Raw genomic sequence first — 68,004 nt, 5'->3', positions numbered from 1 at the left:
CAAGGAGCTCCAGATCCGGTCAGGGACACAGACGAGAGAAAGGTCAGTGCCGTGCTGCACAGGGTGCTGCGTGGGCATGGGACCCAGGACTTCTGGACAAGGGGAGGGTAGCTCAGTAACGCAGACCTGGGATGACAACGGCCTGAGTTAGAATAGAGACCAGGTGGTGCAGTGATTAAGAATCTGCCTGCCAATGCAGGGGACGTGGGTTCGAGCCCTGGTCCGGGAAGATCCCACATGCCGCAGAGCAACTTAAGCCCATGTGCCACACCTACTGAGCCTGCGCTCTAGAGCCTGTGAGCCACAACTACTGAGCCCACGTGTCACAACTACTGAAGCCTGTGCGCATAGAGCCTGTGCTCTGCAGCAAGAGAAGCCACCGCAACGAGAAGCCCGCACACCACAATGAACAAAAGCCCCCGCTGGCCGCAACTAGAGAAAGCCCGCGCTCAGCAACGAAGAGCCAACACAGCCAAAAATAAATAAATAAATTTATTAAAAAAAAAAAAAAGAATAGAGACGGGGGGACGGGGGGAGGAAGAAGTGTGTGGAGGAGGGGGACGCAGGGGCAGGAGAGGGACGCAGGGGTGGGAGGGGGTATTTCAGAGACATGTAGGTGGGAGAATTCACAGGACTTGGGGAGGAGGGAAGTCAGGACTGACACCAGATCTACAGAGTCACCAGCTGGGCGGGTGGTGGAACTCGCCCTGGGACAGGTGACCAGGAGGTGGGGCAGGTGTGTGAGGGAAAGATGAGGAATTCAGCTGAGGGCCTGGTGAAGCTCGCGGGCCTTGGATCACACCCTGCCAGGCTGGGAAGAGACCTGGGTTGTAGGTGATGATCTGGGAGCTCTCAGGCAAAACGGGAGTGGGTGAGACCACTCAGATAGAAATGTGGAGAGAGGGACCCAGACAGGACCCTGAGAAACAGCCGTATCTAGTGGACAGATGGCAGAGGAGAGGCCTGCACCGGGGAATGTCCAGTGGCCTCACCAGAGAAGGAAGGAGTGTTTCCAGATGGAAGGAGGGGAACCCGGTGACAGACAGGGCAGTGGCCGAGACATCTGGACTTAGCAGCGCAAAGGGCAGCAGACTGCAGATGGCTGAGGAGGAAACAAAGGAAGTGATGACAGCTCTCTGAGAAGTGGGGAGAGGTGTCAGTAGGAGAAGCCGAAAGGAGGCTGAAAGGGAGAAAAATAGGTGTCAGAGTCAGGGGAGTGATGGGGGACTGAGTGAGGAAGAAGCGTCAGAAAGTGGGATATTTGAATTTAAGTGTTCACGCTGGGAATTCCCCGGCGGTCCAGTGATTAGGACTCAGAGTTTTCAATGCCGGGGCCTGGGTTCGATCCCTGGTTGGGGGAGTTCACAGAAGGTGATGATAATAAGGGCTAGGCCATAGGAGCAAATGGCCAAGGGGACAGAACTGCCGTGTCAGGGGACTGGATACATTGTCCATACCAGGTGTGAGGCCATCCTGGGGGAGAGAGGAAAACAGCAAGGACCACGGCATTCACTGATCGAGGGGGCACGCGTGGATGAGGCAACTAGAAGGTGGCTGACCCCTGGGATATGCCTCCCAGAGTTGGTCTTTTTCAAATGTGGGACAGCCGAGGCCTCGGGAGAGGAAGCGACTTGCCGAGAATGACAGCACAAACTGGAGCCCAGACATGCCGGCTGAGTGGCTGGTACCGTGGACCTGTGCCTGAACCTCCTCGGCTCTGTGTAGCCCCTACTCAACTGCCTGGGCGCCTGAGGGGGGCTTGCAACTACTGTATTGTGATCATTAAATCTCTCTCCTTTCAACACAGTCACCACCCTTAATCTTCCAGGGTGGGGAAAGCCATTTTCTGGGTTTGGTTAGGAAACGAGCTCTGAAAAGCCCTGGTAACTGCGACTTACCTTCTGCTTCTGCCCAGACATGCTGGATAAATGTGCTCGGGGGTGGGGGCATGGCTAACTGGCCTAGGAAGCTTTCTAAAGGATGTGCAGTCAGGGTTCAAGGGTGAGAACGCAAGCGAATGACTGCTGCTGAAAGAATGTTCATCTATGAGGCAACTACTGCCGTTTACAAAGTGTTCAAAGTGTTTTCTTCCTGTTTTCCAGTCCACTTTTCCAGCTGCTTGAGGTGTGGAAGCCACACTATGCTTTTTGAGGACTTTGCTCCCTGAAATCCAGTGATCTCCTTCCTGTAGCCATGGGAGCGGGGGCGGTATTCAGACCCTGGGATTTTCCTCCGCCCTTTGTTAGGGCACTAACCAGGGGGAAACTGGCTTAGTCTGCTCTTAAGTGTCCTCCTGGATTAAAAGGTATCATCCTGGCTCTCAGCACTGGCCCCTAAAATGCATCTTGCAGTATAAATGGATTTGCCCTGGCATCTGCTAACGTTTACTCTTCCAATTGTCAGAAAACTTGGACTGGTTGACACGAGTGGAATTTTTCTCTCTCTTTTTTCTTTCGTTTGGATAAATGTGTCACGGTCCAATGTTGTTGTGACAGATGGAAAAATCCTATGTAGGCCACGCAGGAAGTACTCTGAGGGCCCGTGTGGCACGATGGGTTGATAGGAACCCATCTCTCCTCTTAGTGAATATTCACGTGTACTTCCCTAAAAGATCGTTCCTGTTTGAAGGTCTCGGTTGTAAAACCGGAGAGTTCACCATTCCCGCGGAGAGGTTCCCTGCAGTCTCGGACAGAAGGAGCCAGAGGCACCGCAGAAACACTTTCTCCCCCAGCGCTCTGCCCACTGAGAACAGCTCTCGGCGCGCCAAGCATGCTGCACCCGGGTTAGGACCCGGCAGGTCTCGCTGGGCCTTTGGGTGAGGGTGCAGTCTGGGCGACCAGCTCCGGGGCGCGCTCTGCCTGGTGCCACCGTCCGCCCGACAAACTCGGGCGTCGCCGCCCACATCTCCCGGAACAGAGCCTCCCTTACACCTTTTCTCCCCACGCCCCCCGCCGCACCCCCGCACACCCTGCAGTCTGATAACGGGATCCCACCCCACCACCGGGTCAGTGACCGGTCCCGGACGTTCTCTGGGGCTCACCCTGGAACCCCGTGCTCCCACTCGGCACTCAGACCCCCACACCTCGGGCCAAGCAGGGCTCAGCCTGACCTGGACTTGCTGGCCAGACCCAGGGGGCAGAGAAAGCGCAGCCTCCCCGTTCTGTCGCCAGGGCGCTCGGGCGGCCGGCGGGGCGGGAGAGCGAGGGATGCCCAGGCTTCCGGCTCTCCTCGCCGCCGCGGCGCGGATCCCTGCTCACTACTACCCGCGGCGCGCCCAGGAGACATGAGCAACCTTTCGCGGGTTTTTGGCGCCCTGGCGGGAGCAGGATCCACACAGCTGGGACCCCCGGGGCCCCTCCGGGAGGGGCCTCGAGCCCCGCCCCTGCCAGCCCGCAGTGTCACGTGGCCCACAGCGCCCCCGCGGCCGGTCACGTGACGGCAGCGCACTGTTGCCGGGGCAGCGGCTGCGGCGGGCCGGCGGGGGGGCGGGGCAGCTGGCGGGGGCGGGGCCGGGGGACCCCGAGGGACGGGCGGAAGGAGGGTGGGGGCCGCGCTCGGCGCCCCGGCCGGGCCACAGGGCCACTGGGCCACAGGGCCACACGGCCACGCCAGCGCCGCCTGCCGCGAGCCCGAGCCGGAGCCGGGCCGGGCGGGCAGAGCAGCTCGGTGAGTGCTCGCCGCGGGGGGTCTGGCGGGGGACTGGAATTGCACCCGGAGACTCGACGGGGGAGGGGACCGGCTTCCTCCTGGGCAGGCCTGGGACGCGACGTCTGCGGGGTTGGGAGGCGGCCAGGTGACCCCAACCCCGCGGGCTCCCCGGGCAGGGTTCGGCGCCGAGAGGACTCAGGTCGCGGGTGCGGGCTGAATGCGGGTCCTGCGGCTGCTGGGGCTTCCTGAGGGGAAGGGACAGGGATGCAGGCGGACTCCTCTAGGAGACCCAGGGGAGCAGGAGGGGCTGGGCCCCCGCCCTGCACGGGTGTGACAAAAAGAGAGTCAGAAACAGGCGTTTCTGCGTGGCACTCGCCATTGCTCGTGCCCCAGATGTTTAAAGGAAGTTAAGACAGGCAAACCCCAAAACCTACCGCCCGGAAATGTTTCCAACAGCCCTGCCAAGGAGAATAGCTAATCTTTAGAGAGAGCATCACTGTTATGCTACAAGACCTCTTTTCTCTGACTGCCCCTTATATGAAAACAAAACCAAAAAACCCACAAGGTTCAGCCAGGAGAGCATCCTTTGGAGCCTCTGCTACCTGACAGAAACGCAGGGCTCCATCTTGACCCACCCCACCCCCTGCCTGAGCCCAGCCCTGGAGTGTGAGGACCAGACTCTGCCCCTGGAGTGGGGGAGGCAGGGGGAGGAGGCCTGGCCCAGGGTAGGACGCTGGGGCTGGAAGGGTGAGGATGCATCTGAATCCAGTCTGGGCTGCTCCCTCTACAGGAAGTGGCTTCTCTGTCTTCAGGACCCACAGGCCTGCCTCAAGACCCAGGCTCCAAGCAGACTGACAGCCCTTCCTTCCCAAACCCTGCCACTCGAAGGACATCTGCAGGGCTGAGGCTGGCCTGCCTATTGCCCAGAGGCCACCATGGCCCAGAGGCCACCATGGCCCAGAGGCCACCGTCAGACCTCACTGCCCATGAAGCTCTCCACTTTCCAATTTGAGCTCAGATCTCGTTCATTGATGGTCCCTGTGCTTCCCTCTTCTTCACCCCATACATCCCTCTGGAGGCCACCAGGCCCTCCTGCCCCTCCCAGTCGGCCAAGCGTTTGAGCACACAGACCAGACTGAGGCTGCATTGTTCCCTGACCAGCTCCGTCCAAGCCCCTGCATCCGGGCACCGCCAGAGCAAGTCCAGCACAGTCATACTTTCCAGGCTCCTTGTACTGCCTGCATCCTGCCTTCCACCCCCGTTTCCCTGACCCCCTCTGCAGCTAGCTTTTCTGCCCTGCCTCTCAGAAGCTCCCATGTGGGCAGCGTCTTGTCTTTGAGGGAGGGTCCCTCTTTGCCAATGCTACCTTCACTACCTATGTCCTTGTCCCTATCCTGGCTCCCTAGCAGGGCCCCTCTCCCGGGTCAAGACTAGAGGCAGCCAGCCCCTCCTGCACTCCCTCAGCCCTCACACCCCCTCCACTAAAGCAGCATTTAACTCACTGGATGAGATTCCCCCCGCCCTTATCTCACTCCCCCCCTGGACATCCTCACCTTTCATCTTTGATCCTTAAGTACCAAATGCAGTCTTACCTTCGGGCTCAGGAAGCATTTATTGGATGCAGGATGGAGAGATGGATCCTCTGAGGGGGCAAAGCTTGTGCCTTTCACCCCACCACACACTGGACAGTGTCTTCATCATAACTGTGGGCTCACTTCTGATACATAGGGGGAGAAAAAGAGAAAAAAATGTATTTCCAAATGACGCCATTCTCAATTATTTGGAGCCAGCCAATGGATTGGTTAGTGAACAACATTTCTCTGAATTCTCCTCAAGGGAAGGGACATTCCTGTGATTGAAGTGCTTGCAAGCGGTGCTGCTGGCTGCAGATGTGGATGGGGTGGGGGGGTGCGGGTGACCAAGGTTCCCAAGTCGGCCCTCCTGTAAATGACCTAGTAATTGGCATCCCAGGCAGAAATAGAAGAGCACAGAACTGTTTCCCGGGGCCCTATTGGCCGGTAAAAGCCGAGCCTCCGCAGCCTGGTGGAAGACAAAGAGGAAGGCACCCCAAAAGAGAGAGGCCTTCCCCGCCTCTAGGACCTTCCCAGAGAATCCTTTTAGGGGTTGGCATGGACAGGTCAAGTGTTGGGCATTTCCTCAGCCGCTGACCCTGATGAACACCCCCTACTCCGCCCACCCACCCCCAGCCAGGCTCCCTGGAACCTGGGAACACTGCTCTGTTTTGTAGTAGCCTTAAGAAGGCTTTTCACGGGGCCTATGCGGGCTTGAAGGTACAAGTTAATATCTGATGCCAAGTGAGCTGTGAGGTGCCTGTGCCCTTGAAGCCTGCCCTGCAGATTAATTCGAGCTGATCCCGCGGGCTGCTGCATGGGCCGGCCCCTTGGGCCACACAAGACCGCCAATCCCCTATCTGGATTAGTGGAGATTTGGGTTTAAATTCACAAATCTCGACAGATCAGCCCTTCTGATCTTCATCGTGTGTTACTGTCAAACCAGATGTCTACTGGGATACTCGAGGGGTCTCCAGCCTCCATTTCTCGGAACAAAAACAAAAAAACCCCACAAAAAACCATGCTCACGTCAATTGGCCAATTCAGTTTTTCATTTTGCTAAAGGTTTCCATTGCAGCCTGGATGTGGCCTTAGTTATACAAACCAGGTATTTTCAGGGCGAACTGTGCTGATTAAAATCTAAGTTGGATTTGAGAAGTTAGCGGCTGCTTGGAAATGTTGATTTCATGGTTGGCACCTGGCCACTGGAAAGCAGTTTTGGTTCTACTCTCTTGTCTAAGAGCCCGGTAGGGTGGGGATATCCCTAGGTGAAGGTGAGCAGGTTGGAAAGGTCAGGTGTCACACTCACATGGCAGGGTCAAATCCAGAAGTTTAGGTCCTAAAAGCTTCCTAAATACTACAGCTCCCTACTCCCTGAAGATAGGTGCACCTCTGAGGAGTCCTTAGGTGCTTTTGGCCAACCTTGGAATTCCATTCTCCCAAGAGCCACACTCAGTTGGAGCCTTTCTGAGCTCGGGGTGGGAGGCCAGATTCCTGCTTCGTGGAGGAACACTGGATGCTGCGATGGTTCCTGGAGATGCACCCCTGCCCCTCCTTTCCTGCAGGTGGTCCCCACATTCCTGTGCGAGGACTGCCTCAGAGGCCAGGGCTCCATACTTCTGCACCCCTGGATCCCACGGCCCTGGCACAGGGTGTATACAGTGGGCCCCCAGGGGAGGTTAAAGGGACTTGGATTCTGGCTTTTCCAGGCCCCGGGAACCCTCTGGGATGCCTGAGTGTGTCTCTGCCGCCCACAGCCTGGCTCCCACCATGAGCGCCGAGCTCAACGTACCTGTGGACCCCTCCACTCCCGCCTGCTCGGAGCCCGGCCACAAGGGCATGGATTACCGGGACTGGGTCCGCCGCAGCTACCTGGAACTGGTCACCTCCAACCACCACTCTGTGCAGGCCCTCTCCTGGAGGAAGCTCTACCTGAGCAGGGCCAAGCTGAAGGCCTCCAGCCGGACGTCCGCCCTCCTCTCGGGCTTTGCCATGGTGAGTGGAAACACATGGTGGGAAACACAGCCTGTGAAGTGGGCTTTTGCTAATTGAAATCCTGTGATGCTTCAGGGAGCAAAGCACTCCCTCCGGGCCCTGCTGACAGTCAGGATGGACCATTAGCAAGTCTCTGCCCAGGTCCCACCTCCTCCAAGGGGACTGCTCTGGCAACTGGGGGGGTGGCCTGGGGTATCCAGGGGAGTCCCCAAGCCCCAGAGCCCCCAGAAAGCCCACTCTCACATTCACATACCGTATTTACTTTGCAGGGAAGTTAGTGGGGTAATTAAAATGGCTTCAGGGTACAAGGTTTCCTGGGCAAAAGTCCCCACATCTGCACATCTCAGGCACCACCCAAGAGTTTGGGAATTTGAGCAGAAACTGTGGCATGGGTTGCGTTTGCTTAGTTTAGCCCAGCTGGGGACACAGATGCTCCCTGAATGTGGTCTCTGGGGTGACGAAGCAGAGCCTCTGGCCTGACACCCGGCTGCCCGGCTGTGCTTTCCTTCTGAGTCATCCCCCAGGACAAGAGTCTGTCTGGGGAAAAACCATGGGCCCTGAAAAAGGGCCACATCCCCTGTTGACTTCAAAGCCTGCAGACCTTCATCCCTTCAGGGGATTGTCCCAGAGAGGGGGGATGTCAGGATTCCGGATTCCCAGCGAGAACTGCGGCCGCCCCTCCTTTTCTTTCTCTGTTGTCTGCTCAGAGGTCCTATTGGGCTGGAAGCCTTTTTTTTTTTTTAATGTAAAAACAATTGTTTTTCCATATCCCAGAGCCTCAGCTGTCAAACGGATACGCAGAAAATAAAAAGCTGTCCGAGCGAGCCAGTGCGGCCACTCCCATGACAAGGGCCTACCCGTCATCAGCACTGGTCACCCGTGGAAAAATGAGACCTCATGTAGTCGGGGCGTGACTTCATACAGGGCAGGGCAGAGGTCACCACATTTAGAGGGCAGTCAATTTGGGTTTAGGTCTGTAGTTCAGAGCAAAGGCTTATTTAGGTCTTGCATTTTATTGCTTAAAACGTTAATTACAAAAGTGTACAATCATATGGGACATAACTTTGGCTCAAAATCATTTTCTTCCATCACATTAAAAGAGGAATATTTTCTCAAGCTTAACTTTAAGAAATAGCAAGAGAAGTTTAGACGTCACCATTAAAATTAGATCTTGTTTTCTACCCTCACAGTAGGGTATAATGCGTAGTAATACTATGCATGTACTGCATTAAATTTTTCTGGCCTATATTTATTATTATATATTTTTTAACTTTGGAAAACTAACTGAGAAGTACTGCATGATGTAATGAAGTAGGATGGTTTCCTTTCTGTGCGGGGCCTGGGTCTCGGAAATCACTTCCCGTCTGCAGCTGTCCCTTGAGACCCCAGTCTTCCAAACATTTGGACTTCCAAATTTAGGGAGGAGTCTGCTCACCCAAGTTTGAAGGCTACAAAACCCCTCATTAAAATTTGCAAACAAGCCCTGTGAATAAAGCTGTAAAGCAAAGAGTGAATTCTGGAGGAGTACTTTGAGACTTAATGGCAGCCTTCAGGGGTGTGAACTGGCCTTAGAATGAGGACAGTGACCGTTGAATAATAATAATAATAATTCATTATTATTCATTCAATAGTATTATTCATTCAATAATAATGAATTATAATAATTCATTTCTTCAGCATTTATGGAGTATCTCCTCTGTAGCAAGTGCTTCCTTAAGCCGTTGGGGATACATTTCAGAAGCCACAGACCCCAGTAAATCAGATAATTATTCAGACTGCAGAGCAGCCCAGGTGAAAGAAATGATGAATACAGATCGTCAGCTAGTATCATGCCCACTGTGGAAACCACAGCTGAATAAGGGCAGGGACATGGAAAAATGAACAGGCCGCTCTGTAGGTAGAGTTCCCTCTCCATATTATGTATTCCCTAATTAGAATTGCAAAGCTGTTCCTTTTTCCAGCAAGTGCTTATGCCTGACCTTAAACTTATTTCTTCATGTTTATCCTGCCCCTAACACAGAGAACCAGTGATCCAGGACCCCTTCATAAAAATCTTTGCATAAATACACTGAAAAATGGCCTTTGGCCTTTTCTCCTGAGGTTGAACAAAACTTCTTTCCTCATAGGCCTTTTAATCATCTTTGTTTCTCATCTCTGCACCCTCTGAAGTTTACAACATCCTTTTTTGTTGGGCCATATCCTTTGTGGTCACAAGAGCCTACCCAGGCTAAAAGGGCACTGAGAAAGGACCACCCCTCCTCTCAGTAGTGTGGCTGCTGTCTCTTTGGAGCAATAATCACTGCTGAGTTTCTGTTCAGCTGTGGTCCACTAGGACTGGCATATCTTCTTTTTACCTACCAAATGTTCCATCTTCACTGAAGACGGAGTGAGAGGATGAGGTCCTCACTCTAAGAGGCAGTAGTTGCTAGAAGTTATGAAATCTTTCTTGTAAATTTTTAAAAACAGGGATGGCTCTGGGAGTTCCCTGGCGGTCCAATGTCAGTGGTTGGGACTTGGCGCTTTCGCTGCCATGGCCCCAGGGTTCCCACGGGATTGCCCCGTGACTCCTGAGCTGGGCTGGTGGCAGGTCAGGGAACTAAGATCCCACAAGACGTGCAGCATGGCCCAAAACAAAACAAACCAACAACAACAACAAAAAAGGGATGGCTCAGCTCTAGGAGACAAACAGTGTGAGTGGAAAAGCCTTCTGGCTTCTCTCTGCCTCCCTGTTCCCCCTTCCTTGATGGGTGTGGTTTCTTACCTTTGGGTGCCTGGGAGAAGGCCCTTGGTGAGCCTGGACTAAACCCTCCACTGGGGTTGGTCCACAGAGCTGGGGTGGGATGTGGCCTGCAGGGGAGTGGACTGGGTGTGACCTGGGGAAGCTGTGGCCTGGGGAAGCGTGGCAGGAGCCTGGCGCCCAGTCTGGACTTTGAAAGCCCCTTAGGGCTTGTGGTGAGCAGATCCCAGCCTAAATAGACACTCACTGCTACAGAGATAAGCTGGGGCTTCGGGTCCTTCTGTGAGCCTTTTGTTCCCTTTCATTTAAAAGTCGTTTTTATTTTTTCAAAGTTAGCACATGCGCAGTTTAAAATTAAGTACTGCAAAGGGCTTGTAACAAACCCCTGCAGCCCCGCGTTCCCATCCCTGGAGGCAGCCTCCGGCAGCCCCTCCGCCTCCACGTCTCTAATGACATTTGGGAATTGCTGTTTCTTGACTTACCCTTTTTACATATTTCCTGTTGGCCTCCTGCTCCCGTTGACTGCTGCTGCTGATTCAGCTCAGTTGTCCCAGCCCAGCCCCTTCCCAGCTTCCCCTCCTCACCGTTGTTTTCATTTATATGACGATTCCCGGCCTTTGGAGAGGTGGCTGCTCACTCCCGCTTTTGGTTTCAGCTGAGAGAGGCACCCTGTGGCTTGTGTGAGGCCATCCAGTGTATGGCTCTGAGCCCAGGGACCATCAGGAGCCTCCATCATTACTTCTTTTTACCTCTTAAAAGGTCAAGTTTGTTCTTTTGAGAAACATCAGTTGTTTTGCAGCTAAGCTCCACTGCAGCCTGGCTCTGATATCAACAGCAAAGTCGCATGTTCCCAGGGAAGTGTGGCCTCTGCCCTGGGCTGGAGCCCGGCACCCCAATATACCTACGTTCTTGGCATCCAGGATGCGATCACCGCCCTGCCCAGTGCTTCTCTGGCCTCTTCTGTACTTTGTAGATTTTCCCTTAATGAGATCTTCTTTCGCTAATCAGCAAAAAAAAAAAAAAAAAAAGTAAAGTTCAGGGCTTCCCTGGTGGCGCAGTGGTTGAGAGTCTGCCTGCCGATGCAGAGGACGTGGGTTTCGTGCCCCTGTCTGGGAGGATCCCACATGCCGCGGAGTGGCTGAGCCCGTGAGCCATGGCCGCTGAGCCTGCGCATCCGGAGCCTGTGCTCCACAACGGGAGAGGCCACAACAGTGAGAGGCCCATGTACCGCAAAAAAAAAAAAAAAAAAAAAAAGTAAAGTTCAAAATATTTGATCAGTGAGCAGGGCGCCCTCTGCTCTGTGGGCACCCCAACCCAGCGCCCCCTCTGCCTTGCAGGTGGCCATGGTGGAGGTGCAGCTGGAGACTCAGTACCAATACCCGCGGCCGCTGCTCATCGCCTTCAGTGCGTGCACCACAGTGCTGGTGGCCGTGCACCTGTTCGCGCTGCTCATCAGCACGTGCATCCTGCCCAACGTGGAGGCCGTGAGCAACATCCACAACCTCAACTCCATCAGCGAGTCTCCGCACGAGCGCATGCACCCCTACATCGAGCTGGCCTGGGGCTTCTCCACCGTGCTGGGCATCCTGCTCTTCCTGGCCGAGGTAGTACTGCTCTGCTGGATCAAGTTCCTGCCCGTGGACGCGCGCCACCAGCCCGGCCCCCAACCTGGCCCTGGGGGCCACACGGGCTGGCAGGCCGCCCTGGTGTCCACCATCATCATGGTGCCCGTGGGCCTCATCTTCGTGGTCTTCACCATCCACTTCTACCGCTCGCTGGTGCGCCACAAAACCGAGCGGCACAATCGCGAGATCGAGGAGCTACACAAGCTCAAAGTGCAGCTGGATGGGCACGAGCGCAGCCTGCAGGTGGTGTGAGCGTGCGCGCTCCTGGGCGGGGCCGATGCCGTGTCCGCGGCTGCATCCGCGTCAGCTCAGCGTCCACGCCTCGCGTCGGGAGGGAACAGAACTCGCTTGCGGGATGGGGAATTTCAGAAATGCAAATTGCCAACGAGAGACACTGCCAGGCGGTTCAAGACCAAAGTTCTACTCCTGTCTTCATGCTGTAAGACCTGGATCGTTTTCCTTCATAAGATGGAAATCTTCAGTTAAACGGGAGACCGATGCTAAGAGCTCAGGGCAAAGAAAGGACGAGTCCTTGGCCCTGGGCACTTCCTGAGGCTGGAGGCCGGGCTCCGAGTAGCACCGGGTGGTCACGGGTCACCTCGGAGACCTGGAGCGAGCAGCCAGCGGGGGCCGGGAGCCTGGCAGGGACCTGGAGAGTCGGGGCAGCACCATGGGTTCAGGGAAGGGATTGCCCCGTGACTCCTGAGCTGGGCTGGTGGCAGCTGGGTAGCACATCTGATGGTACCACCCTGCTATGATTAGACGAGGCACAGGCTTACAGCTTGGCCTGGTGCTTCCCTCCCTGCCCTGGAGGGAGCTGGGTGGCCTGGCTCGTGGGGCTGGGGAAGGAAGGCAGGAGCCCAGGGCACATGGCCCAGCAGGTGTGGTGGGTGCTCAGCAGGCGTCAGACTTGTCAGGCCCTGGGGGAGCCGTCCAAGGGCGGAGGCCGGTCTGTGGGCGCCCACTGGAGGTGGCTGTTAACTGAGGGGTGCTCTGAGGCACACTGGGCTCAGATTCTCTCTTCCCTGCCAGCTGGATCCCTGGCCACATTGACCCAGCGAGGCCACCAGGCTGGGGAAAGGGCCCAAAGTCCAGAGGCCTCCGTCTCTCGGCCACAGGCTGTCCCCTGAGCCGCCAGCTGACCCTCCAGGCTGTGGCTGCAGAAGGCAGGGGCACTCTCGCCCAGGCACCTGAGCCCGCCCGCCTCCCTGCTGCCTGTGGTCCCCAGCAGCGGGAGGGGGCAGCCGGGGGACTTCCTGTCTAGACAAGGCCGTGGCCGGGCCTGGTCTGTGGGTGGTAGCATCAGGGGCCAGCCCTGGCCAAACATGGGTCCTGCTTATAATGATGGCAGGGAAGGTGAGCCCCTGTGTAGTGCTCCCCTCCTGGGCCTCTTGGCCGCAAGCACAGGCCCAGCTCACACTTCTATGCGGCCATGCACAGCACAGGTTCTGGTGTTTTTGAGGGGCGTCTGATAGACCTGAGCCCATATTCTTGGACCGAACACATACATGCTACAGCTCAGCTTATGTGTAAGCCTGCTGCGCCCTGGGCCGCTTTTAAGAACCACATTTACCACACTGGCCAGCAGCCACCAGAGAGTGGTGCCTTTTCTTTTGTTTCACAGTCACTGGACTTCATGCTCTGACGGCTTTTCTGTCCACAGCCTGATATCTCTGTGGGGTCTCGGTTGCCTGTACCAAGAAGTGGGGGCAGGCCTGGCTGAGGTTTCTGGGACTGTGACATCCTGTTGAGAACCTGAACCTTAACACGTAACTCTGAATGCTGAGAATCACCAGTGCAAATCATGGCATTTACGGGCAGCCTGGACATCGTGTCTTGCTGGGCCGGAGGAGAGCCCTAGCGCCTTCCAAAGGGCATGTCCCTCGCATCCTCTGCAGACATCTGTCGCGACTTGCTTGCTCCCTAGCGCATGTCTCCTCTCCCAGAGCCTTGCTGAAAAAGCTCCTCTGGTGTAATGTGTTTGCTTTGCAAAAGAACGTCAGCTTCACTGCAAGATGGCCACTTTGTGTCCTGGCAGGGACTAGACAGGCTGGCTCCTCCTCACTGCCGGGAGGGGACGGCAGCCCCTTCCTCTGGCCTCAGACTTTTGAGAGGGGCCTTGTTGGGCTCACTTCGGCCACCTTCCTGGGCCATCTGGTGCCCCTGCCCCATGTGCCAGACCCACAGAGTGCCGAGCTCCCCAGACTGCGGCGAGCACACTCTGGGTGTCAGCCAGGGGCCAGCTGTTACACCTGGCCCATGGGCAGAGTTTTTCTAGCCTGGCCACATCAGGGTCAGACACTAGGTGCCCAGTGACAGTGCCACATGGGTAGGAAAGATGCCACATAATCACGTTTTCGACACTGATTAGGAGAATAACATTCTTGTAATTTCTTTTTCTTTCTTCCAGCGAGCTCTCCCAGCTCCAGCCTTTCTAGTTCCCAGAGGCATGGGGGCAAACTGAATTTCTGTGAGAACAGAGATGACTGTGGGCCTGGGGACTGATGATCAGGGGGGCACCCTCAGGACTGGAGAATTAGCTGCCATTTGGAGCTGCAGCAGGGCAGTCTGGGGAGGGGAGGGAAGCAAATTGCAGGCTAGAAATTTGGTTTCTGGAGGCTTAACCTGACTGTGAAGGGGGTTCCAAGTGCAGTGGCCTTTCTGTGGTGAGTGAGAGGCGCCACAGGCCGCCCCGGAGCCAGCATGGGCTTGCCCTGTTTTCCTCTGAGCGGAGCCTTCCTGGTGCTCATAAAAACAAGTGCCCACAGATACGCTGAGGCCCTTTCCAAAGTGGAACATGGTCTCCGTTTAGTACCTGACCAGAAGTTTCAAAACTCAAGCGTTTCTATTTTAGACAAACTGCCAGGGCAGAATGTATTTCAGTGTCTTCTAGGAAGGTCTGTTGAGGATAAAGCTGCCTAAGCCTGAGCAGATCGAGGCTCATCTGCACTGCTCACCTGTCTTGTCCCGATTAATTCATTATGCATGACGCTGTGGAGACCACATGCGGTGTGCACACCCCCTGTCCTGTGTATGGATTTTTAAAACAGTTGACCTGGACTGAACTGAATAAATAAGTACTTAAGTTATGAATTGCTCTCTGCTCTTGGTGGAACGCCGTTGAGAGAGGTGATGCTTGGAAGCCCCTCCCTGCCAACCACTGGTCACCAGTGTTCCATATCCCACACCCCATGGGGTCAAGCATGACCCGGGCAGAGTGCAACTCAGAAGCTGTCAGCAGCTCTGAGGTCTGAAACAGTAATAACCTCACATCTTCTACCCATCCTGTTCTCCAATCCAACACGCTCCCTAAATGAAGGGCCTGGGAGTTCCCTGGCAGTCCAGTGGTTAGGACTCGGCACTTTCACTGCCGTGGGCCTGGTTTCAATCCCTGGTCACGGAGCTAAGATCCTGCAAGCTGCGTGGCACGACCAAAAGTAAACAAATTAAATAATAAATAATAAATAAATAAATGAAGGGCCTGCATGCTGGGACACTGGGCAACCTTGTTAAGAGAGACAGATAAAGGAGAAAATGACCTGAAGTGGTACCAACGATTTTTAAGCTCAAAGTATGCCACTGCCCTCAAGCTGTGACAAATTAACCCAGGCAAGTGGCCACGGCGCAGGTCAAAGGGGACCGACTTGAGGCCCGTTCCCGTCGAGCCAGCTCGCGGACAGGGCTCGCGCTGCCGGGCACCAGGGTGTCAAGCGGTCTCCTCTTAAGACCTGAGAAAGACCCTCGGGCTGGGCGCCCCCTTCAATGCCGGCTAATGGTCCACTCTGGAGCCAGCACCCCCGGCCAGGCCCAGCGCCAGCTCCCGTCCCCGGGGAGGCGGCTCACGTGGGTCTCCCCTGAAAGGAGAGCGAGGTTTGCAGGAGCTCCTGCCCCAGTTCCCGCTGCCTCCCGCTGGGGCCAAACTCGGCTGACAGCTCCCTGAAGGTGGCGCTCACGCGGCGGGCCCCGATGTGCCTGCGGTGGATGGCGTGCTTCCACTGGTGCCGCGCGGCTCGTGTGAGCACCAGCAGAGCGCGGCGGGGCAAGGGGACAGCCACCTCCACCTCCCGGCACGGGACAGACCTGCCGGGGGCCGTCGCGCCTTCCACCGGGGCCTGCGGGAAGCCGGACGGGGCCAGGCAGAGCAGCAGGCTGCCGGGCGCCTCCCGGGACATGGACAGCACGGTGGGGGACAGCAGGTTGAGGCTCACCAGCCGCTCCCCCCACAGCCAGGTATCGTCCAGGTGCGGGTCGATGGCCGAGCCCCGCTCCGGGCAGTAGTCCAGGTTACACTGCTCCACAGGCCGGAAGTCCTCCAGGACGGGGTAGAGGCCCATTCTCCGCACCACCTCCCGGCTGAAGCTGGGGAGGCCCTGGAAGCCGGCGGTCTTTAGCTTCTGTTTCCGAAAGTTGACTTTGGGGCCATAGTCCTGAAGGATGAGGACAAAAAGGAAGTGGGGAACTGTCTGAGTTTACAGAAATGGCATCACACGCCAGGGCTGAAGAATCCAATCACAGTGACCAAGACCAGCAAAGATTTCGGACTTCATGGAGCTGACATTCTGGCAGGAGGAGGCTGACACCAAGGAGGTAAATATAAACAGCAAACATCAGATGGCGGTAAATGCTGAGGAGGAAAACAAAGCAGGGGAGGGGGATGTGAAGCATCGGGGGGACATCTCAGCCCAGGTACCCCAGGAAGCAGAGCTAGAGACGAGGCCCATGCACGGCGTCCCCAGGACGTGGTGCTGGGGAGTCGGGAAGGAGCCGAGCAAGGCAGGGCAGGCCAGCCCATGGCAGCGTTACCCATCTGGTCAACACTGGGTGCGACTGGGCTTCAGGACCACAAGGGAGAAGAGTCTCCACAGGACCCAGCGGCGGTTCCACTCCTAGCCTCACACCCAAGAGAACTGAAAATACACGTCCATGCAGAAGTCTGTACTAGAATAGTCACAGCAGCACTATTCATGACAGCCAAAAAGTAGAAGCAACCCAAGTGTCCACCAACGGATGAATGATGAACAAAGAGTGGTCCGTCCATCCAACGGAATGAAATTCAGCCACGAAAGCAATGCAGCATCGATACAGCTGCAAAGGGATGAACCCTGAGAACGTCATGCTCAGTGAAAGATGCCTGATACAAAGGGTCACATATTACATAATCCTAGCTATACAAATGTCCAGAAGAGGAAAATCCACAGAGACAGAAAGTAGATTAGTGCTTGCTGGGGAATGAGGGAATGCAGAGTGACTGGCAATGGGTACGCATTTCCTCTGGGGTGATGAGAATGTTCCAGAACAAGACAGTGGCGACAGTTGCACAACACTGTGGATACACTGAAAACCAAACCAGTGAATTATACACTTGAAATGGGTGGATTTTATGGTGGGTGGCTTCTATTTAAAAAACAAAACAAAGACACCCTAGGGAGGAGCCTTGTAGATACACCTCAGGTCTGTGGCCTGAGGGATGGGGGGCATCTAGCCACACCCCTGCTCCCTCGGGCCCCCGCCTCGTGGAGGGTGGCTCCATCTGCTGGTGGAGTCTTTCTCCTTCCCTGTTCCACACGGCCCAGTGCTGGGCCCCGCCGGCTCCTGCGGGCCACTCCAACTCCTCGGCAGCAGCAGGCAGAAAGGCTGGGATAGGCGGGCCACGGCCAGGAGACTCCGAGGAACCCAGGAGGCGGGGGTGACTGCCGTGGGGACAGCAGACAGCAGCACTGGAGACAAAGGTCGGGCTGGCGGCCAGTGCAGGGCCTTCTGGGGCATGGTAAGGCCTCTGTGTTTACGTTGAGATGGGAGGCCTGGAGGGCCTGTAACAGAGCAGTGACTTGATCCAACTGGATGTCGGTGGGATCACTTCCTCCCTACTGAAACCAACTGAGGAGGACCGAGGGCTGCCCAGGAAGTGCTAGAGGCAGGTGGTGGCAGCGGCAGGCGGGGTGTGTTCTCAGATTCAGGATATGTTTTGAAGGAATACAGAGCTGACAGGAATTACCAATGAAAGAGAGGAACGTGGAAAGATCCAGGGTTTCTGGCCTGAGCAGGTGAAAGATGGAATTTGCCGAGATGGAGCCACGGCTCAGCTTAGGGATGCCAGGGCTGGAGGTCAAACTCACCAACGTGCGGGGCCGGGCCTCACTGAGATCAGTAAGGAGTGTCTGGAGAAGGAAAAGGAGAGGCCTGAGGACTGAGCCCGAGAACCAGCCGCTGGCTTTAGGCAGGAGGCGGGCGATGGAGGCAGTTTTTGAGTGGGTGAAACGGCAGCAAGAAGAGAGGACCTGAAGAGAACGGAGAGCTCTTCTGAGGAGCTCTGCTGCAGAGACGAGAGAGACAGAGCTTACTGGGAGGCCGGTGGGAAAGAGCCAGCCTTGAGTACAGAAGGGGGCGATGCGGGACAAGGAGTTCCGAGGAGAGGGGCAGCATCCCGCGCGCAGCTGGAGTGGGGCTCGGGAAGAAGCCTCGCACGGGCGAGAAGGCAACGTCTGTAGATGCACCTGTTCCCTCAGAGAGGCCCAGTCGTTAGTGGGGAGGGAAGAGGGGACGGAGAGGTTTGGAAGGAGGGCAGCAAAGCGAACGACCTGCCGAGTGGGAAGGGCCCGCGGCTCGGGATGGAGAGCCAGAGCCAGGGCGGCCACCAGCAGGGGGCGCGGGTGCTGGACCCGACCAGGGCTTTGGGTGAGCGGGGAAGAGCCTGGCCAAGTAAGAGGAGAAGGGGCGAGGGGCACCTGAGCAAGTGCCTGTACTAACTGGTCACAGGACCGAAGATGGGTGAGGACACATGACAGGAGGGGGGGGAATGTGGAAAGGGGGCCGATGGCTGGTTCGCAGGTCCTGGAGGGGGCGAGGATTGCTGGGGATGAGGAACAGAAGAGGAGAGGAGCGGACCCAGGGAGGAGGGGACTGTGATCCCTGGCAAGGGAAGGTTCAGGATCTGGAGGCCCAAGTATCAGTGGGAAGAGGGCTGGGGAGACTAGAAACTGACGGGGAGAACTTTGGATGGGGGGTAGGGGGATGGGGGGCAACTGGCAGCCTTTGAGAAACCCTCTGTGAGGGTCACCAGCACTAGGCCAGCTGGGGAGAGGGCAGAGAGAGCTGAGTGGCCATCTGCCTTTGAGCCCCGCCTTATGGAAAGGTAAGCAGGCCATGCCCAGGCCCCTGGCCCTGCCCCTTCCCAACGCACCCCATTCAGCAGCCCTGCCCGCCCCCACACCCCCGCCCCGGTCGGCGAGCTTGTCACCTACTGGCTCTGGGGAGTGGTGAGAGGTGGCTGCAAAGGAAGGCCCTGAGAGGGAGGTGAGCAAAGGGGCTCTGGGGTTGGGAGCCCAGCACGGCCCCGTAGCGTGACTGCCCTCTCTGGCCCAGCTCTGGCCCAGCCTACCTGCTTCCGCCGCCCGGACTGTGAGAGCTTCCAGGGGTCGCGGTCCATCAGCCGTACCATCTCAGCTTCTTCCGCCGGGGTCACAAAGTCCTCGATCAGCGTCACGCCTGGGAAGGGGAAGGCCCAGCCTTCAAAGTCGCACTCCTCGGCCCCTACAGCCCAGCCGGTGTCGGCGTAGTAAATGAACCGGTGTGTTTTCTGCAAAAGAAAGACAGGGGTGGGAATTCCCTGGCGGTCCAGTGGTTAGGATTCGGTGCTTTCACTGCGAGGGACCCAAGTTCGATCCCTGGTCAGGGAACTAATATCCCGCATGCCACTTGGTGTGGCAAAAAAAAAAAAAAAAAAAAAAAAGACAGGGGACAGGGGTCCTGGAGCCATTGGAACCCTTCCGCACACCGCACACCGCACACACACGCCCCAAGAAGCAGCCCCACCCAGCAGTGCACCCTCCCCTGCAGCACTTTGGGAGGCAGCTAGAGTCTAGAGGGAGGCGGGACCCCTGCCCAGGGCCGCCTCCTGGGAAAGGCCCTCAGCCCCTGCCTTTCTCACTTTCCCGTCTGTAAAAGGGAAAAGAGTATGCAGAACCATTCTTTCATCCTCCATTTTACAGATGAGGTGACTGAGGCTCAGCAAAGTTAAGGAACTAGCCCGAGGCTGCACAGCTGGGGCACAGCCTCCGAGGCCACACTGTTCCTGTGTCGCTGTGGGGCACTGTCTGCCCTCCCCAGGCTGGTGAGGGCTAAAGGGGAGGACTGTGTGAAGGCAGCCAGCCCTGACCAGGAGCTGGAGAAATCTGCTCCCCTACAGCTAAGGCCACGGGCCTGCCCAGGAGGTGAGCAGCACATGCTGGGAGGCCAGAGGGAGAAGCCCTTTCCGGCTGAGGTGTGGGTGTCTCTGGGGCCTGCCCTGCACTGTGGAAGCCACTGGCACTGCCTGAATTTCCCATCTAAAAAGAGCAAAACTGGGAGTTCCCTGGTGGTCTAGTGGTTAGGATTAGGTGCTTTCACCATCATGGCCTCGGTTCAGTCCTTGGTCGGGGAACTGAGATCCCGCAAGCTGAGTGGCATGGCCCCATACATACATATGTACATAAAATTTGGGGAAAAACACAGAGAAGAACTTGCCAGTCACCCAGAGGAGTGCCAGGCTGACAACCTTCTGTGGCAGGGCCTTCAGGATCTGCCTCTGGTTCTGAGCAGAGGCCACCCTTCTCCTGGGCCTCCAGCCAGTGACCCAGCACAGGCCTGGCCATTTCTGCCCAACGTGGGACTGCCTACCAGGCCGTCTTTGCTCCGGAGCTTCCGGTTGGGTTGGCCAGGACTTTGTCAGATCTACAGGGCAGTCTGAGGTGTTCCCTGCCCAGTGAATTCTGCGTCCTCCCGCTTTATGTTCTACAGGCATCGCAAGCACCCACACCCCAACCCTGAACCACCATGTCTCTGTCTCCTGGCACCTCACATGGGACACACGGAAAGTTAAGGAGTCATCCCGTACATTTCACTTGTCCCTCAGCCATCAGGTTGGGAAGATGCTACCCCCGCAGTGCCCTGAGCCTCCACACCCACGGCCATGGGCACAGTTCAGACCTTTGGCAAGGTCTGAAAAACTCTTTTTTAAGAAAGTTTTTAACTGTGGTCTAATATATACAACCACATATACGTTATACCTTTAAAACTGATCCTCAGCCACATTTTAAGTGCACATTTCAGTGTGTTAAGTATATCACATTGTTGTACAACCAATCTCCAAAACTTTCTCACCTTGCAAAACTAAATCTACCCATTAACACCTCTCCCCCTCCCTTCCCCCCAGCCGTTGGCACCCACCATTCTTTTCTGTCTCCGTGAATTTAACTACTTTGGATGCTTTACGTAAGTGGAGTCATACAGTATGTCTTCTGACTGGCTTATTTCACTCAGCATAACGTCCTCAGGGTTCATCTGTGTGGTAGCACGTGCCAGACTTTCCTTTCTTCCTTTTTTAGGACTGAATAATATTCCACTGTACGGATGGACCACATTTTGTTCTTCCTTTCATCTGTCCGTGGACACTTGGGCTGCTTCCACCTTTTAGCTATTGCGAGTAACTCTGCTATGAACATGGGTGTACAGATATCTCTTCATGACCCTGCTTTCAATTCTTTGGGGACCATATCCAGAAGTGGGATTGCTGGGTCATATGGTAGCTCTACATTTAATTTTCTGAGGAACAGCCACTGTTTTTCACAGGACCTTCTGAGCTTTTATCACGGACAGTGTGACAGTTTCTTTACTGGCTTCCCAGCCTCCTTTCCTTCCTATCCACCCCTCCCCTCCCCAGGATCTTTCTAAAATTCACAGGTAACTTCCTTTAAAACCTTCAAGAGCTCGCCATGGCCCTCAGAACAAGTCCTGCCTGCCTTCCGTGATCAGGCCCCACCGGCCTCATCTCCCTCACCTGAAGCATCATCCACCTTCCCCAGGCCTTGGCCCAGCTGGATGGCCCTTGCTCCGCTCAAAGCCTCTGAGTCCTTTTTTGTTAATTCGTTGGAATGAGTTTCCTCCTTGCCCGTTTCCGCCCAAGGCCTTCTGGGGCCCTCTGCCCTGGTTTTCAGCACCCCCTACTCTCTCCGTGTCGTCTAACCACGAGCCCGTGAAGCTCCCAGCCCCAGACACGGGGGTGCTACGTTTGCTGTCAGACTCCCCCCAGGTTCCAGAGGTGAGCTGTGGTCGGACTGCATCCACGTCCCAGCCCCTTTCCCACTCCAGGCCCACTGCTCAAAGCCCTCATCTCCTCACCCCGCAACGCCCTCATCGCCAGGGCCGCTGACACGGTTTGATCAGGAGCCCGTCTTCACGGCCAACCCGGGCCTCAGTTTCCCCGGATGAAGAATGGAGTTGTGGGCGCGGCCCCTCTCCCAGCCCTCACCTGCGGGGGCTGCTGCCAGGGCGGGTCAGCTCCGCGCTGCCGCTCGCAGATCAGACAGGTCCGGATACCCTTGCAGCCGCATTCCCGAAGGACCTCAGGGGCCGCCACAGCCGCAGCCGCCATCGCCGCGTCCTGGCAGCCAGGGCGCAGGCACGGGGCCGTGGGCGCCGCTGGGAGTTGTAGTGCGCGCGCAGGGCACGAGGTCCGCGCGGCCGCTTCCTTCCGGTCGTCGCCGCCGACGGATTCGCGCGGCGCCACCTCCTGGAATCGGACAACCGCCGGCGCCAACACCGGATTCGCGTGCCGCCGATCAGCTCCCCGCGGGCCGCGCCTCCTCGCCATGGGCCCCCTCTCGGTGCGGCTGCTGATCCAGCGGGGGCGACCCAAGTGCGACCGGCTGGGGAAGATCCGGAGCCTGGAGTAAGGGCCGGGGCCACACCGCCCTCCATCAGGGCCTGGGTCGGCGGACGGTCGGGAAGAAAGCCTGGGACCCTTCCTCTCTCCCTGCCCGGCCCCGTTATCACCCTGTCGGTTCGACAGAGTCTTTAATCATTCGGGACAAACGCCGTTCTCTCGTTATGAGATGGGTCGGGTAGGCCCGGAGCGGCATTACCTCAGAGGAGGTTCCGGGCTGCTAGGGAGACAGTCTTGCACAAAGAATATGGAGCAACCTGTTGAGAGAATTACAGAGGACTGGGGAGCACAGAAAGCCCCCCTAGAGGATCAGGAAAAGCATCCCGGAGGGGGCCAGCTGCCCCAAGTTATAAAGTAGGGACAGGGTTAAAGTAAGTGGGGGAATGTTGCGGGTCGGCTATGCACGCAGGAGAAATGTCAGGTGCAAAAGCCGTCGGAGGCAACCTGGGCTGCCATGGGTGAGGGGTGGGAGGCCTGCCTGCCCCCTGAGCCCGCCCTGTCTGCCCCTCTCCCCAGCCTGTCAGGGATGAATCTGCTCTCAGAGCACTTGGACCCCAAGCTCCTGAGCCGCCTGAAGCAGCTGCAAGAGCTGGACCTCTCCAACAACCAACTGGAGACACTGCCCGCCAACATGGGCCTGTCCCACCTGCGCATCCTCCGCTGCGCCAACAACCTGTTGGGTGATGTCAGTGTCCTGTGCCAGTTCCCACAGCTCGAGGAGCTCAGCCTGGAGGGCAACCCCTTTCTGACAGTAAGTGGGCGGCCCGCATCCCAGGCCAGCACCCTGGGGGCTCGGGCTCAGCCACAGGCTGGGGTGACCCCGAGCCACTCTTCCCTCATCCCCCAGGTCAGTGACAACCTGAAAGTTTCCTTCCTCCTGCCCAAGCTCCGTAAGGTCAACGGCAAGGACGCTTCCTCCACTTGCTCTCAGGTGGAGAACCTGAACCGGGAGCTGACCAGCAGGGTAAGGGGCGGGGCGGTGTCTCTGGTGCTTGGGAGCAGTTGGGGGCCTTGAGGAGTGAGTGACAGAACTGGACATTTGGGGGACACCAAGGGGGGTTACAGGGGCTCTCTGTCCCAACCCCAAGTGGCCCTGAGCCCCTAGCCTGACCTGTTGCTTTGAGCTTGGCTGTGGCGCTTGGCCTCTTGTCCTTGGAGGTCCTGCCCTCCACCTTGCAGGCAGGGCCTGGCAGGGGAAGCTGGGACGCTTTCACGGTGACTTTACCCTAGGCCGGCTCCTCCCTTCAGGGGCTGTCTCTCCCTTTGTGTTGCTTGGGTTTGTGCAACCTGCAGCTGAGACAGCTCTGGCCCTGAGATTAGAGGCAGAGGTGCCATAGAAGGTCCAGGAGAGCCGGGGTGGGCTGAGCCTGAATCTGGTCCCTCTCGTTCCAGGTCACAGCTCACTGGGAGAAGTTCATGGCCGCACTGAGCCCAGAGGAGGAGGCTGAGAAGGCCCAGGCAGACTTTGTGAGGTCTGCCGTCAGAGATGTCCGCTATGGGCCCAAGTCTCTCAGCGACTTCACCCAGTGGAGGGTATGTCCTCACCCCACTGTGCTGGGAGTCGCTTCTCCCAGCTCCTCCCTGGCTGCCACAGCCTGAGCCGCCCTGGAGGTCTCTGGCCATGAGGGGATGTGGGGAGTGGGCAGGTCAGGGAAGGAAGCCCTATGGGCTGGAAGGACTCTTCCCCAGCTCGGGAAGCACCCTCTGACTGGGCGTCTGGGGAGGGGCTGGAGGCCCCCGGGATGTGCTCAGCTTCCTGATGGCCTGGCCCCACCCAGGTGCGGATGATCTCTGAGGAGCTGGTGGCCTCTGGTGGGACTCAGGTGCATGAGGCAAACATCTCAGAGAGGCCCCCAAAAGCCACCGCGATCCAGGAGCCTAGGGTGAGTGGTTCCATGGGGCTCCCGGGCTCCCAGGGCCTGCCCTGGCCCCTCCTGCCTAGGGAGGCATTAGGGAAGCAGGGCGTCCTGGCAGTGTGCCCAGGAGATGGCCTCCTATGCTCGAGCTGGTTCCCTCTGACCCTGGTACCCCTGGCCTCCTGTACCCATGGGAGGGTGCAGTCCAGCCTCTGATGGGGAGGAAGGAAGCCCTGGGCAGATGGGCGCATGGTCCCCAGGCCCTCGGGTTGCCCCCGCCCCCTCCTCCACAGGCCAGGCCAGTGGCCTCGAAGCGGCCAGGTGATGTCCCAGTCAACCTCTCTCCCAACAAGCGGGTGTGCACCTCCCCGTTGGCCCAGGTGGAGGGCAGCCCCGTGGGCTCTGCTGGCAGCCAGGTGAGCTAGCAAGGTGGCAGGGGGCGTGTGATGGGAGCAAGGCCTGGGGCAGCCATGACCCCCCTCTGCTCCCACAGACCGCCCTGCAGCTGGAGCCCCTGCACTTCCTGCAGTGCCACAGCAAGAACAACAGCCCTCGTGACCTGGAGACCCAGCTCTGGGCCTGCGCCTTCGAGCCAGCCTGGGACGAGGGTACATCCTTGGGTGGCAGGCAGGCCGAGGGCCACAGCGAACAAGCAGAGCAAGCCTTCTGGGCACGGGGCCTGGGAATACCACCTGCAGGGGGCTGCCTGGGTGGACGGGGGAATCGGGAGGGACAGAGAGCTTAAAGTGTCCTCAGGGTCGGGAGGAGGGGCTGCAGTGGGGGACTTTACAGAGAACGTTTTCACCAGGCTGACCTCTCAAACAGGGCAGGCAGGGGCCATGTCCCAGACCGTGGCCACGTGTGGCGGGGAGGCCGTGTGTGTGATCGACTGCCAGACGGGCATCGTACTGCACAAGTACAAGGCGCCTGGTGAGGTGAGTGCCGGGGCCCTGCTTCTGCAGGGTGGCAGGCAGAGCCTTGGCTCCTGGGGTAGGAGCACTGGGGTCGGGGGGCCAGCCTCGGCCACCTACTCACCAGGTGACCTTTTTCTTCGATGCTGGGCTCCTGTTCCCGCGCCTGATCCTGCACACGTGTGCACGTGTGTAGCTCTGCCCCTCGGTGACCCCTCCCCTTCCCTCCCCAGGAGTTCTTCTCAGTGGCCTGGACAGCCCTGACAGTGGTCACACAGGCAGGCCACAAGAAGCGCTGGAGCGTGCTGGCAGCTGCAGGCCTGCGGGGCCTGGTCCGGCTGCTGCACGTGCGGGCCGGCTTCTGCTGCGGGCTCATCCGGGCCCACAAGAAGGCCATTGCGACTCTCTGTTTCAGCCCCACACACGAGACCCACCTCTTCAGTAAGACCCCCTCCCCGAACCTCCGGGGCTCCCTTAGCACCCGTCCTGCAGCCTGACGCCTCAGGACTCCTTCCTGGGATGGCAGGGAGCTCCTGTGGCTGGTGGGCCTCATACTGGCTGCTGAGGTCAGCGCAGACCGGTAGGAACATTGAGGCTTCACGGACAACTGACCAGGCTTCAGATTCTGTCTCTTCCCCCAACCTGCTCTGTGGCTTTGGAGGTTTCTGACAACCTGGGCCACGTCTGTGACCTGGGTGGATTCCCCTGGCCCTCTGGGTGTGATGAGAGTGATATCTGAGCAGAGACTGCGGGACGTGGCTGCCTGGCGTGGGGCACGTAGGTTAGAGCAAGATAAGGATGGTAGGCCCTGGAGGCTTTCTCCCAGCCGTGGCCCTCCCTCCCTGCCTTGGGGCCCCAGTGTCAGCCTGGGATGCAGCCTGCACGAGGGAGCAGGGCCACCTCTCTCCTTCCCATCCCCTCCTCAGCGGCCTCCTATGACAAGCGGATCATCCTGTGGGACATCGGGGTGCCCAACCACGATTACGAATTCCAGGCCAGGTGACGCTTTGCGGCAGGACTTCGTGGGGTGGGCGTGGGGGGGCGCACACCTGAGTCTGTGGCCTCACGCCCCCCCCCACCTGCCGGCAGCCAGCTGCTCACACTCGACACCACCTCCATCGCCCTGCGCCTCTGCCCCGTCGCCTCCTGCCCGGATGCCTACCTGCTGGCCGGCTGCGAGGGCGGCTGCCATTGCTGGGACGTGCGGCTGGACCAGCCTCAGAAGAGGAGGTGAGAACGGGCAGGGGTGCCCTGAAATCCAGTCCTCGGAGCTGGGCAGCCCCCAGTCCAGGTGTCTGACCCCAGGCACGCCTGCTGCAGTGATGCCCACACCACGCCCCCTGCCCTGGGCAGCCAGAGGCTGTTTTCACGGGCCTCCTCACAGAGCTGTCCTGTCCCCACCTCCTGCCCATCTCTTAGGAAAGGTCCATTCCCTCTCTAGGCTTGATCACCTTGTCACTGCCCAGGTCCTGCCACTCACCAGCAGTGTGACCTTCCTCTGTCCAACATGATTTTGTCACCCACAAAGTGGGACAGTAACTCACACCCCAGGGCTAGTGGAGGACAACGGGATGGTGTTTGGGCCAGGAGAAGGTCCAGAAGGGCCAGGTGGAGGCTTGTGGCTCCTCTGTCACCTGGAAGGCCTGAGACAGTGCTCGGCAGGGGTCCCCTGGCCTTGTGGGGCCCGAGCCTGGTGGGGGAGACGGACATTAAAACCCCCCAGAGTGTGACTGACGACAGCTACAGAGGAAGGAGAATAAGGTGCTCCGAGAGCAGGGAGGCCGAAGGGAATCTGAGGTGACCAGTGGCGGATGGACAGGTCCTCAGGCTCACGCTCTCCATGAGTCCCAAGGGAGTCAGGTGGGCAGAGGCAGGAAGGGTGCTCACACGGGGGAAGTGCAAAGGGCCAGTGGCAGGGCCAGCTGGCTGACCAGGGAGAGCTGGCCACAGCTTGGAGAACTGGAGGGAATGGCGCAAGGTGAGGTGGCAAGGTTGCCTGGGCCAGGGGAGACTGGCCCTGTGGGCCCTGGTGAGATCTTGAATTTTATCCTGAGCGCAGGGAATAGCATGGGAAGAATTTTAGGGCAGGTGGCAGGAGGGAACTGTAGTGACACCTCAGCACAGACCGTGGCGGTTGTCCAGCCAGGTGTTGGTGGCGTCCCCCTGCCACACCTGGGAGTCAAGCCCTGGGCCTGCCTCCTCCCTCCCTGCCTGGTCCCCAGGTCCTGTGGCGTCTCCCCCATGTCTCAGGTGTGTCTGCTGCTCGTGCTTGGTACTCGGCCGCCTTTCTGGCTCCGGGACTCCAGGCAGCTGCTGGGTGGCCTCTGCAGTGTGCCCAGCCCACTCTCAGCTTGGAAACATTCAGCAGCCGCTCCCCACTGTCCTCAGAGTCAGAGCAAAACACCCCCGCCCCGCCCAGTCTCTGGGCCTAGAAGCGCCCACTCGGCCAGTGAACTGCTCACCTCACTCAGCCTCACAAGCGCTGCCTCACTCCGGAGCCCTTCCTGGCCATGTCCCTGCGTCCCCTAAGTTGCCACCGCCTGTGACTCGGCACACTCAGGTGCTGGCTCCCCCTTCCAGGGCCTGGAACCCAGGCAGGGCCCAGAGTTAAGTGCCCGGCAGGTGTCTGAATGAGCGAGCAGCCCTTTGTGTGCAGCTCTTCCTGCAGCCTTCCTGGCTGACCAGCACTTCCGCTGCCCCACAGGGTGTGTGAAGTGGAGTTCGTCTTCCCCGAGGGCTCTGAGGCAACTGGACGGAGAGTGGATGGGCTGGCGTTCGTGAACGAGGACGTCGTGGGTGAGCGAGCTTAGCTCGCGACAGTCTGGCTTCCTGGGACCCAGATGGGCCCTGGTCAGGCCTTCTGGGGTCACTTCTCCCTGGGCTGGGGTTTAGGTCCGAGGGCTTCAGAGGGGTCCCCACTGTGGGACACGAGTTGCCCGGAGAGGGGCCCCCGGGCACAGTTCTTCATTCTCCCCGACAGCCTCCAAGGGGAGTAGCCTGGGCACTATCTGCCTGTGGAGCTGGAGCCAGACGTGGCAGGGCCGGGGCAGCCAGTCCACAGTGGCCGTCGTGGTCCTGGCCCGGTTGCAGTGGTCACCCACCGAGCTGGCCTACTTCTCACTCAGCACCTGTCCTGGTGAGTTGCCTGCCGGCCACCCCCAACCCTGCACCTCTGGGAGCTCCGCCCCACCTCAGATTCCCATCTCTGTGCTGGCAGATGAGGGGATGGTGCTCTGCGGGGACGAGGAGGGCAACGTGTGGATCTACGACGTCAGGCCCCTCGTGGCGCAGCGGCCCCCACCGCCGGCCGCCCCGCAGGCCCCCACGCAGGTAGGCACGCGCACTGCTGTCCCCGCCGGGGCTGGGGCTGCCCGGGGACCCGTGTCAGGAAGCAGGAGCCCGGCACCCTCTCTCTCCCCTCCAGATCCTTAAGTGGCCCCAGCCCCGGGCCCTGGGCCAGATAGTGAGCAGGACCATGGTGAACACGGTGGTGGCCGACCCCACCTTTACCTACCTCACGGCACTGACGGACTCCAACATTGTCGCCATCTGGAGGAGAAACCAGCCTTGACTGTGGGACGCAACTTACTCAGCTTTTGGGGTCGTGAGGGGGATCTTCTTATCGGTGACTATTTTTTATTAAAGTCTACTATGTAAGAGAAACCTGGGGGGACCTGTTTGTGGGCCCCATCAGGTGTCCCCCGCTGAGTGAGGCAGGCAGGCCCGGCAGCTGAGGCTCCTAGGGCAGGGACGCCTGGAAGCACATGAGCTTTCATTTTCTTCTGCTTGAGACGCTGCCGGGCAGCCCCAGGTTCCCAGGTTTCGTCCAGAATGAGTTTGTTCCTGCCACCCTCTCAGACAGAAATCTGGCTCCCTGGGCCAGTCCTGAAATGGGGCCCCCGAGTGGCTCTGGAACAGGTCCTCCACCCCCACCGGACTGACCCAGGGCTGTGAAGTCACCTCTGCTTCAGCCCACAGCTGGGTCTTTTCCTGCCACACTTTATTAGGAAGGTAAAACAGACTCTATATATGGGACACATCGGGTCAGGGGTGAGGGACTTTCTACAAGGAGGCCCACAGCTGAAGGAAGTGCTTTTGTCCACCTGGTACCTGGAGAAGGGCCGGGTGCAGCCCACTACTCGATTCCTTCTTGCTTGTCTTTGATGGCCACCTGATGGGGAGAAAGGAGGGGGTGCCCTGAGCTGGAATGGCCAGGTGAGGATGTTGGGAACGTACCCTCAGCCTCCCTGACCAAGGGCTGCCAGGACCTTGGCCAGGGGCCCCAAACGGTTCCGGGCACTGGGTAGCCAGCCCCCCAGGGACCCTCTAGCCAGCCCTACCCACCCCACCATGACTTCCCTGCAGCACAGGTCCTGCCACCTGGGGTGGCAGGGAGGCGGGGGAGCAGACGTGCTTCCTGGTGAGCCTATGACTGACAGACTGAAAGTCTGACAAGCCGTGGATCTTCCCCACTCTAAATTGTGTCTAGACTTTGAAGCCCCCTGCGTGAGCAGATGTGCCCACACCCATCTGGCCTTCTTGAAGGTGGTACCCCACGATAAGATGAGCTGCCCCCTAGACAGACAAACCACAGGGCAGCGGCACCACAGGGAAGAGTCTTGGAGGGACAGCCCCAGGCAGCAGGCCCCTTGCTTCCACGGGGACCACGAGAGCACAAAGGGAGACGCTGGGCACTGGGTGAGGTCCTACCCCTGGGTGCAGACAGCAGGCCCCAGGCCTCACCTCCATGACCCCTCAGTCCACACTTCCCAGATGCTGTGGTGTACACCCCTGTTCTTTCATCACCTCCGCTCAGCCCCCATTTCTCCCACCGAATAAATCAGAGGAAACAACCCAGGGATCGTCCTAGGTGTGGGCATGAGTACGCTGCAGCTGTGGCCATACAGGCTGGCGTCCAGACGGACCTCAGCCCCTCCGGCACATCCAGCCCCTCACCCGGAATCGCTCTTCCAGCAGGGAAAGCTCGCTGATGAGGTCCGTGATGGCGTTGGTGAAGGCCTCCTGGGGGCTGTAGTCCGGTGTGGTCTGCACGCGGATGATGATCTTGTGTTCCAAGGGGTGGGGGACTTTGTAGCCAGCAAACAGCACCTGTGGGTCCTTCAGCAGCTGCCTGAGACACAGGGATGGGCAGGGTGGGGGTGGGGGGTGAGCCTAGGGCCCTTGGGGCTCTGGCCCCTTGTGGCCTTCCAGGCCTTCTAACCAAGGCTCTTCCCGTTGGGTTGGGGCCTGTAAGCAAATGCAGCTGCTCTCGATCTTTAGTTGTTTGTGTTGTGTGATGTCGTGGTCACCACCCCACAGCCCCTGCAAAAATGTCCAAGACGTGTGAAGAAGATACAGCGTGTGGGGACTCCTCCCATACACACACCTACATCCATGAGGATCAGCGACCCTACCTGGTAAACACGGTTTCCAGTAACCTCTTCCCTCAGGAGACGTCAGGGACCCTCAACGGCCCCAAAGAAACCTCCCTAGGCGGTAAAAATCCAGCTAGTGTTCAGGAAAAAAAAGCCCCATTCCCATTCCCCAAAGAGCATCTGGCACAGCAAATAAAGGCAGCAGGGGGAGAAAGCCCCAGGCTCTGAGCACTTAATGAAGTGGAAACGGAAATCCTCTGGGCAATGCGGGCTGGCAGCTGCCGTCCACACACATGGGGTCCTGGTCCGCGAGGCTATGCGGAAGCGAAGCCTGAATCGCGAGCTGTGCCCTGGGCGCGTGGGGATTTTCTCCAGATCAGCTCCCTGAAGTGTGAGCACTGGGGGGGTGTGGGGGGCTGGCACAGGTGGGAACACTGGGCTCACGCAGTGGGGGAGGGTGGGGGGCAGCAGGGCCCCAGGAAAGCCTGGGTGCACCACTGGCTTGGCGCTGGGCAGGAGTCATCCACACAGAAGATGGGCAGCTCCGCCCCCTACTTACACCAGACGACCAGACAGGCTCCTGCCCACGGTCTCAAACACGCACACCTGGGAAAGGCATGGCTTCACTGATGGCACTTTTCAGCAGCGAAATGACAAGTCTCCGGCCAATCCTATTGCTGGCCACCTACCAGGCCAGGACTTCACTGGTGCAAACACCCACCATCCAATTATCAGGAACCCACCAGGGCACCGGATGACCACAGAGGCCCTCTTCCACCTCCTTCCCTTATTCTACTAAGTTACAATCTCTGGCACATACATCTTAGAATGCCAGGTGTCACTGAGGTCACTGTCACAAATGGGGGCGGCGTGGGTGGCCAAAGCTGAATGCGTCTCCACGCTTCTGAGCACAGAGCCCCAAGCGGGCCTTCTTTCCCGTGGCTCGCTGCACATTCACCTCCTTTAGTCAGATAACTGAGCCAACACAGGAAAGTGGCTACGTGAACAGATACTGGTCACTGTCATTTTGAAGAAAAGGTACTGGGATGTGTGAATTCCTAGAGCCAGCACCCAGAAGGACTTCCTGGAGCTCAGAGAGACTTGAGAACATCTCCTGGAACTTGAGCTTGGCCTCTCAAAGAGCAACATGACCCCCAAAAGCCTTTGACTTGGAACTTACGATTTAATGATGTTTCCTAGCGTATGGTCTTCCTTGTTGATGGTGAACAAACAGGCATTGGGTACCTTGGTGTCCTTGTTAATGGTGATCCTAAGGGAGAGGCAGAGGCAACAGGTTGGTGGGGAGGGCCGGGGCTTCCCTCCTCCCCGGAGTCTAAACCCTGCCCTTCAAGGAAGGCTCAGGTCCCACCTCCTCCTGGAAGACTTTCCCATCTCTTCATCCCATAACGTCCTCTGTGACTCAGAGTAGCACCGTGGCTATACCCCAAACCCAGCCACGCCTGGCTCTATGGGACCCTCATCTCACCTCTGGATTACTCCTTCTTCCTAAAGGAGAGCTTCTCAACCTTGGCACCACTGACATTTTAGGCCAGAAAATTCTTTTCTGTAGGGGGGCTGTCTGGTACACTGTGGGGTATTAGCAGTACCTCTACCACTAGATGCCAGGAGCATCCCCTTTATGACAACCAAAAATGCAGACACTGCCAAAGTCCTCTGGGGGGCAAAATGGCCCCCACTTGAGAACCACTGCTCTCAAGGGAGACTAAAGTGCCTGGTAGGGCCTAGACCGCAGGGCAGAGCCCTGGATACCAGGCAGTTAAGAGAAGGAAAAGCCAGCGTTTAAGATGGTCTTCTTTGTGCTGAGCCCTGGACTAAGTGCTTTACATAAATTACCTAATTTAATCTCCCCTTAGAGAAAATTCTGTTATTGAACACAGTAATAAGCCCATTTTCCAGATGAGGAAAGTGGGCCTCAGGCAGATCGTCACTTGCCCAAAGGCACAGAGTTCTTAAGTGGGGGATCCGGGAGCCAAGCCCAGGCTATCTGAGCACTGGATTACATTTCCCTTCACCTGCAGGCAATGAGGAGTCACTGGAGGTTTTACACCGGCAAATGAAGATCCGGTGTGAGTCTCAGAGCCATCATTCTGGCTGCAGCAAGGAGGATAAAGGTGGTGGGCGGGAAGACGAGTGAGGGGGGCTACCAGATCCCAAAGGAAAAGGACTGTGGAGCCAGACACACTGGGTTCGAATACAGACCGGCCACTTTCTGTGCGCCTGGGAAAGTTACTTAATCTCTCTGAAGCTCGGTTTCCTCATCTGCAAAATGGGGAGACTCACCAACACCTAGGACTGTCTTAAGTTTGGCAGACTCAAGTGTGAAGCGCTCTGTGGAGCTGGAGCAAAACCTGCAAAACCCCCGGCAGAGGACGGGCAGAGAAGCCCCAGAACCTGCGGGCGCTGACGGTCGAGGGTCCGCGACCCTCTCCCACCCAGGCCGGTTCCACTTACTTCTTCTCGCCCTCGAAGAGCAAGAACGACTCGAAGGCGGGAGGCGCGTTCATCCTAGCGTCGCGATAGCCTCCCAAGTCTCAGTTGCAGCCGCCACCACCTTCAGAACACGACCTATTATAACTCGACCACTTCCGGGTTAGCGGCTGCTTCCGGATTATGCCGGCGGCGCCAAACCCATGTGAGGATCGGCTTGTTGCCCTCTATCGGTCTGGAGGATCTTGCGCAGGCGCGAGAAAAGCCTGCCGGAGGGAGAGGAGCTGGTGGCTCTGCGCATGCGTGAGTCGGGAAGGTCCTCTCCTGGGCTCACCTGCGGGCATGTTTTGACGCATGCTCCTAACGCGGGGGGCAGCTCTTTTGGTTCTGAGACATCGCTGTCTAGGCTAAGCCGGAACCCTGAGCTCTCCTCTCTGCTCCCTTTGCCCCTTGATCCCTCTTTGGAAATGTGCCCTTGGAATACATGGCAAGAGGCCCTTGAATGGAGAATGGAGCCTTGGGTTAGTGGGCAGGTGTGGCCAGCCGAGGCGGAAGAAGCCTCCCCTGGTCTAGACTGTTGTGTATGGATAATCCACCTGCCAAGGCAAGCTGCTACAAGACTCCTGGTTGGGTTGTTACTGGTTTACCAGGTGGGCTTGTAGCCCAGTGAGGTTCTTGTTAGGGGAGCAGTTGGGTGAGGGCCGAGGAGGGGAGGCGGCAAGTGTATGCTGGTGGGGACAAAGAAACGTTGCCTGCCATTTCAATAAACAAAGAATGTTGCCGCCATCAAGCCATCAGCCCCTGACGGTGTGCCCTGAGGGGAATTCCGGATGGAGAAAAACAGGATACTAGCCCTAGATAGTTAAGATGCATATCTAAGAATCATTTCAATGCCCAGATTGCTGAAATCATTAACTTGAGATGTCTGTCTTTTGAGATTAGCGGTAATCTTTTGATGTTTGACTACATGTGTTTTGTTTGTTTTTCAGCAAAAAACTCCTTCGTATCCTGGCTCCTCCCTTACCTCTTTGGAAGAGTTCCTCAGAGCATTCTGAGAGGCTGTCTCCCAGGCTACTGTCCTCAGTAAGGTCCCCGATAAACTCGCAGGAACTTCCCTGGTGGTCCAGAGGTTAAGACTCTGAGCTTCCACAGGGGGCACAGGTTTGATCCCTGGTCGAGGAAGTTCCGCTTGCCGCTCGGTGCGGCCAAAAAAAAAAACCCAGAAAACAAACAAAAAACCACCCCCACAACTCGCAGGAATTCCATGGAGGTCCAGTGGTTAGGGATCGGCGCTTTCATTGCTGGGGCCCAGGTTCGATCCCTGGTCAGGGAACTAGAATGCCACAAGCCACATGGCACGGCCAAAACCCAAAAAAATCACGCATAAGGCGCTTCCCTGGTGGCGTAGTGGATAAGAATCCACCTGCCAGTGCAGGGGACACGGGTTCGAGCCCTGGTCCGGGAAGTTCCCACATGCCGCGGAGCAGCTAAGCCCATGCGCCACAACTACTGAGCCTGCGCTCTAGAGCCCGCAAGCCACAACTACTGAGCCCATGCACCTAGAGCCCGTGCTCTGCTACACGAGAAGCCGCTGCAATGAGAAGCCCGAGCACCACAGCAAAGAGGAGCCCCCGCTCGCCACAACTAGAGAAAGCTCACGCGCAGCAGCGAAGACCCAACACAGCCAAAAAATGAATAAATAAATTAAAATTTTAAAAATATATTTTTTTAAATCCCACATAACTCGCAACTTTTAGGTTGTGCATTTTTGTTTTTGTTTTGTTTTCAGTCAACACAGGTATGAGAGGAACTTTAAGGGATAAGTGTATGAGTTGGTTTTGGTTGGTTGATATTTTGCAGACTACAGCTTAGCATAAAAGTCCCACCTGAGCAGTTTGAAGCAACAGGAGCTGGGGTCTCAGATTAGCTACTGAAGCCCTAACAGCTTTCCAGCTGTTTCTTCAAGGCTGAGGAACAGCTGAGGAGCCCTCAAGGAAATCTGGAGCTTCCCCCACCACTTCCCGTAAAGGACTCTTTCCTACTTAAGCTTTGAGACCTGGGGTGAGAAAATGTCATTTGCTGGAGGCCCACACCAACCTTGACTGTCCAGGCCAAGTGGGTGGGGGCCTCTTTAACTGCGGAGGAATAAAAGGCAATGACAGTAATGATGCCCCTTCACCCATCTGAGTCATCCTGGGAAAGTTTGGGCCAAGGATGCTACTGAGAAATAAAATATTGCCTGCCATGTCAGTAAACAAAAGATGTCGCAGACGTCAGCCATTGCAGCCCTGCCCCCAACGGTGAGCCCTGAGGGAACTCAGGAAGGAAACAAAGAATATCTGCCAGCTAGCCATCATCAGACTGCAGCCACCCGCAAGGGTGCAGCTTGATGAAACTCAGGATGTGAAAACACGGGATACTGGCCCCAGATAGCTGAGGTACATATCAAAGGAATGATTTTGGTGAGCCCAGATTCTTACATCTTCCCATACAAAGAAAAGCGCTAAATTCTTTAACTTGAGATATCTGGTTTTCTTTAATTAACAGTAATCTCTTGATGTTCAGACTACCTGCCCTTTGTTGCAAAACTCCTATATATCCTGGCTCCCCATCACCTCCTCAGAGCAGTTTTCTCAGGGTTACTTAAGATGCTGCCTCCCCGGCTTGAAGTCCTCAGTATGTCCACCGAATAAAACATAACTCTCAACCTTTAGGTTATGCATTTCTTTTTTCAGTTGACACTACTGAGAAAGGAAGGGGGCACGGCACAAACTTTAAAAGAATGACATAGCCTCTGAGGACATAAACTGGTTAGAACTGATTAGGCCCAAGATGGCGAAGCATCTACTTGCAGTAGAACTTGAGCCTCATTATATGCTCATTGCGATACATCAGCACATGCTAAATGACACACCAACAGGCACTATGACACCTCTAAGGCTGATCATAAAAGGCCAAAAAGTGGGTCACAACTCCTGGAAATCTCCGCCCCTTCCCCAAAATAGTTGGAATAATCCTCCCACTCATTAGCCTATGAAATTCCCCCCCCCAAAAAAACTAACCACCCCATACCCTGGGGCCTCTTGCCTTCTGAGTTGGCCCACACTCAGTCTATGGAATGTGTATATCCCTGAATAAACCTGCTTTCACTTTACTGCAGCTCGCTCTTGAATTCTTTCCTGCAAGAAGCCGAGAACCCATACTTGGTGACCCGTCTCAGGGACTCACCTGAGACCTGACCATCCTCTTGTGCCCCACCTTTTCTTGCAACACTACCATTGCCAGGATTGCAGGGACCTGGCGGTGATGAGGCTGGCCTGGCCTTAACTGGGCTACGGGACAGGATGGGAAGAGGATTTTAACTCTGAAGGGGCTTCCCTCCCTGCCCTGTGGAAGTCTGTCCTCTCTAGGGAGTTCTGGTCACACCTGCCCTTTGATTCTCTGACCAACATGAGATCCTGAGCTCCAGAAGTTGTCACCCCCAAAAGAGTTTTCAGCAGCTCAATTTTGGTGTGCCCCGAGAGGAGTCCAAATGACCATTCCCATCTTCTCCTTAGTCTAAGGGAGACAGGCCTGCCTGGCACCACTGTGGAAGGGGCGGCTAGAACATGGGGTGCTAAGAAACATTTTCCAACCTTGGAAATAAGGGGAAGGGGGAGTGTGTGGCATATCCTAACAATGCCATACTGGAGCACTGTTGAACAGGCCTGATCAGGGGTTATTTAAATATCTAGGGCAGGGCTTCCCTGGTGGCACAGTGGTTAAGAATCCGCCTGCCAATGCAGGGGACGTGGGTTCGAGCCCTGGTCCGGGAAGATCCCATATGCCATGGGGCAACTCAGCCCATGTGCTGCAACTGCTGAAACCCACGTGCCTAGAGCCCGTGCTCCACAACAAGAAAAGCCAGCGCACCACAACGAAGAGTAGCCACCCCCGCCGCCCCGCTCACGGCAACTAGAGAAAAGTCCGCACACAGCAACGAAGACCCAACGCAGCCAAAAATAAATAAAATGAATAAATACAAATTTTAAAAAAGCATACATTTAAAAAAAAAGAAAGCAGGGGTTTTAGAAAAGAACAAACAAATAAATAAATATCTAGGGCAGAGATCGTCAAAACGTGAGGGCTCCGGGACCAAATCAAGCCTGTCACCTGTTTTTGTATTTAAAGTTGCATTGGAATATGCCATGCCCATTGGTTTCCTCATTGCCTGTGGCTGCTTTTGTGCTACAAGAGTAATGGTAACCAAAACCTGCATGCCTGGGCCTTTGCCAAAAAAGTTTGCCAATCCCTAATCTTGGGGAATGGACCTGTGTTTGACTTTTTTTTTTTTTTAAAGAATTTATTTCTTTTCATTTTTTATTTACTTATTTTTGGCTGCGTTGGGTCTTCGTTGCTGCGCAGGCTTTCTCTGGTTGTGGCGAGCGGGGGCTACTCTTCATTGCAATGCGCGGGCCTCTCACTGCAGTGGCCTCTCTTGTGCAGCACAGGCTCTAGGCGCGCGGGCTTCAGTAGTTGTGGCTTATGGGCTCTAGAGCGCAGGCTCAGTAGTTGTGGCTCACGGGCTTAGCTGCTCCGCAGCATGTGGGATCTTCCCTGACCAGGGATTGAACCCACGTCCCCTGCATTGGCAGGTGGATTCTTAACCACTGTGCCACCAGGGAAGCCCCCTATGTTTGACTTTTTGATATTATTCAATTAGAGCCCAGACATTGAAGTTACTTATTAACTTGTAGGTTTCCATCCCACAGAGAAGATAATTCCATCAACCAGTTTTGTATCCAGTATCACAAACTTATTCCAACATTACCCAGACTCTCAAAATAGTCTATGAACCAGCTTTGCCAAACATTCATTTCCTCCTCGGAGTGTAATAAATCTCTGATACGTGTTCATAGCCTATACATTTTCTAAAATAAATTTATTATTTATTTATTTATTACTTTTGGCTGCATTGGGTCTTTGTTGCTGCACACGGGCTTTCTCTAGTTGCGGCGAGTGGGGGCTGCTCCTCAATGCGGTGCGTGGGCATCTCATTGTGGTGGCTTCTCTTGTTGTGGAAAATGGGCTCCAGAGCGCAGGCTGAGTAGTTGTGGTGCATGGGCTTAGTTGCTCTGCGGCATGTGCGATCTTCCCAGACCAGGGCTCGAACCCGTGTCCCCTGCATTGGCAGGTGGATTCTTAACCACTGTGCCACCAGGGAAGCCCCATTCTATATTTTTGAAACAGGAGGGAAGGAGGCAGGGCACAACCTTTGAAAGAATGACATAGCCCAAGGACATGATATAAACTGATTAGAACCCAATGGGTCCAAGATGGCGGACAAGTCGACTTTTTCCACTAGACCTTGAACCTCAGTATATGCTCACATCAGCAAGCTAAATGACACACCTACAGGCGCCATGACAGTTCCAAGACCAACCATAAAGATCAAAAAGTGGGCAGTGGCCCAACTCCTGGAAATCCCCGCCCCTTCTTAAAATAGCTGGAATACTCCCCCCGCCCATTAGCCTATGAAATCACCCATTCCTATAAAAACTGACAACCCCATACCCTGGTGCCTTTCTCACCTTCTGAGATGGCCCACACTCTGTCTGTGGAGTGTGTTTCTCTCTAAATAAATCCACTTCTTACTTATCACTTTGTCTCTCACCGAATTCTGAGATGAGACATCAAGAACCTGAGCGTCATTAAGTCCTGAAACCAGGTGTGTGATCTCAGTTGGAAGACTGTGGGTCTTGGCAGGGTCAAAGTCCCAGCCGTGTGGGTTCAAGTCCAATCTAGGTTTTGGCCAGGTTGAAGTCCCGACATGTGGGTTCAAGTCCCAATGTGAGGTGCACAGTTTCATTTTTATGAGTCATTTTTTAAAGCATATTTGAAAATTCTACTTTGACAAGCATTTCCCAAGAGAAGGTTGGTGGGAACTTGCCCAGATTTCCTATGAGATGGGCCCAAAGGGTGAAAAAGGCACATACTATGTGAGCCAGGCCCGCTCAGGGCTTCCCGGGGTGCCTGCCCTGTACTGAATGCCAGCCCCCTGGGCTGTAGGCCTCTGAGGGCCCAATCAGACCCTCAAGACATCTGGGGCATCTGCCCCAGCCGCAGATGAATAACTGGCCTGGCGATCCTGGGGGAGTGGTGGTGTGGAATCCCTGGGCAGGTGGAGGGGGTGACCTCCAGTACCTGCCTGTACTGAGGGCAGGCAGGAGTCTCTTCTGTCCCTCTCCTTTTTCCAGGTGGCTCCAAAAAGAATGTGGCATCCTGGGTTGTAGGTAGCTCTGCCCGGAACCTGCGAGGAGAACCTAGGGGTGTTGGTACCCACGGGAGAGGTGGGGGGCGGAGCCAGGCACTCATTTGAATGCCCCTCTGGCTGCAGTGGCCATGCCCACATCGAGATCCACTGGAGGAAAGGGTGGTGGGTGTTGCCAGTGGGCGGCTGCATGTGTGCAGTTAAAATCCATAGTTCTACTTGCTGCAGCCCGTGTAAGTGCACACCCAACTGTACACCTCTCTTTCCCCTTCCCTCCCTGCCTTGGGGGTCAGGAGACCCAGGGTCCATACTTCCTGACCATGAGGTCCTTGAAACCCAAGAAGATCCAACAGGCAGGAGGATTGGTATGAGGCCCTAAGGAAGTAGCCAGAGAAGCAGCGGTTGGTGATGGGGTCAGGGGGGAGCAGGCTCAGTCACCCTGGACCTGAGCCCTGGGCCAGGAAGGGTGAGGGGATGCCTAGCCCTGTGAAGAGGCTCATGAGGCCCATAGGATGGTAGCATCATGACCAAGAAGTGGTGAACATCCAAGGGATTGGGTTGGTGGGCTGTCCAGGCTGTGACCAGGAGAAAAGGTCGATATGGCCCCCAAAGCCATGGGGTATAGGGGAGCGGGGCAGCCCCTTGCATCTGCAGCCCCCTTTGCTTTTCTATGCTATCCCTCAAAGAATCCAGCATGCAGCCTGCCCAGATGGTCCTGCCCCAGACTCCGGCTAGTCAGCTGGGTTAAGGGTCCTGCCTGTGACCTGGGCCCTTGGGGACTGTCCCAGGTCTGGGATTCACAGGTGAGGCTCTGAGCTTGGTTGAATGAGAGTGTTAAGAACATGCTGGAAGACCCTGTCCCTTCCCTGTTTTGTTAATTATGTTGAAAGTTACTGTGTACCTAGGGATGGATTCGGAGGAGAGCGGGGAGGTGATGACCAGAGGAAGCCTTGCTTGGGACAAGGGTGTTAGCATAAGGGCCACTGCCAGGGCCAGGCCATGTGGTTTGAGGTTCTGAACCTGCCCCCACTTGCAGTCTTCAGGACATCTGGAGGAAGGGCCTGTTTGGGGGCTGCCAGGAGGGGCCAGCTGGTGAGACACATCAGGCTCTGCAGCCTGTGGGAGACGGATGAGTGGGACCCAGGGGTGTGGCAGGGACAGCAAGTGGGAGGAGAAAGGAAGTCCCCAGGATGGGGGGGAAACAGAGAAGGGGCAGTGGGGATGCACAGAGACTGTGCTGGTGACCCTGTGCTTGGCCACCCCCACCAGCAGCTGACCCCCATCACGAGATCTCAGAGCCTCCACAGTCACAGTAGGTTTATTGTCGGCAACAGAGCATCGCGATGCTCTCCCGGGGAGCACAGCTGTGGCCATGAGGGGAGCAGGGGTGGTGGTGGCCGGGAGCAAAGGGGGTGCTGAGGTCCAGGCCTGGTCTCCTGGGCCCCATGTTCCCTCCTGCCTCTTTGGGTCCAAGAAGCATCAGTCCATCTGGGTGTGGACCACCCTAGGGGGGGTTTCTGGCTGGGTCCACCCTGGGCAGGAGAGGAGGGACCCTGGGGAGTCTGGGCTAGTGGCAGCGATGGCTGTGGGGCTGGCGGGGAGCAGTCAGGCCTCACAGAGGAGCAGGAGCCCCCGAAGTCCCCTGGAGATGTCAGGTGGGTGACGACGGGCCAAAGTCGTATCAGCTCTGGATTTCTGGAGCCCCTGGGCTCCTTGGGCCCCTGGATCCCCCAGCTCACTCAGCCCAGGAGAGACCCAGGCCGTGCACCCCAACGAGAGGGACCGAGGTGAAAAGCTGAGAGTGCACGGGCGTCTCCCAGCACCTGGCGGGGCTCAGCGCGATGTGTGGGGCGGCCTCACGTCTGCAGCTCCAGGACGCGGCTGGGCTCCAAGGGTGGGGAGGCAGCTGGGCTGGACCTATGGGCCTCCTGGAGGTCCCGCAGTACCTGGAGGAGCTGGGCCAGTGGGTCCGCGGGGGCTGGAGGCAGACGCGGGATGAGGGCAGAGCAGGCAGGGTCGCACCTGTCTGGAAGGCCCCACCCACCATCCCTGGAAGGGGGCTCAGGTGGGAAGCACCTACCTCCTCCGGGGCCCGTGAGCACAGGGCCCGCCTCTGGGCCCGCACTCAGCTGTCGGTGCTTCTCCCTGTGGGTGAGGACAGGACGTGAGGGCTTCTGGCGCCCTCGCCCAGAAGGCTGGGTGACCCAGGGTGGGCCTCCTGAGCTGGAGGGGGCTCCTAGGGGTAGGGGGCTGTTTCAATGTACAGGAAGAAATGTAGACCCAGGTCTCGGCCCCTGGTCACCTCCCGCTTCCCCCCGTCCAGCCTCCTCCTCTGGTCCCCCCTCATCCTCCACCTCGGCAAAGGTGGATCAAAGGAAGGCACTTGGGAAACCAAGCTTGAACCGTGCCACTTCCGTTTCAGAGGGCCCTTGGGGAGATATTCAAGCGGGGCCTGAAAATCCCCTAGTGTTACCTGGTCATGGAATGAGTTTCATTCTTATGGGAACAGGAGACAGGGACATTTTAAGCACGGCTCCTACCCGGGGTTCACCAAAGGTCCCCGGGTCACTCAGATACAATCCTGTGTGCTTACACGGAGGGATGGTGAGCAGCCTTGCGGACCCTGTGCTTGAAGCTCCTTATTTAGGAATTCTACTGGCTCAGCCCTTTGACCATCTCCCTGATCTATTTTGGATAAAATAGATCAAACTCCTCCTCCTCAGTTGCCTTCTAGGCCCTAGGGGGTCCGTCTGATCCCTTACCCCTCTGCTCATGTGCTTATTCCACTTTTACTGTAAGAGGATAAACCTGTGTTGTTTAAGCCACCAAGCGTATGATAATGTGCTACAGTAGCCACAGAAGATAAACCCTAGAAGAGTTGGTGAGGAAGCACGGAGGATGCCCGGCACCCCTCTAGGCCCCGGGGGCAGGGGTGTGGGAGAGAAAACTGCCCCCTTTTGAACAGACTCAGGGAAGCAGTGCTCTTAGGAAGCGATGGATTGCTTTAAAATATCCCCGTGCTGAACCCCCCCCAACCAGAGATTGTGAGTCAGTGGGGTAGGGCCCAGGCATCCTGTTTTTAAAAAGCGTTCTGTGTTTTCTAAGCTGGAGCCAGGGCTGAGAACCACTGAATTAAGCGAGTTGGCTGAGGGCAATCCTGGTGCTCTGAGGGCACCAAGGGAGGGCTCGGCAGATGAGGGGGCTGGGTCAGCCGGGGGGCACGGAGCAGCTACAGCCTGACCCTGGGCTTCCATAGCCCTTGGGACCTTCATCCTAAGATGAGCCAGCCTCATGCTGCAGAGATCCAGGTGCCCTCCCAGGTGTGGCTGCCATAGGCAGGAAGGTGCAGAGCTGGATTACAAGGGAAGAGACCGGCCACTGCGGAGGGGCCCTGAGCCCAGATCCCGGCTCCAGCCCCCGCCTGGCACATCCCCTGGGGCTGCCCAGGCTCTGCTGCGTGGGACTCGCTGCCCCTGCACAGGCCTCCTCACCGTAGTGTGGCCTCTACACCCAGCAGGTGCCGGTAGATGACCTGAGCCTCCAGGTCATGGTCGAGAGGGTCATTCCACTCCTGCAGGGTCACCCGGGACCGCGTCTTGTCGCAACCCAGATCTGGGGGCAGAGAGAGGACAGAGTTACAGGCAGCCACTGTGAGCACTTATGTCCAACTTCCTGGAATGCAGATGGGGAACCCGAGGCCTAGAGAGGGCAAGGGATGCACTCAGGGGGCCCCTAGGGTGGAGCTGGGCTGGGGGCACAGCCAGGAAGTCTGGCCCAGGGCCTGCCTGTGGCTCCCCACACTTCCAGGGGACAGCCCCTCATCTCTCTCGGGTTCAGCTCCTGAGCCGTGACTGCAGGACGTGGGAGTTGTGCAGAATACAACTTAGGGAGCTGGACTACTTTCTGGAAGATTCCTGCCTGGAAGGAAGCAGGGAGCAGCCTGGAACTGTAAGATCATGGTGAGGGGAGGCGGGGTTTTGTGCCTTGGAATGAGCCCGCCCTGCCACATGATGCTTTACAACCTTGGCAGAGACACCTGCATTTGCTAAGCCTCGGTTTCCTGCTCCACAAAATACGGCTGCCCAGCCCTGACTTGTGGCGCCCTGGGGAGCCCCACGGCACCAATGACAAGGGTTACTGTCACAAGGTTACAGCCAGAGGCTGCAGGTCAGGCCAACCAGCCAGGGACGCCCTCGTAACAAGCTGCCACTGCTCAACCTCAAATCCAGGGCTGGGCTACAGCAGGTAGGCCAGCTTCCGAGGGCCTGGAGCCCACAGGGCTCGAGGGTCGGCCTGGCCTGCAGGCCAGGGGCTCCAAGTGCTGAGTCTTCTCTGTGAATGGGGAGCGAGAATTTTGTAAAGCAAAGGGGACTTCCCTGGTGGCACAGTGGTTAAGAATCTGCCTGCCAATGCAGGGGACACAGGTTCAAGCCCTGGTCCAGGAAGATCCCACATGCCATGGGGCAACGAAGCCCGTGCGCCACAACTACTGAGACCGCATGCCACAACTACTGAAGCCCGCGCACCTAGAGCCCGTGCTCCACAACAAGAGGAGCCACCGCAGTGAGAAGCCCGAGCAACACAACGAAGAGCTTGCCGCAGCTAGAGAAAGCCTGCGTGCAGCAACGAAGACCCGACGCAGCCTAAAATAAATTTATTAAAAAATAAAATTTTGTAAAGCAGGTAGGGATAAGGAAGGAAGATCTTGAGCATTCTAGAACTTTACTGTCCAAGAGGTAGCCACTAGCCACATGAGGCCATTCATATTAAAATTAATTGAAATTAAAATAAATTCAAAACTCAGTTCCTCGGCTGCACTGGCTACATCACAAGTGCTCAATAACCACACGTTCAGGGCTGGCACATGCGCAGTAGTGGACAGTATAGATACACACCATTTCCATCATCACTGAAAGTTCTAGAAGCTTCTCTCTGCCATCCCTCCAGTGCCCAAGGCCCAGGGTGCCCCCAACTCACAGCTCCAGTATCGGGCTGCCAGTGTGGAAATATGCAAATTAGGGGTTTGTCTTCAGCCCTCATTAGCAAGGAATTCCTAAAGTGTGTTCCTTGGAACACTGGTTCTGCAAGAAGCTCATTCACTGGGCCAGAAAAGTGGTCCCTGGCAAAGGAATTTGGGAAGTACTGGGCTAAATGGTGTCAGACACGGGATTCTAACTCGTTTTCAGGCCTCCTCCAGAGGCTCTGAGGTACCCACATGCATCACATACATCAAGTGGCATTTCCCAAACCACCTGGTTACGGGACCCTTTCTGCCCAGAGCACCTGCGGGGCCTGGTTGGCCTCAGGTGAGTGCCCACAGGTGCCCAAATAGCTCCCCGCCAGGCCAGCGAGGCGGGGCTCCAGGGGCCTGTCGGGGACAGACGCAGTGCCATGGGGCCCTGGCCTTCATCCCACCTGTCTTGTCCCTCTGGTGGCAGCAGCTCCACTTGTCCCCACGGAAGACTCCAGGGTGGTAGGAGCCTAGCAGGCCGGTGTTGTTGATGCTGACCTTCCGCAGTGCAGATAGCCACTGGTTCAGCTCGTTCACACACTACAGGGGGCATGGGGGGCGGGCACTGATGAGAGGTCACCTCCTCTGGGAAGCTCTCCATCCTTGAAGCTGCCCTATCTCTCAGGACTACACAGTCCCTGCTAGCCCGCTCGGCAGCTTTGAGTGAACTAGGAAAGGCTGCTCTTTCTCCAGACGGATGCAGCCCGCACCCGGCACATGGCTTGGTGAGCAGAGCGTGGGCTGGATTCCAGCCACCACTGGCCCCCTTGGCCATGCCCTTGGGCAGTCCACAACCTGCCAAGCGTATGTGGTGGTGGTGGCTCTGCCGTCACCATTTTTTCCCTGTGGCTCTAGACTCTGACCCAACAGGGAGTCCTTAGAGGTGGGGCCCGTGGGATGGGTCTGTGACCTCCCACCCCTGCGCCCAGGACAGTCACTCCGGGGGACAAAGCACGCCTCCTCCCGCTTCACCTTCCTCCTGCTCAGTGTCCCCGCTCAAATGCTGCCTGTCAGAGGCCCTCCCTGAGCACCGCTCCTGCTGTACCCTCACGCTGTCCCCTCCCTGTCTCTCTCAGTCTCCACTGGTTCCCGTTTGACATTTTAAATATTTATTTATGGGTCTATCTTCTCCCCTGGGATGGAAGCTCCACGAGGGCAAGGCCGTTGTTTTGTCTGCCGCTGTAACCTCACCACTTAGAATAGTGCCTGGAACCCAGAAGGTGCTCAATATATATTTTTTAGATGAATGAATGAATGAATGAATGAATGAGTGAATGAATGGATTAATACGTGAACAGAGGAGAAAGGGACTTGAGAGTGTGCACCCAGAGCCACACACTCGCATAAGTGTGTGATTGTTATGTGTAGATACACACACACACACACACACACACACACAGAAACACACAAGCAGCAACTCAGATACTTGGAAATACAGTTTCCAAAAACATACACAATGTAAAGCTTCAAGACATGGGGACACACCAGTCCACGCACCGGACCACACCCAGACCTACGTGTGGGTGCCAAAGCAAGGCCATGCAGAGACATGGGCACGGTCTCCCAGGCACCCAGACCCCAGGAGACACACACGCCGCACTCACATCAGATTTCACACCCCTGCTGTGCCTGATGCAGCCGACAAGGGGGTGGGAGGCTCACTCGATCCTCATTCCAGCCCACCCAGGCATTCTCCCACAGTACCCCTATTTGCAGGTGCCCCCTCGGCATGGCCCACACCTTGCACTGCAGGTAGGCGGTCTGGGACCTGCCCGCGTCGTCCGTGTAGATGACCTGCATGACATGGGAGCTGCCGAAGCTCTTCTCCTCCACCTTTTCTGCTGCCCGGATGTGGGCAAGCTTGATGAGGGTGCTTTTCTGGGGGAGAGGGGGAACAGGGGAAAGGAGGCTCAGGGTCCTAGCCAGGGTCACTCCACTTCCTATCTCTGGGCCTCAGTCTCCCCTTCTGCAGCATCAGGGGTTGGTGTTGGGGATCCAGAGTGCCTACCCTTCCAGGAGCCTACTCTGAGAGCGACCTCAGCGAGGACAGAGCGCAGACAGATGTGCCTGGCCTCTGTGGGCTCCCAGCAGTCCTAGGAGGTCTGAGCTTTAGCAAAGTGCCAGGAAACCCAGCTTTCCGGGGCTGGAAAGCACTGCCTGCTGTGGACCAGGCCCTGTGCCTTTGCAGTTATTTTCCCAACTCACCTTTGTTCTCCCAGGCCCTAAAAGTCACATCCCACCTCCCGGACCCTGTCCCACTCCTGCCGTCATCGAATTTGATGAGATACAAATGGGACAGACAGAAGCTCTGGACCTAAAACATCCATGACCCTGAGGGACTCCCAACCTGCTAAAGCTGAATCTACGCTGCCAGCGCCCAGATGCTGATCTCCTTGCTTCTGGAACTCACCAGGGCCCTTCAGCATCCGAATGACCAGTCCCCACGGCCCTCAGGCATCCAAGCTCACCACCCCTGCTGGCCTCAGAGACAAGCAGAGAGGGGCAGTGCCATCTCTTGAGAGGAGTGGGGAAACCTGGAGGGGAGCCCTGAGGACCCATGTCTGAGCCGTCTCTGGGTGGGGCTTCCCAAAGGATAGAAGGGACAGCCCAGAGGAGGATGTGCTGCATGTACTGGGGTGTGTGCTGGAGAAGAGGCAGAAAGGAGGCAGTGGTGCGGGCGGTGCTGCACAGGGAGATACACGGGGATGCCCAGAGGATGGCACAGCTCCGTGCCAAGGAGCGGAAAGGGGCCCAGAGCAGGGTGGATAGCCAGGCTTTGCCCAGGGAACCCGAGGGCCGGGCAGCTGCCCAGAGTGAAAGAAGCTGGAAAGTGGGAGGCCTGGGTTGAGGGGTCACCTGAGCTCCTTCACTCCCTCTGCCCCCACCCCAAACTGCACAGGGCTGGTTGGGCATCCCTGGAGACCATCCCCCAGATCCTGGCTGACTGGGGGTTAGGTTGGCCCTGCTAGGGGGTCAACAGGTCCATTCAGGAAATATGTGCTCAGCCCTTTTTGGGAGCAAAGTGCTCAGGAGAGGCCAGCCCAGGGGATATAGCGTCTTCAGTAATACCATTGGTCTAGATCCTGCTCTGTGCCAGGCTCTGGACCCTTAGAGAGCTCATCTCATCTAATCCTCAACAATCTGGTAAGTAGGGACCATTATCTCCAATTTACAGGCCAAGACACCAAGGCTAAGAGAGGCTGACACACTTCCCCTAGGTGCACAGGGCAGGAACCCAGGACGCCTCTCAGCCCCTCTCTGCTTCCCTGAGCTCCCAGTGCCCCATCTTCCTCATGCACCTGACCTAGAAGCCAGGGCTAGACACTGCAGCCGCTGCCCACACCAGGACCCCCTCAACAGAGGACCTTCTTTCTCATGGGTCTTAAGTGACCTTGTGGCTGACACCAGGAGCCTGCATCTGCCTGGCTTTCTTCTCTGACCCCGGTGGACCGTGGGATGGGCTCCGAGGAAGCGATAGGTGCCTCCAGGGTGTTATAACCCCTCAGAGCCCTACTTGCCCTCATTCTTCCTTACCCACCTTGGAGCTGGGTGTCTTGGCAAAGCTGAGGGCCTCCGTGGTGAGGGAGAAGTGGAGCTTCTTAAAGGAGGAGGACATGAGGGGGCCCTTGCCCTTGGTCCTGTGTATGAAGAGTGGCCCCTCCTTCACCAGCGGCGCCTGCAAGCTCAGGGCCCGAAGTAGGTCCAGCTCTGTAGGCCAGGGAGGGAAGGCGACAAGTGAGCCCCCTGGAGGGGAAGGAGGGGCGGAGCAAACTTCAACAGCAGGTTGTGGGTGGAGCTGCGAGAGGCACTGAAGGGGGCGAGGCCATGGGGCGGGGCAAACGTGATCGGCAGGTGAGAGCGGGGCCGCACCGGGAAGCGCTCACCATCTTTCTCCTGGATGTCTACCAATTTGGTGATGAAGTCCTTCAGCTGGGCCACACCCTGGCGCACCGTGGGCTGCAGCGGTTCCATCCAAGCCTCCTTAGCCCTGGAAGCTGGTGTGTCCATGTTGCCCACGTTCTGGACCGCCTGGGGGTTGACAGCAAGAAAGGCCAGGCTCTGCTGGGTCAGAGGCCGGGCCACTGCCGTTCCCCCCACCCCCACCCAGTCTGTACTACTCCCACCGTAAACATGGAGGTTGAGATGGCACAGGCTCTACTCACGGGCCTACTCTATCCCCACTGGGGGTCAGGGGTAAACGGATCACAGCTTGAGACCTTTCGGGGACTTACAGTTGAGACCACTTGGGCCCAACCTAGTGACCTTCCTCTGCAGATTTAACAACAGATTCTGTTCCACTGGGTACCCTGGCCCCAACCTCGTGCCAAACACATAAGTGCAGCCTGGGAGTGAGTAGATCTGGGGGTTAGAAGGCTCCAATTCACCCCTGACAGGCTGTGAGGCCTTGGGCGACCTCCTCCTGTGGACCTGTTCCCTTATCCATGAGACTGGGTGACCATGAGAAAGCTCTGTAAACTGTGAAGTGCAGTGCCACATGAGGGTACCGGTGGCCTGCCACAAGGCTTTTCTGGAGCCAGTGGGGAACACACGGCAGTCCAGGCAAGGACCCCTATTCAGTGGCCAGCTGGGCACCTCCCGCCAGCGTCCACAGCCCCGGACCTTGGCCAACAGAAGCAGGGTGCGGCTGGTGCGGGCGTCCGCGTGCCGCTCCCGCAGGTGGAAGAGCTTGGGCGCCATGATGGCAGGAGAGATGAAGCGCAGGCACAGGAAGCTGGTGACGGCGATGAAGGGCACGTTCTGGAGGGGTGAGCGAGCGTTGGGGGCTGGACTCCCCTAGGCCTGGGCTCTGACAGCCCCTTTCCCTTTGGCGCTGTCCCCACCTCTATGCATCACCTTCCCACCCCCGGCCCCGGCCCCGCCCTCGGCTTCTAACCATCAGGCCCTTCCTACCACATCTTGGGGCTCCACCACTTCTTTTCCCCCCACTTTCTCCCCTCCGCCCAGCCCCACCGGCAGCGGGCGTACCTCGTCCTGGGCGCTGGGGAAGCGCTCGCGCACGCGCCGGAAGAGCTGGCGGAAGGTGGCGCGGACCACGGCGGGGCATGCGCGAACCGAGCGACTGAGCGAGCTCAACAGCGCCCCCAAGTGGGCGCGCAGCGTCTGCGCGCTCTGCTCCAGCACCTCAGCTTCGGTCTGCGGGCGGTGCAGCCCGGAGCACCTGAGTGAGCCCGGGGCAGACCCGCAGAAAGGTCGAGGTCAGCGCTTGCACTCATGACTCGGACAGGGGTACCCGGAGACACAGGCGTAGAAAGACATCAGCCAAGACAGGGACACAGAGACCACGCCCAGGTGGGCAGTGCAGACGAAAGGTAGACCAGGCAGAAAGAGCACTAAACACACACTTGAAGAAAGGGCCTGACCCCCCCGCCCGCCCACCGTGCCTTCAGGGATCACCCCTGGCCTTACCCTACATCTTTGACCTCCACCTTGCTGGGGTCCAGCTCCACGTACTTCTTCTCCTCAAACACCCTGTCAATGATGGGGCCCAGGACGCCGTGCAGATACCGCATTCCAGCCACCTGGGGGCAACCGCGAGCCGCATTGGTCCCGTCTCCCACCTCCTGCTGCCCGCCATCTTCCTCGCAGCTGGCCTCCCAGCCACCCAGTATAGAGCCAGGCACACAGGGGAAGGCGGCTCAACAAACTGCAGCTACATGAATGAATGAATGAATGAATGAATGAATGAATGAGTGAATGAAATTCTTATCCTTAAAGGGCCCTGGACGGGAGACAGAAGAGTCAAGTTTAAGTTTCAACTCTGTCTCTTAGCCTCTCTGAACCTCAGTCTCCTCATCTATAAAACAAAGACAATATACTATGCAAACTCACCTTCAGAAAAGACTCCATGGACTTGGAGGCCAGAGAATTGCTCCGAAACAGGGTGTTGGCCTCACCTACGAGCAGAGGTTCCCATGGGTAGGGGGTTGGCAGAGGGACAAGGCTTTGGGGAGGAGGATGGAGGACCTTGGGGCTGGGGGCTCTGTGCTGGTTGCTCAGTAACGAGCCTCCTGGCCACCTCCCAACCCAGCACCCCACCTCTGCCTTTTGCTCTTTCCTTTGCCTCCTAATCTGACCCTTCTCCCTCCTTAATCGGACCCATCAGCCTCCTACAGGAGGACTTTGAGGTTTCTCTCCTCCCAGCATCCCTGGAGTCCTGGGCTCTCGTCCCCCACCATGCCCTCAGACGGGCCACTCCCTCCCAAGCCTCACTGGTGCGACCCAGCTCCAGCTGAAAAAGCAGGTCCAGGAAGTCTTTGGCCAGTCCCTGCCCCAGGAAGAGCTTGAGCAGGGTGGTGGCCACGTCCTGGCGGCATTCCGTGCTTGTCGTCTCCTCGATGAGTAGGATCAGCTGCCCTGGGCTCTGCGGGAGGCAGCAAGGAGAGGTGGGGCTGCAGGACACACAGGGAAAGCCAAACCCTTCACTCTGAGGACCACAGAGGACCACGGGGAAGGGGGGGCACTTTCCCAAGGGACGGAGGGGCCCTGGGCACTGGCTGGTTCCTTACCATCCTGACAGCTCAGGTCTCTGCTCTTCAGAGTGGGTTTAGAAGGACAGGGAGGACACACCTACTGTCCCTGGACCCTCCCACCTTCCCCCAGGGGCCCCCTCACCTGGGTGCCCAGCTTCACCTCACGGCAGAGCAGCTGCACCAGGGGCTGGTAGCAGCCGGAGGGCAGCACCATCTCGTCCCGCAGCCGCACCTCCAGCTGCAAGGAGCCCAGGTTGCCCCTGGAATGGGCAGCCTGTGACCTCTCCACCAGGGACCCAGGCTGCCCGGGGCCATGCCCCCTTCCCCACTGCCTCCGTTTTTCCTGCGGTCTCTCCACACGTGCCCTCCACCTTGGTTCCCTGCACTGCCTCCTCTCCCATTTTTTGCCCGGGCTGTTCTCTCTGTTTGGAAAGCTTTTCCTGCCTCCATCCTCAGAGGAACTCTATCCGTCTTCAAGGCCTGGCTCCCCGCCACCTCTATACTCCTGTGGACTCCAGGCTTCACCCATGTGGACTCCCCAGCCTTGAGTCTGTCAACTCCCAGAGAACAGCTCCCGCATGTATATATTTTACACTGGAAGCAAATCAAATCCCCAAGCTTCAAAACAACCTGCCAGGGGAAACTGAGGCTCAAACAGGGTAAGCACCTTGCCACATTAGACCTAACTTCCAAGCTCCCTTGCTCTGACCCTTCTAGGGGAGGCCGATGACCAAGGCTTGACAGTCTCTACGGCCCCCTGCTGCCCGCAGCACAGCACGGCTAAGTGACACGTGGCTTCTAGAAGCCATCAAGTCCGCCGTGGCTGGTTCTGTGGAAATGCCTTGGAGCTGGACACAGGCGTGTGCCCAGCCCCTGCCCTGTTGAGGGTGGGGATGGAGGCGTCTGGGGCCTCCTGTGGAGAGACAGGGCTGAAGCATCCGAGGTGGGGGACACTGCTGGTCCGCCACTTCCGGGCTAAGTAGTGGGCAAAGAGGCCAGAGGGCTTCCTTGATAGGGCTGCCAGATTTACCAAAATAAAAATACAAGACACTCAGATAAATTGAGTATTTTTAATATAAGTTTGTCTCAGATATTGGATGGACATACACTAAAAAATTATTCAAGGTTTATCTGAAATTCAGTTTTACTGAATATCTTGTATTTTATCTGGTAATCCTTTTCCTGGAAAATTGGGAGGAGCTATGGCTCAGGGACACTGACTCAGAGCCTTGGGGACTTGAACACTGGTCTAAGGTCTGCAGAGAAACCCTTAAAGGGAAAGTATCTGAAGGCTTGTTCTAGAATCTGCCAGAAGACAGAACGCAGGAGACGTGTATTGCCTTGGAGCTCTGAGGACAGGGCTGAGTCCAGGACCGTGAGAAAGGGGGAAGAGGTGGGATCCGGCCAGATGGAGAAGGATGCTGGCCTGGTGGGCGAGGACCACAAGAAACCTGGGGCGGCATCACCCACCCCGACCAGCACACCTGTCTCCCTGCTGGCGCCAACGCTCTGCCTCCCAGGGCCCAGAGCCCACCAGCCCTGCCAGCCCTGCCACCGAGCCACAGGCACTCACTCTTCCCGCCGACTCTTGGACTGGTCGGGCTGCAGCCGGAACCAGCCCTCCTCCTGCTGGGCCGCCCGGAGTCTCTGGACATTGAACACCACCTGGGGGTGGGTCAGAGGCGTTATGGGTCGGGGGGCATCCTGGGGCTGGGATCCTCAGGTCTCTTCCTTGCCAACTACTGTTCTTTTAAGAGGGGGTACCTTCCGAGGGTCCCTGAGCACCAGTGGCGGCTCTGGGGAGTCCCGGGCCTCCTGGGGATGGCCGGACAGGATGGCCGGGAGGGAGGCCGGGCGGGTGTGGCCTGAAGGGGCAGGGTGCTCACTTTGCCCAAGAAGTCATTGCGGCTGACAAGGTCCCAGTCCCAGGCCTCCACGCACAGCGCCTCCGCCGCCCCCTCTTCCAGCTCGAATTCAAACGTCTCGTTCCAGCGTGGGTAGCGTGACTTCTTCACGATCTGCCCAGAAAGGGGTCAGTGGGGGCGGGGCTGACGCCATGCGGCTCCCCAGGCCCAGCCAATGACAGAGCCCCCACACACCGCACCTTCCCCGCAGGGGCCCTGAGGCAGCTTCCTCTCCTCGGTCCAGGCAGAGGCCCCGAAATAGCAGAGGTAAAAACTTCCTGTCCAAACCCCTACTTGGTTCTCAAGTGGGGAAATTGAGGTCCAGAGTGGGTTAGGCACTTGTCCAAGGCCACACAGCAAAATGGTAGGAGGTTGCACTGAGAACCCAGGTCTCAACACCCTCCCCGCCAGGACTGAGCTCACCACCCTGGCTGTTCCCCAGAGGTGAGAAAAGTCGCATGGGCAGCTGTTGGACTTTGCAGATTAACCGCAGGTGGGCTGTCTCGGCCCATCTGGGCCAGGAGGGAAAGGCAGCTGAGGCCGCAGGAGCTGGCACCAGAAGGGCTCAGACCCACTGTGCACTCTCGGAGAGGTGGCCCCACTTTTCTGAGCCTCCTCTGTAAGACTGCAGGCCCAACCTGACCTCCCAGGTGATGGTGAAAAACCCCTTGCCCCTTCCCGGTCCCCCAGCCTCCTCACCGAGGTCTCCTGCGTCCGGCCGTTGTAGCGCACTCGGACAAAGGGGTCAGATGCACCATTCCGGTCCTTGGGGGCTAGGTCCCTGCGAGGGAGGACAGCATCCACTTATCACCAAGCGTCCCCTGGGCTAACACCCCACCACTGTGGGGTAACCCCACGCCGGGCTGGAAAGGCCTGGGCTCGTCCTGGGCCTGGCCAGCTGGGTGGCTGTCAGCTTTCCAGCCATTCCCACCGCGGTCACCCCATGGACCCCTGGGGTGGGGGCGTCCTCCAAGGCTCCTTCTGACTCGGCCACTGCAGGTCGGCCGCTGCACCTCCTCTGGCGGGCGGGGCAGGCAAGGCAAGCTCAGCCGTGGGACAGCCCGGGCCAGGGGCGCCCCCCTCCCCCTCCCCCTTTCCAGGGCAAGGGCCACCTCCCTGAGCCTCGGTTTCCGCATCAGTAAAATGGAGAAGATAATCCCTTGAATTGAGGTGATGGGCTTCTAGAAGGCCTGTCCCCGCAACATCCCCCCTACTTGAGGGAGGCCTTGGTGAGCAGCCCCGACCACCATCCTGCCCTCTCTCCACAGATGGTCCTTTACGAAGCCCAAGGCTGGCCGCGGTGCCCCCAGCTTAGAACCCTCTGGAAGAACCACAAAGCCCAGCCCTGTTCCCTTCCCTGGAAATATTATTTTCTGCTCTTTTCCGTCTTTTCCATTTTATGCCTCTCGTGACTGCTTTTCTTTCCTCCTCAGAACTGTCCAATAAAATTCCCGAGTTTGGCCTTGAGAATCTGCCCAAAAAGATGAGGAGGAAATGTTTTGTCTGTTTCTGCCACAAAGGCAGCTCCTTACAGGGATTGGAGCCAAGGAGCCTGGGGGACGAGTCCCCTCACACGCCAGACAGAGGGCTGACCGACCACTGCCCCCCACCCCCACCCAGGCACTTGCTAAGAGGAGGCCGGGCTGGCCCAGCCATCGTGTCCCCAACAGTCTGGGCAGCGTGTGTGCACGTGTGTGCATGTGTGCGAGTGTGCGTGAGCGTGTGAGTATGCGGGTTACAGAGAGTCCGGCCCGGGCGAGGCTGAGGAAGGAGGAAGTGGGTGAGCAGAGGCGTGGATGGCCCGCGAGGATGACAGAGCGTGAGGGACGTGACTGTGATTCTGCCCAAGGCCAAGCCTTTCCCAGCTGGCCGCGCCTCTTCCACGTACCAGCCCCAGGACAGAAAATAAAGCCAGGGGAGCCACAGGCCTCATGTTCAGGAGGGAGGTCTTCCTCCCAGAGTGGCCAGCCACCCCGCGGCTCCTCCACAGGTACCGGCCCGCCAGAGTGTGCCTCCAAGGGACGCAGGCAGAGGCTGGGGGCCACTGCCTGCTCCCACCCCAGAGCCAGGCAAGCAGCCGGCGGAGTTGAGTTGGAACCAGACAGGAAGGCCTGGCTTCTCATGGAGTGTGTGTGACTCACACTCAGGCCCAGGTGGGAGTGGGGCCTGCAGCTAAAAATACCCTGCTAGGGGTGGGGGATTCCCTGTCTCAGGTGACAGGCCCATCTTCCCATCCAAGTCACTGTCGCTCCTGGAGAGAACCCCGCCCCTCCCATCTGGAGGTTTTCAGCAACTCCTTCCACCCCACCCCACCCCACCGAGGACCCCCGCCCACCTCACAAGTCGGGCCAAGTTCACATTGAAGTTAAAGCCAGGGGAAGCCCAGTCTTGGCACTGGGGCTCTATGATCAGGGTTCAGGGGCTCCTGTCCCCCATCACCCCCACTGCTCTAGGATGCCTGAATTTCCGGCATTAGAACATCATCCCTTCCCCTAAGAGACACAGCCTCCTGAGCGGGGTCACCTGGGAAATGTCTTCAGGTCAGAGAAGCCGCCCCCGTGTGCCCAGGGAGAAGGCACGGGGTCAGGAGGTGGGCTCGGGGGGAGAGGAGGCCCAGCATCCACAGTGGGTTTCTCTAGTTTTGTGAGGCCCACTGCCTAGTCTCCCAGGGCTCACCTGGCCTCCAGCACAGAGCAGCGCAGCCGGCAGGCCTGGGTCCCCGGCACCACTTCTAGCCGCAGGTGGATCTCGCCCTGCACCTCCTCATCAGGGTCGACCTCCGTCAGATGGGCCCATCCACTGAAACCTGAGGGGCCGCGGCTCAGCCAGGGCCCTGGCCCTTCTCTCTCAGCCCCTCCAGGCACCACGGGCCCCTGCACAGTCCCCTCGGAAGCCTCTCAAGCTCTCGCGAGGCAGGGCCGCTGTCCCCAGTGACAGATGGGGAAACTGAGGTTCAGAAGCTGAACAACAGTGGTTAAAAGAGCCTGGGTCAAAGTCCAAGTCCTCACTCTTGGGCCACGCTGCATTTGGTGGCCCTGACCCTGACCCATCCTGGGACCGGCCTCTCTGCCTCAGTTTCCTCATCTCAAAACAGGGGGAGAGTGGCTCTCACCCAGGGGTGCTGGGAGGAAGGCCTAAGCCCAGACAGGTGTGCGACGAGGGAATGGCATCATTGGGGCCACAGGCAGGACAGGCCTCAGGCCTGGCAGGGGCCAAGAGGCTCCGTGAGTCAGCAGACGCCCCTGCCCCCAGGCCTGCCCCAGCCTCACAGACCGGAGCAGGTGTGTGCCGGGAAGGCCCCTTGAGAGTCACAGGGGCTCCGGCCAGCAGAGCCTGAAGCATCTCAGAGCTCCTGGTCTGAACCTTCATTGGCAGATGGGGACTCAGTCCAGAGGAGGCAGCACCAGGTCACACGGTGAGGCTGGGGCAGGGCTGACCCGTCCAAACAACGTCAGCACCCCCAGAATCCTCCAAGGCGCTTTCCAGCCTAGCCCCGCTCCAGGCCAACCCCTCAGACTTAGGACACTAGGACCCAGGCTGAGGGGACCCCGTGGGGTACAGAGCCAGCCAGATTGGGAGGAGGGGTTCCCACACCTTGGCCACACATCATAAAGAGGCCCCTTCCTCTGCCTGCAGAGGCCTCAGGTCCCACCACTAGCAGCCCCTCTTTGCCCTGGAGGGGATGTGGTCCCAACTGAGGGCGGGGGCAGAATGGGGCACAGAGGCCGGGGTGCAGGAGTTGGAGAGGGCCACCGGCCCTTCTGGGGAGGGTAGAAATGGCTTTTCCTGAGCATGGGGGCCTGAAGGAGCCCAGAAGAAGGGTCTCAGAGTGGAGGATGGGCCGGGGACTGGGCAGACAAGTCGGGGGCCAGGGGAGGGAGGCCAGGGGAGGAGAAGCAGGAGTGGGCTCCCCGCCGGGATCTTACCCTTAGGGTGAGTAGCCAGGGTGTCCCTGGTAAGGCAGACCTTCCCAATGACGTCGTCCCGGCTGGAGGGTGGAGAGGGAGACAGAGCTGGGCGGGGCTCGGTGCGGAGCCCAGGACCCCCTCCCACGCAGGTCGGGGGCCCCTGTCCGGAGCAGGGAAACTAACACACCAGTCACTTACAGGAGCCCACGGAGCCGGACCCTTCTGTAGGCCCTCTCATGGGCATGGGCTATGTTTCCGCACGTGGACTGACACGCATGCCCACAAACATGCCAAGCTCTTCTCTCCGGGGGCCTGTTTCCTAGCTTGCAGCCCCGTGCACACACAGCCCAGTGCATGTGCACACGCGTGATGTGGTGAGAGCACAATGAATCCACACACACATACACAGACACCGCACATCCAAACCCTGCACCTTCCAGATCCCCCCGGGCTACCCCTCCCTCCAGGCTGTAAAGAGGATGCCGTGACTAGCAGTGCCAGCAGTGAAATGGGCCAGAGAGGGACAAGTGGTGGGGTCTGGGCCCCATTTGAGGACTGGGGTTCCACCCACCTGAGGGCATCCTCGTCCATGACGTAGAAAGCCACCGAGTGGAAGGTGGGCAGCAGGTGTACCTGATACTCCTCGCCCCAGAAGGGGCACAGGGTCTTCCACACAGTGGCTGTCCTGCAAGAGAGGACCCTCAGCACTTGCCTGGGCCGCCCACAGGCCCCGGGCTGGGACAAGGCGGGGCTGTGTGGCTTGAGCCCACCTTTCCCCACATCTGCCTCCATTCCTGGGAAAAACTGCTCTGCTAGGTGATGATTCTCCCTGTCCCGGACCCACCATCCATCACCAATCATTCCCTCCTGACCTTCCTCTCTGCCCTGGGTGGGGCACAGGCTGCGTCTATCAGGTCATTTTCCATTTGGGGAAACATTTGGCAGGGGGATGGCCAAGTTGACTCTGGAGACAGAGAGTCCTCCTGGGGGCCCTGAGAGCCAAGGTCTGGGTCCTGACCCACAGAGGTCCTGTATGGGCAAAGCCTCACCCAGTTCTGGCCGAACCCCCCAGGACAGAACCTTCAACACATAGGGCTCAGCAGGGTATGTGGATATGGGGAAGGTGAAACTCCCCAAGGACCCAGATGAAGGCTCAGGGGATCACCTTCATCCCAACCAGTTCTTGGACAGGCCACTTGAACCCTGGGGCCTTGGTTTCTCTGTCTGTCATTGAGACAATCAGAGCACGCATGTCTCCCCCCTCATGGTGTCCGTGCTCAGGAGAGAATCTGGAAAAAGGCGTTTGCAGTGAGAAGAACTGTGAGTCTGGCAGCCTTGGCTATCAATCAGCAGTGGACACCCAGATGGGCATAAGAGCTGAGGGGCTTTGGCCGTGAACTTTGAGGCAAAGGCCTGGGTGAGAGAGGGGACCAAGCAGCAAAGACCCTGCCAGAATCATGGAGCCCACGGAGAAAGGGATGCCCAGGGGAAGTGGCCCTTCGGGGCAAGTTAGTTCTTCTGTAAACAGGATGTGACGCTATTGTACGGAGCTCACTGGAAGTATTAAACGGGCTGGAAAATGTTTCTCACAGGGCCTGGCAGAGACCACATTCCCTAAGTGACAGCTGTTGTAACTAGTCATCATCATCTGTCCCTTCTGCGGGTTGTAAAGAGCAACAGAGTCGGTGAGAGGCCCTTGGCTGAGCACCCAGCCCACGGGAGATAATCCCTCCATGGGCGTTAAGGTCAGTAATTAGCAAGACTAGTGGGTCTTTCTTACCTCCTAGCAGGCTGTTAGGGCCTGATGGGCTCCAGGGAATCAGATGCTCCAAGCCCTCGCCACGTAAATCTCCACGCAAATCTCACACACAACACACACGCACACACACACACACACACACACCAGATGTGTGAGTTGGAACGGGCCGGGGGCAGCCCATCTCACTCACCCTCAGGTGGGGGCGGGGCGAGGGCAGTACCTTATGATGGGCTCGTTGTCCACCTTCACGATGCAGTAGGGGTCGCTGCTGCCCGTGCTGCAAGAGACGGGCGGGGAGGGGCTGACTGATGGGGCGGCCGGCCGTGGGCACCCCTCCTTCCTCCTCCAGGGGCTCCCAGTGACCTCAGGAAAAAGACGGTCAAGGCTGAGGCACCAGGTCCTGGGCTGGGACCCAAAGATTCCTCAGGCAGGAAAGTATACCTCCACCCTCCGTCTGGGAGGGGGCTGGTGAGGCAAAGGCAGGATCGTGCACCAAGGCTCCCCTGCCCGCTGCTTCTCCAGCTCGGGAAAGGGTGCTTCTCCTTCCTGCCGGCTCCCACAGCCCCCCACCCCCGCCCCGGCCCAGCCAGGGAAGACAGAAACAACAGTCACAAAAGCCTACCCTCAACCAAGTCAGCCCCTCACTCTCTCCGCTCAGACCTGGTTCCTCCTGTGCCTCCCGCGTGGACTGCCTTCCCAGTCCTCCCAAGACCCCTCCTCAGTCCCCTTCACTAAGAGCCCTCTCCTGTCCCAGAGGCCCGGAGTAAGGGCTCCCCTGCCATCCCACCGCCAGCCCCGTCCCAGCACTGCTAGTGATGTACTGTCATCAGCTGCCTCCCCTACCTGTCTATGAGCTACCTGAGAGTGGGGACCACCTCTGTGTTGACAGGGCTTGGCACAAGACGGGGTCCCGTGAGTGTTTGTTGGATGAATGAATGAATGAACGAATAAAACCATCAGCCTCAAGCTCCCAGCCATCTGGAAAAGAACGAATGGGCCAGGCAACCCAGGACAGCTTGGTTCCTCCTGTCTCTGTTGGTGGGGAATTGATTCCTGGGGTTGAGGGCAGCCCCAGCCAGGCCCAGGGCCACTACTGGGCAAGAAGTGGGGGCGGCCTGTCTTCAGAAGTGCCCTTCAGGCCTGGTGTCCATAAAAAGGAAGTGTATTTGCATGTTGGAGGTTGGGGAATTCCAAGCCCAGCTTCCCTTCTCAAAGTTTATAAGCAGCTCATGCAGCTCAATAACAAAACAAAACAAAAAAAAACCCAATCCAAAAATGGGCAGAAGACCTAGACATTTCTCCAAAGAAGATATACAGACTGCCAACAAACACATGAAAGAATGCTCAACATCATTAATCATTAGAGAAATGCGAATCAAAACTATGAGATATCATCTCACACCAGTCAGAATGGCCATCATCAAAAAATCTAGAAACAATAAATGCTGGAGAGGGTGTGGAGAAAAGGGAACACTCTTGCACTGCTGGTGGGAATGTGAACTGGTACAGCCACTATGGAGAACAGTATGGAGGTTCCTTAAAAAACTACAAATAGAACTACCATATGACCCAGCAATCCCACTACTGGGCATATACCCTGAGAAAACCATAATTCAAAAAGAGTCATGTACCGGGCTTCCCTGGTGGCGCAGTGGTTGAGAGTCCGCCTGCCGATGCAGGGGACACGGGTTCGTGCCCCGGTCTGGGAAGATCCCACATGCCACGGAGCAGCTGGGCCCGTGAGCCATGGCCGCTGGGCCTGCGCATCCGGAGCCTGTGCTCCGCAACGGGAGAGGCCACAACAGTGAGAGGCCCGCGTACCGCAAAAAAAAAAAAAAAAAAAAAAAGTCATGTACCAAAATGTTCATTGCAGCTCTATTTACAGTAGTCCAGAGATGGAAACAACCTAAGTGTCTATCGTCGAATGGACTTGAGGATATGGAGAGGGGGAAGGGTAAGCTGTGACAAAGCGAGAGAGAGGCATGGACATATATACACTACCAAACGTAAGGTAGATAGCTAGTGGGAAGCAGCCGCATAGCACAGGGAGATCAGCTTGGTGCTTTGTGACCGCCTGGAGGGGTGGGATAGGGAGGCTGGGAGGATGGGAGACGCAAGAAATATGGGAACATATGTATATGTATAACTGATTCACTTTGTTACAAAGCAGAAACTAACACACCATTGTAAAGCAATTATACTCCAATAAAGATGTAAAAAATAAAATAAAATAAAATAAAATAAAGTAGTCAAACTCAAAAAAAAAAGGGATCTTCCGGCAGAGGAAGCTACTGGAGACAAACATCTCCAAAGGTTCTCCTGACACTGATGGGAAATGTCTCCTAAGACTTGGTCCCCCCCTCCCCGTAGAGTGGGACCTGTAATGCCAGCTCACAGGGTAGGTTCCCTGGGTCCCTGGCATCATGTGAGGCCCAGCCCGTGGGAGGTGTTTAGTAAAGGTTAGCACTGCCCTAGATTCCTCCTCCTTCCGTCTGTAACCCTGTCCTCCATCATTCAAGAGCCCTGTCCTTCAGAGAGCCCCTTGGGAACATCCCAGCTTGCATCCCACCGCCTCAAAGCCAGGGGACTCCGGGCCTCAAGCAATCAGGGCCATGGGAGCTGGGCTGGGTGGCCGGGCCCAGGAGCTGCATGGGTAACTTGGAGCAAGGAGGGAGAGGTCAGGGTGGGCTGAGACCTCAGTGGCTGCCCCCCACCACAAGGCCTCCTCTGCCTCCTGGTCTGGGGCCTCCTGGCAGCCCCAGGGGTGAGGAATCTCTTGCTTTTCCCTGTAAGCCCAGCATTGCCCACTGCTCAGCTCTACGAATGAATCCCTACTGAACAGTGAGGTTTGGGGCTCCTGTTGCAGGCGGGGTCACTGGGGTGGGCAAAGGCCTGCGGGCAGGAACAGACCTAGTGTGCAGGGCAGCCATGAGCTGGGTGGCTGGATCAGAGGGGTGGAAGGGGGCAGTGTCAAGAGTGGGCTGAGGCCAGATTTAAGGACCTGAGCCCAATTGTGGCCCCTGGTCAGCTGCTGGGACTTGGGCTTTCTGCCCTGATGAGGCCCTTGGGCTAGGCCCCTCTCCCACTTCTCTTTCTCCAAGCCACTCACTGCCACTGCTGGCCCAGCCTGGCTCCTTGTGGGGCCTCTATATTTAGGGCCTTGGCAGTTTCCAGGCTGTGGAATGGGGAGGATCAGGGTAAACCCTGAAATAGTCCCGGGCCCGTCCCCAGGGCCACGGGGCGTGGGAGCCAGGGGGTCACTGGTCACCATAAGACTCAGCTCCTGTATGGCTGACCCAGGCACCCAAGGATGGGAGGAAGCATGACAGAAACAGGTGGGCTCTGGAAGCTGTTGGTGATAGGGTGCACAGCTGTGCTCTGTGCCCTTAAACGGACTAAAAACCCATGAGTGGAAGTGGCCAGGAGGCAGGTGGTCACTGTGTGATGATGCCCTTCCCCAGAACTGTCTCAGTCAAGATGGGTCACCATGGATGAAAGTGAACTCCCCGTCCTCAGAAGCATGCAAGTCCCAGCTGGAAGGGATGCTGCTCGGGAGACAAGCTGGGGCTGATGAGGTCCAGTGGGGCAGGCTCACCACCCCCCGTGCCTCCAGCACTTGGGGAGGGTCTCCTGTGATCTCCAAACCCTTGCCATGCCTGAGACAAAGGCTCTGCGTGGCATTTGCGAGTCTCGGTCCCCACTGAGGACCCCCCGGCAAGCTTGCAACCTGGGTCCAGCTAGGTTGGCCTGTCAGCAGCAGACTGGGTTTGAATCCTGACTTCTCCCCCTACTGGCTTTGTGGCCTTGGAAAAGGACTTCCCCATCCTGAGCCTCGGTTTCCCCATCTACAAATGGAGCATACCTACGTTATAGGGTGAATAAGAGGATTAAATGGGAAGGTCCTGGACACACCTGAATCTCCCCTACTGTGGACCAGGCGTCCCTTAAGGGACCTGGCATGCCAAGACGAATGAGTCATGGTTCCTGCCCTTAGAGTCACGTGGTGCAGGCAGCCCACGAAGAAGCAATTGCCACCAAGGGCTTCGTCTTAACTCCAGCTGACCCGAAGTGCCGGAAGGCATGGGAAAGGGGCAAGGAACACTGCCCAAGGGCACCAGGGAAAGTCCTGAAGAGGAGCAGGAGTTTGGAAGAGGTCCTAAAGGGTGAATAGGAGTTTTCCGGTGAACCCTGAAGGGGAGTCCTTGAAGGCAGAAGACTCACACATGTGCAAAAGCAGGGCTGTGAAGGCCAGTAGCCCAAATGTGAGGGGCTGAGGTGGCGGAGGTTCACAGCTGGATTTAAGAGATGGTTGAGGGGTCAGACCTGTGCACACCAGCCTCCATGCGGAAGGCAGAGGAAAGGAGGTAGGGGGAGGTGGGGAGGCAGGAGGGCAGGGCAAGGAAAGAGATTCTGGAGGCAGAACCCTCAGAACTTGGTGGCCCCTCCCCTGGGGATGGAGGCACCTGGGGGGGTCCCTCAGCTGTGCAGAGGCAGGGCTGGAACGGGGCACTATGGCTCCCAGGTAGGCAGAGTCCACAGTTTCACCGCCCTAGGCTGGTGAAAGCCTAGAGTCAGGCACTAGGGCCAGCGCTGCAGGGATGGGGAGGGAGGCAACAGATGGAGGGGCTGCTCCTCCCAGGCACCACCAGCCAGAGGAGGCCAAGCTGACCTAGATACCAGTGCCTGCGTGGGGGGCGCTTAGAGGCTGGGCCTGGAGGCCGAGACCCTTCTCAGAGCTCATCTGCCTTCCCACCTGAGAGACCACATTCCCAGCTCCCGCCCCAACACCCCCCCCCCACGCAGCGAAACCCACCTTGAGACAGCCCGCCCAGCACCCTCCCTCACCCATTGCCATGGCAACTGCTGAGCCTGGCCTCCTCAGGCCCAGGGGGCCTTGAACTGGAACTGCTCATGGCGCTGAAGGTGCTGGGAAACTCACAGGGGCCACTGTGCGCGTGAGGGAGATGCCCTTGCCCCGTCCTCCTGCACCCCACTCCCCAGTCCACCACCTCTCTGCATCCGGGAGCCCGGGGGTGGGGAGGCTGCCAGACTTTGGACCGTATGCTGCCTCCGGGCACCCCCGCCCCCGCCCCCTCCTCTAGGCAGCCAGGCCCCTCAAGCTTTGTACTCTCCACTGCTCTTATCTGAGAGGGATTCCCACCTCCAGTTTACAGCAGGGAAACTGAGGCTTTGGGGACAGTGAGCTGCCTAAGGCTCATGCAAGGGAGCCAGTGATAGGATCGGACTGCTCAGCTCTGGCACCTATTGAGGAGGGTGGGACGGGGGCTTCGGAAACCTCCTCAAATCTGGCCAGGGGCCAGGGAAGGTCCTAGGTGTCAGTGCTTGTTAGGAGTCCTAGACTCAAGACCTTGCTCCGCCACTTAGAGCCAGCATTTCACGTCTCTGAGCCTCGGTTTCCACATCTGTAAAATGGAATGGTGAGAACGACCTTGCTGGGTGGTTGTGAGGATTAAAGGCAATGGCTCAGGTAAAGCCGAGGGTACAAGAGCAGCTGCTACCCAGCCACCCCATCCTGCACCGGTCCCAGCCTCCTGACCTAAGGTCCACTCTTCAGGCCAGCCCCTCCCTTCCCAAATGCACAGCAGGAAGCCCCAGGACAGCCCCTGGGCCCCATGGTGTTTCCCGTGCACTCCCAGGTACTAAGGGTTCCAGAACTACTGAGGAAGACCCCTCGTTTCTAGGGGGGCACCCCACACCCTCCAGCCACACCCCGCTCCCCCCACCCCCCGCCGGCAGTGCATGGAGACAACTCCTTTTCGATGTCTCCCCCACGCCCAGCTCCTGGGTTCTATCAAAGCCCCTTCCCCTCTTGAGCGGCCGTTCTCTCCCTCCCTATTCACTAAGGCCCCTTACAGATCCCCGCCCCTCCCCAGACCCCGGCCCCTCCCTGTCACTCCCTGTCCGGTGCTCGCAGCAAATCTCACTGTCCCCATTTCCCTGCCAGTCTCCCACTGCAGCCACACTCGCCACACCCTCACCACTGCTCTACTTGTGAGCGGGCCGTGTGGACCCCAGAAAGGTCAGGCAGGCATAAGGGGCGGCGCCCCTCCCCGGAAAGTTGGGGTTCCCTCCTCCGGCCGTGCTCACATGTCCTTGGCGGGCAGGTTCTTCCCCTCCACGATGCGGATGAACAGCGAGCTGCGCTTGGCCATCGTGGGTCCGCGACGCGGAGTCCTGGCACCAGGGGAGCCGGACGCCAGGGTCCAATGCAGCGGCCGGCGGTCGGGCGGGCGCTGGACTGGGCGCGGGGGGGGCGGGCCCCGCTGGGCCTGGTAGGTAAGCGCGGGGGCGGAGGAATCGCTCCTACTTCATTCACCCCGCCACCGCCCCATATGAGGAGGGAGGACACAGCGCCCGGGCGGACCAATCGGACGCCGGGGCTCCCCAGGGTGGGCGGGGCCGGCCCGGGCCGCGGCGCTCATTGGGCACCTGGGGCGGTTTAGGGGAGGGGCCCGCGCTGAGGGGTTGGGGAGCGCAGGCTGGAGCTGAGGGGCGATGGGCGCCCGTCTAGTCTAGTGGAGCCGTAGGGCCCCCGGTGACTTGCGCCACCGGTCCTTGTGGGCGGCGGGCGTGGTCCGAGTGCCTGTACCCAGGCGCTCAAGGGCTGTGGGCCCGAGTGTGATCTGGGAGGCGTGAGCAAGTGCGGGGATGCGCGGGTGGGGTCGTGAGAGGAGGATAGCCCTGGCCACCCGAGGCTGAAGCTCGGAGTCCCTGCAAAGGTGTAAACTGAATGGATGAATAATCGGATGAACTTAGTAAACAATAGGAGTGTTTGTGTTAGAATTGCGTGGACCCAGAAGGAGGTGAAGCAGGACAGCTCAGAGATTTGGGGGATCCAGAGGTGCGGGGGCCAGTCTGAAAGACCTGGATTATTTGGGTGAACCTGCTTGCGAGGAGGGAGCTTTCTCAGTCGTCACCTCATTTACGGCTTTTACATCCCCTCAGTGGGAACCTGGATGAGGCGCTCAGGTTCACAGAGGGGAAATTCCTTGCTGGAGGTCACACAGCTGTCCCCTGGCAGGGCTAGGCCTGGCTTCCCCAGAACTCTGTGACTGAGGGCCTTTCCACAGGGCGCACGATCTTTCTCCCAGACTCGGTGTCTAGAGCTGAGTTTCTAGAATTGTCCCCCTTCCCAGATCTAGAGGTCACAGTCTGGGGCTGGCACAGCAACAACTGGCCCTGGGCAGCTGGCTCCCAGTGAAGGTATTGCCCCAAGCATGACTGCAGACTTAGCCCCAGCCCCACTACTCTCTTGCTGGGTGACTCTGGGTGGCTCCCTGAACCTCTCCAAGCTGGTTCCATTTCATCACCTGCAAAGAGGGAGCAGTGACACCTGCCCAAAACACCCAGGACACACTTCATGTCGGGGTGCCTAGCAGGTTCTATTTCCTGTCACATTTTGTTTTCTTTTCCTATTTTGTTATTTATACACTACATGCATGCTTTTCCGAATTCAGAAGGTATTGAAGGTTTACAATGCCTTCAGTGAAAAGTCACTCTCTCTTCTCTCCCAGCCACTTCCACTCCCCTGAGGCAGCCACTATTCCTGATCCCTTCTGGACACAGTCTCTGCCTACAGTGCATCAGCAGACATGTGGGTTTTTTTTTTTCTTCTTTCATACACAAATAGCAGCTTAGTGGTTACACAGAGAGTTTCACTTATTTTATCTTGGAGAGACGTGCATATCTGTACACAAAAAACACACTTGTTCTCTTTGCCGCTTACCCAGTTTTCTGTTGTGTGGAGGTACCATCCATCATCTCTTTGATGTCCCCTGTGAGTGGATGAGCAAGTTGCCTCCATCATTTGCTTTCACCGAACAATAGCATGGCTCACACGTCATTTTGCACATGAGCAAATGTAACCAAAGATAAATTCCTAGAAATGGAATCCCTAGGTCAGAAGACACGTGTGGGCGGGACTTCCGTAGGATGTGCCAAATTTCCTGCTGCAATGGTGGTTTCAGTGTACACAGCCATCAACATACAGGAGAGTTCCAGCTCCCCTGTGTCCTCGCTAGCACGCTAATTATCAATCTGTGACCTTTGGCTAAGTGATCAGTAGGAAAATAATGGTTTCTCAGTGTACTTAGGGCTATTTTTTCAGGTGGTTTATCAAGGCCCTTATCAGTCATCCTCAGCTACTGAGATTTGCCCCCTCTGCCTGTTCATCCTTCAGGCATGTGCCCCCATCCCTGGGTTTGGGCGAGGCCCCCTGGGGAGTGAGAAGAAGTTTGTTGGCTTCTTGGTAAATTTGGGGCTCACTCCCCACCACCGTGGGCTGTTCTCCCCAGAGCCTTCAGCCTACTCAGCTCCAAGCCAGGCTCCCTTCCCCCACTATGAATTCTAGACCCACGCTGACCTGGTCATTGTCCCCCAGAAACCTCCAGTTTGTCACGAGCCCCTCTGGAGTATAGCTTCCAGAGTGGAGCTGGGCCTCCCTTCTGTGCTCTTGCTTCACAGAGCAGACATGAACAGATCAAACCCACCCTTCTCTGGGCACTAGATCTTTTTTTTTTTTTTTTTTTTTTTTTTTTGCTGTACGCGGGCCTCTCACTGTTGTGGCCTCTCCCGTTGCAGATCACAGGCTCCGGACGCGCAGGCTCAGTGGCCATGGCTCACGGGCCCAGCTGCTCCGCGGCATGTGGGATCTTCCCGGACCGGGGCACGAACCCGTGTCCCCTGCATTGGCAGGTGGACTCTCAACCACTGCGCCACCAGGGAAGCCCTGGGCACTAGATCTTTAATGATGCTACTCACAATCCCCTTAGCTTTGGGGGGCCACACTTCCCAGATTTCTGTTTTGAAACAACAGAAACCAGTTTGGACTAATTTAAACAGAAAGGGGTTCATTAGAGGCTATTGAGTGTGTCATGGATTCTCTGGGAGAGCCAGAGAACCAGGCCCAAAGGCCACACCCAGCCAGGGACGACGCCCCAAATCACACGCCAGAAGCGGCTTGGTGCGGACACCCCCACTGACGCCCTGGCCAGACCCCTCATCTCATGCCAACTCTGGACGCCAGGTGCTGCCAACACAACTGTTACCAGCCGCACCCCCTGCATCCCCACAAAGCTGGGAAAGCTGGGGCAGCATTGTCAGCATCTGTGCTGGGAAGGGCCTGCCTCCGAAGATGGGGTGGGGGAAGGGAGGAAGGCCCTGGACAGAGGAAGGGGGTTCAGGTGCTGGGCATCCCAAAGGGTGACAGGGTCTTGAACTTCTCCATGCTGCACCCCAGATGACATCCCTTTAGCACCCACTAGATGCCACCTGGACTCTGGGCACCCATGGTTTTCTCATTTGGTTCTCATGACAACCTGTGAGAAGGTGCTGTCATCCCTTTTTTCCTGGTGGTTCCCGTGGTGCCCAGCATCCTGCATCACTCCACTTCAGAAGAAAGGGAGGAGGCTCCGTGGGGGCTGCTGGGAGGGCCTCAGGCTGCTGCCCACCCTGACCCCATCCCCACTGACACGCGAGGCCCTTTCCTCTGCACTGCCCGGTCCCTGGCCCAGTGTCCTCACAGCACAGCCTCTGAGCACAGGGACTCTTGGGGCAGAATGGGGTCTACACAGAGGATTCAGCCAGGGAGGCAGCCGAGCTTCCAGCACTTTCCCAGAAACCAGTCTCTGGGGAGGGAGGGAGTCAGAGGGTGGGACGGGGAGGGGAGCTCAGCCTGGCTCCACCATCAGTCCAGACCCTCCATCTATGGGGGGGCTACAGAGGGGATCCCTTTCCTAAGTGGACCACTGCTGTCATTTCCTATTTCCCTCATTCATTCATTCATTCATTCAGTCG

General features: G+C 57.6%; 5 protein-coding genes across 8 annotated transcripts; 2 read left to right on the top strand and 3 right to left on the bottom strand.

Annotated features, from left to right (window-relative positions):
• Positions 1–6,974: 6,974 nt before the first annotated feature.
• Positions 6,975–11,828, top strand: ORAI2 (ORAI calcium release-activated calcium modulator 2; the record flags this gene model as incomplete). 2 transcript variants are annotated; one of them, XM_079719396.1, is made up of 2 exons in its annotated part: positions 6,975–7,214; positions 11,289–11,828. In XM_079719396.1, exons 1-2 carry the CDS (start codon positions 6,990–6,992, stop codon positions 11,826–11,828), a joined length of 765 nt encoding a protein of 254 aa, XP_079575522.1. In that variant the 5' UTR covers positions 6,975–6,989. The 2 variants fall into 2 exon arrangements, with proteins under 2 accessions (XP_079575522.1, XP_079575523.1); XM_079719397.1 differs by having other exon boundaries at positions 6,981–7,218; positions 11,230–11,828.
• Positions 11,829–15,062: 3,234 nt separating this feature from the next.
• On the bottom strand, positions 15,063–21,984 carry ALKBH4 (alkB homolog 4, lysine demethylase; the record flags this gene model as incomplete). The annotated part of the gene is made up of 3 exons (XM_079719196.1): positions 15,063–16,003; positions 18,955–19,152; positions 21,862–21,984. 3 exons carry the CDS (start codon positions 21,982–21,984, stop codon positions 15,416–15,418), a joined length of 909 nt encoding a protein of 302 aa, XP_079575322.1. The 3' UTR covers positions 15,063–15,415.
• A 217-nt stretch (positions 21,985–22,201) lies between these two features.
• LRWD1 (leucine rich repeats and WD repeat domain containing 1) lies at positions 22,202–28,705 on the top strand (the record flags this gene model as incomplete). 2 transcript variants are annotated; one of them, XM_079718901.1, is made up of 15 exons in its annotated part: positions 22,202–22,281; positions 22,792–23,026; positions 23,123–23,239; positions 23,668–23,808; positions 24,054–24,158; positions 24,425–24,547; positions 24,625–24,739; positions 24,966–25,066; positions 25,276–25,483; positions 25,969–26,041; positions 26,132–26,272; positions 27,747–27,838; positions 28,023–28,178; positions 28,260–28,372; positions 28,467–28,705. In XM_079718901.1, the coding sequence occupies 15 exons, from the start codon at positions 22,202–22,204 to the stop codon at positions 28,611–28,613; spliced, it is 1,947 nt and encodes a 648-aa protein (XP_079575027.1). In that variant the 3' UTR covers positions 28,614–28,705. The 2 variants fall into 2 exon arrangements, with proteins under 2 accessions (XP_079575027.1, XP_079575026.1); XM_079718900.1 differs by having other exon boundaries at positions 24,957–25,066.
• Positions 28,706–29,064: 359 nt separating this feature from the next.
• Positions 29,065–33,013, bottom strand: POLR2J (RNA polymerase II subunit J). The gene is made up of 4 exons (XM_079718782.1): positions 32,890–33,013; positions 31,598–31,687; positions 29,999–30,173; positions 29,065–29,213 (listed from the first exon to the last, which is right to left on the bottom strand). The coding sequence occupies exons 1-4, from the start codon at positions 32,940–32,942 to the stop codon at positions 29,178–29,180; spliced, it is 354 nt and encodes a 117-aa protein (XP_079574908.1). The 5' UTR covers positions 32,943–33,013; the 3' UTR covers positions 29,065–29,177.
• A 7,829-nt stretch (positions 33,014–40,842) lies between these two features.
• On the bottom strand, positions 40,843–64,361 carry RASA4B (RAS p21 protein activator 4B; the record flags this gene model as incomplete). Of its 2 annotated transcripts, XM_079718552.1 has the most annotated exons (21): positions 40,843–41,093; positions 41,196–41,260; positions 42,607–42,727; positions 44,531–44,666; positions 45,867–46,004; positions 47,665–47,834; positions 48,011–48,155; positions 48,747–48,884; positions 49,113–49,305; positions 49,554–49,666; positions 49,977–50,041; positions 50,358–50,508; positions 50,760–50,877; positions 52,191–52,282; positions 52,504–52,635; positions 53,221–53,302; positions 55,198–55,327; positions 56,448–56,509; positions 57,001–57,114; positions 58,409–58,465; positions 64,297–64,361. In XM_079718552.1, 21 exons carry the CDS (start codon positions 64,359–64,361, stop codon positions 40,972–40,974), a joined length of 2,409 nt encoding a protein of 802 aa, XP_079574678.1. In that variant the 3' UTR covers positions 40,843–40,971. The 2 variants fall into 2 exon arrangements, with proteins under 2 accessions (XP_079574678.1, XP_079574679.1); XM_079718553.1 differs by lacking the exon at positions 45,867–46,004.
• Between the last annotated feature and the right edge of the window lie 3,643 nt (positions 64,362–68,004).

Source organism: Hyperoodon ampullatus (genome assembly GCF_949752795.1).
Source record: "Hyperoodon ampullatus genome assembly, chromosome: 14".
NCBI lineage: Eukaryota > Metazoa > Chordata > Mammalia > Artiodactyla > Ziphiidae > Hyperoodon > Hyperoodon ampullatus.
This window is presented reverse-complemented; position numbering and strand designations above follow the sequence as displayed.

What these genes read in the sequence shown, in the direction of transcription:
- POLR2J (XM_079718782.1), bottom strand. Translation starts at nt 32,942, where the DNA reads ATGAACGCGCCTCCCGCCTTCGAGTCGTTCTTGCTCTTCGAGGGCGAG. An exon ending in CTAGGAAACATCATTAAATC is followed by an intron (nt 30,174 to 31,597) that starts GTAAGTTCCAAG and finishes CCTGTGTCTCAG; the next exon opens with GCAGCTGCTGAAGGACCCAC. An exon ending in TGCTGGAAGAGCGATTCCGG is followed by an intron (nt 29,214 to 29,998) that starts GTGAGGGGCTGG and finishes TCTCCCCATCAG; the next exon opens with GTGGCCATCAAAGACAAGCA.